Source organism: Gobio gobio (assembly GCF_949357685.1).
Source record: "Gobio gobio genome assembly, chromosome: 15".
NCBI lineage: Eukaryota > Metazoa > Chordata > Actinopteri > Cypriniformes > Gobionidae > Gobio > Gobio gobio.
The window spans coordinates 24447645-24519733 of NC_137108.1; the positions used below are offsets into that span (position 1 = coordinate 24447645).

General features: G+C 39.4%; 3 protein-coding genes across 5 annotated transcripts; 1 reads left to right on the forward strand and 2 right to left on the reverse strand.

Annotated features, from left to right (window-relative positions):
- Window positions 1–5975: 5975 nt before the first annotated feature.
- LOC307139208 (cell adhesion molecule CEACAM6-like) lies at window positions 5976–14382 on the reverse strand (the record flags this gene model as incomplete). Its single annotated transcript, XM_079838100.1, has 5 exons — window positions 5976–6097; window positions 6333–6587; window positions 6703–6978; window positions 13752–14087; window positions 14331–14382. 5 exons carry the CDS (start codon window positions 14380–14382, stop codon window positions 5976–5978), a joined length of 1041 nt encoding a protein of 346 aa, XP_079694226.1.
- Window positions 14383–15496: 1114 nt separating this feature from the next.
- Window positions 15497–22151, forward strand: LOC307138527 (uncharacterized protein). Of its 3 annotated transcripts, XR_013818034.1 has the most exons (8): window positions 15544–15739; window positions 16519–16631; window positions 16730–16881; window positions 17763–17871; window positions 20222–20250; window positions 20698–20723; window positions 20871–21472; window positions 21815–22151. XR_013818034.1 is itself a non-coding variant. In XM_079836861.1 (6 exons), exons 1-6 carry the CDS (start codon window positions 15688–15690, stop codon window positions 21078–21080), a joined length of 789 nt encoding a protein of 262 aa, XP_079692987.1. In that variant the 5' UTR covers window positions 15544–15687; the 3' UTR covers window positions 21081–22151. The 3 variants fall into 3 exon arrangements, 1 of the variants encoding a protein (XP_079692987.1); XR_013818033.1 differs by having other exon boundaries at window positions 15497–15739; window positions 16519–16881; XM_079836861.1 differs by having other exon boundaries at window positions 16519–16881; window positions 20871–22151.
- Window positions 22152–23107: 956 nt separating this feature from the next.
- Window positions 23108–54243, reverse strand: grik5 (glutamate receptor, ionotropic, kainate 5; the record flags this gene model as incomplete). The annotated part of the gene is made up of 19 exons (XM_079838051.1): window positions 54111–54243; window positions 50506–50670; window positions 50292–50389; window positions 50031–50196; window positions 46131–46309; window positions 45817–45870; window positions 43066–43227; window positions 42827–42979; window positions 42185–42289; window positions 41460–41567; window positions 40017–40220; window positions 39734–39847; window positions 38767–38876; window positions 38251–38424; window positions 37948–38113; window positions 33967–34192; window positions 29560–29688; window positions 28664–28830; window positions 23108–23713 (listed from the first exon to the last, which is right to left on the reverse strand). Exons 1-19 carry the CDS (start codon window positions 54226–54228, stop codon window positions 23108–23110), a joined length of 3204 nt encoding a protein of 1067 aa, XP_079694177.1. The 5' UTR covers window positions 54229–54243.
- Window positions 54244–72089: the final 17846 nt, after the last annotated feature.

A 72089-nucleotide genomic window follows, 5' to 3' on the forward strand; every position in this document is an offset into this window, starting at 1 on the left:
TCACGTGACTATCAAGCGTTTTGAACTTCCGTTGTCGCAACTCTCTCTCTATATGGCTCTGGACTGAATACTTAAAATGTTCGTGTGGGAACTCGGATTGAAGTGTGTTCCGCGCTTTAAACAAGCCGACTGTTAACTGTTATAGATTGCATTCATAACCGTTCGGTACACGCGCGCACCATACCGAAAGCCCGAAACGTTAGTTCGTCTGTCCATGTAATTTTCAACCGATTTATGAATAAGAACAGAAAATTACCGCTCCACTTCACATGCCCAATGGAATTTGAACTTGCTTTGCCAGATCACGATTGGTTGGTGCCGATGACATGACAAACGGGCATTGGTGAATTGTGTAATACTTTAAAATATATAATATATAGATTTGTAATTCAACACATTAGCTCTGATTATGGATGAAAAAAAATATTGGTTTACTTTTTTTTCCCGTAAGGCCACACACTCTCTGAAAGGACCATATTTGGCTCGAGAGCCGCTTCCGAACAGAGGAAAATCAGCAATCAGTCAAAACGCACGCAACCCATAGCAACGCGTTATGGCAACGCCTCAACAGAAATTGTCCGACTTTTGAGCCGTTCGTTACTATTGTATACATTGTCATCAATGTCATGTTATAATAATCACATTTATTTAGTTTTATTGACCACGATATTATCATTGATGTGTCTGAGAGGGGCACTTTTGATTCCCCCCCCCCCCCCCCCCCCTCTGCACGTGCCTGATCTGCAGCTGCTGAACCCATCCATTTGTGAACTGCATATTTCATATGAATCCAAACCGTTAAAGGGGTGGTAAAACACATTCTTTTGAAGGCTTGACTGTGTTTGTGGGGTGCACTGTAACATGTGTTCATGCTTCGTTTAAAAAAAAATTGCCTTATTTTTCATATATTTGACCTTTATTCTACACTGCTCTGTCCCTCCTTGTAAAACGGTCTGATGCTTTCCGGGTTGTATGAAGCCAGTCCCTCAAAAATACGCGATGGGCTCAGATTGGTTAGCTGGCCCAGTGTGTTGTGATTCGCTAAACGCCTAGTGCACGTATGTCGGAAACGTCACGCCCCTTACGTTTATCGGAGGCTGTGCTTTGGTCAGTGTTAGAAACAACGGCGTCAATAAAACCATACCAATCTGAGCCCGAATCAGACCCAGAACATTTGAGTGAAGATGATCGAGCAGAACCTGTTCAGTCCTCAAGAGTAAAGACTGCGGATCTATAATGATCGCTACTGAATGGCACTTTAACTTTTGTATTTTTAGAACGATTATAGCCAAATATCTGTCACAAGAACTAACCCAAAACAAACACTAAGCACTGGCTTAAACCATAGACCGTAAAAAAATATGGACGACGCGACTTCATTGACTTCCGCTGACCAAAGTTGAAGCTTTCATAGGCCCGCTCACGGCGCTGACATCTTGGGACCGAGTCTGCGCAGTAGCGATCTCGGGACCGGAGTTGCGCAGTAGAGAACAGGAAGTAGAGGCGCGATTATCAAAAGCCCGCCCACACTCTCGCAGATGCAGAACAATTCATTATGTTGGTGTGAAATAAACAGTTATGGAAGTGTAGAAATTAAAGCTAAAGCTCCAATCTCCTCCCAAAAATCCGGAAAAAAGTCCGTTAGTGCCTCAGTGACAAGTTCACTCAGAGAAGCCGTCAATCTCAGCTGTCAATCATGACGTCACACCCCTCGTTTTTATAGCATCAAATAACTCACTAAAACTAAACTTATTTAAAAAACGAACACTTGAAATGAAATTATTGTAATAAAAACTGCCTAAAATGACAGAAACCATCTTTAGGAAACAATTATTTGAAGTGTAATTAAATTGTTTAGTGTGTCTCGCGCCCATTCTAATACATGGAGAGGCGGGGTTTAGGAGCTATACTGGGACCGGCCACCGGGGGGCGATCGAGGCGCGAAAGCTTCAATTTCTGACTGAAGCACTACAGGCTTGGCTTAAACTAGTAAGTTAGCCAAATCACACACAGAACCATGTTTAGCATGCCTGTAGATAAACAATACATAAAAGCTCTAATCAAAGAATAATTTACACTAATGTCAGGTTCGCTGTTGAGATTTTAACGTTAGTGTTTGTAACGTTAGGCTTTCGTTGGATAACGTTAAGTATGAATGAGCATTTAACAGACTGGTTTGCAGAACAGCGTTGTCATCTGTTTACTTCCTTGCTACAACCTATTACAGGAAAACACATCGATGAAAAATAAATCAGACTTACAGGTTGTGGCCCGTGAACAGCTTCTGTTTGTAAATCCAGCTTTCAGGACAAGCCGTTGTGCATATCCTGCATTGAACTCGCGAAGTTTGTGTTGTCCTCCGTGAAATGTGCAGCGCGCGCGTCATGCATCCACGCACCGGCAGTGTTTTTTTCACGCAGCTGACGTTGTGCAAATCTGGCATTGAAATCGCGAAGACGGTGGATGTTCTCCTCCGTGGATGTGCTGCAGGGAGCCCCGCGCGTGCCTGATTCCCCGCTGACTTAAACACACGTGCATATAACATGTTTTATTTTAAACGCTCTGCAACGCACCCCCGTCCCTATGAAGGCTGAACAGAGCAAGTACCCCAGACCTGCAATCCGGATGAAAATAACAGCGTTTCCTTGGCATCGCGGCAACAACACTCCAGCCTAACTATACCACAACAGCGCCGCGATACAAAATGGCCTCACCCCCCCTTATTTCATATTCCCCGGAGGAGGGGTTTATGTAAATATTGGGCCTGGTGATGTCAGCAAAACCTGGGTGAATGTGTAGTAGTCCCTAGCGGCCGTTTGCTGTAGTCCTTAGAAACTGATTTCTTTAAAAGCAAATATCTCCCTTTGCTTTAAACTTTGAACGTTGTAACTTTGCAGATGTTGTTTATGCTCAAGCAGCAACATTACACGCTAGCTAAAGTTAGAATAGTGAAATCGTGGTTTACCACCCCTTTAATAGTTCCAATTTTGTCCATATACCGGTCCCTGGCTTCCATATTTAACGTATCCCGGTAAATTCCACATCCTTTTCGGGATTTTAACATAGTTTTTCTTTCTCCCAACTCTGCTTCTCCTCGTTCGATTTGCTGTATGTTTACATTCGCGAGGCCATCAACATGGCCGCCACGTCCCAGAATGCAACGCAGCGCCCAAGCCGGTGATCGGTTCTGCGCAGATTTTGCTCATCTCAAACAAGCCTAATGTTTCCGAGGGCGGTCCGCCTTGCTCTGATGTATGTCAAAAAACTCTTGCGAGCTAAAGGCGGATGTGTCGGATTCTGCAGTCAAGCGCAGTTGCTCTCCACTGACTGCGCTGAGCAAAAGCATGATGGGAAATGACTTGCTGACGACACAGCTTAATGCTTATTGGTTTAAACAACCGTGATGTATGGTTCTTTTTTAAAATGTTTAATTTTAAAACTCTATCATGTTTTTATGTTTGAATATTCCCAAACTTAGTAGCTTTATTAAGAACAAATTTCTTACTTGAATGCTGCTGTTAAATGCTCTGGAGAGGAGATAAACATGGGGTACTTTGTACAGCTCTCTGAGGGCGGGGTCTATGCTAATACGGCAGTGTCCATCAACACTCGTGGACGGGGCCTGTGAAATGTGGTCACTTTGCCAGGAATCTGCAAACGGCTTGTTCTGAGACACTGCTTATGATTTATGGGGATTAAAAAAAAGGAGTGGACGGATTTCTACCATTATAGGGTGGTTGTGTACACACACCGCCAGGCCAGCACACATTTATGTTCAAACACCATGTAAAAGTGAATTTTGCATAATAGGTGCCATTTAAGTAATTATTGATTACTTAACAAGGAACCATCTCCTAAATATGATATTATTTACTGATGAGTTAAGCTTGTTTCTATATTAGGTAATAATACTAGTAGCTGAAGTGTTAATGTACTCATTAGTCCTGCATTACATCCTGCTGTCATGACTCCAGCCTGTGTTTCCCAGTCTTGTGAGGACTCTTTTGTTATTGCCTGTCTTGTAGTCCTTTGTAGTTTTTCATGCTGATTCGTTCTCCCAGGTGATTCCCATTTAGCCACTCCCTCTTGTTATTTTGTTTCCCTGTGTGTATACCCCAGTGCTTCAGTTGTTGTTTGTCGGTCATTGCTCCTGTATGCGTGTTCCTGTCGTTGCATTTCCGCCTGTTTTTGAATACCCTTGTTCTTGGATTTACTTTTGATGTTGTTCTGTTATTAAATCGTTCTTGCTGCACTTGGATTCTCACTCTGCTTCATCCCTGTTCATGCGTTACACCTGCATAGTTACTTATTAATGATGACCATTATTCTAAAGTGTTACCCATTTCTTTACCAAACCTCCCTATTTACAACCATGTTGCTTCCTTCTTTGTGACATTGTATTCAGGTCTAAAGGTGAATCTACTCAACAATGTAACCTGTTTTTATTACCCACTATCACAGTCCAAGAAATAAAGAATGAGGATGTGTCTGATGGTTTGTTTCTGAGAAATTGTTTGGTGTATGTGATCAATTCTAGCTAAATAATTTATAAATTATAAATAAATATAATTGATATTTAAATATTTAATAAATGAACACGGATGAGATCTGTTCTACTGAGTTCTGTGTGCAAAGATTCAATAGGCCTGCATTTTAAAAGAAAGAAAGAAAGAATCCAACCAATTGATTTTCTTATTTTTAACTGCAAGACTACAGGACAGAATACATTGCATTATTTTGTGATGCATCCAAAGCACACACAGTAATGCTGTACAATGGGACAGACTGGACTGCTCACCTGAGGTGAAGGAGCCCATGGCCCTTGGTTTGAAACTCAAGGCTTTACATTTTCATACTCATTTTCTTCATAACTGAAATTTTCATATATAGTAGAGTCACTCCTCTTCACCTGAGCCGCTCCATCTCCTCTAGTCTTCTGGATATCAAGGACTTCTTCATAGTTTGAGTCCTGCGAATATATATATATATTTTTTTTTAATTAAATTATAATCACAACATCAGGCACACCAATGATGATGTCTCTTGAGAAATTTTTTTGATAAAATGTAAATGTTGCTGTTATTTAAATAATTAGACAGAAAGACCACTATTAATCAGAGGTAATGCCTATCATGATTGAATTAATGTTAATAATATCCATAGTTTAATTGCGATCCTCAACATGTCTTTGTGCAATAATATGTGAAAGTCCATTTGAGCTGACTGTAAACATACACTCATCCCTCCTGCTATAAACGCCATAAACTCTTTAATAACCTCTTTGAGATAAAAGACTCTACTGAGATAAGAGATACAACCACTAAAAAAACACCTTTCCTGTTAGTGTTTGTGATGTCATTTAAAATTAGATTTACAGTTTTAAATTGGGTCCTTTAAAGAGAAAAATGGTTGTGATGAGAAACTGAAAGTCACTCACAGGCTCTTGTCTGCTTTGTGCTGCTGCTTAAAGAAAGAAACACTCAATGAGTTTGATACTGAGAAATATGTACGGAACCATCTGTAATATGAATAGATCATCTGAAATCTATTATGGGATGGTCAGTATCGGTGTTGTTTCAATCATTTATACTCATGTTGGTATTTTGAAGAAATAAACATACCTCCACTTGATTGTCCTTTTTGTTCTTTGTTTAACATTGGGCTGTAGAGTAAAGACAAATAAATTCTTTAAAAGCTTTACCACATTTCTGTCTCACAAAAAACAGTTTAGCTTGCATGGTCATTATATTTTGTATTAAATATAGAGGAAAAATGTATCTTAGCGAAAACTGTAACTGAACAATTCATAAACGGTAAACGAAAATTATATATTTTTAATCACCGAGATCATATGCAGATCTAGACCTGTTGGATGCTGATATGAGTTGTGATTTGTACACACATTATTATTAGTATTAACGTATGTGTCAAATTAAAACTGTGATTACAAGTTACACCAGGAGGTGCCAGATTACTTACATTTTGTTGGTTTTTATTAGATAGACAATCAGACCACAAATGCCTGAAACTGCCACTAAAACTCCAATGACAATCCCAACTATCGCTCCTGTTGTCAGTCCTCCTCCTCCTCCACCGACTATAGAAAAGTTATTGTTATTGTACAATAAACAACAGACCATATACTGCACACAATAATAACTCATACACTTTAAATACACTGCATCAAAACCTTCATTAAAAAAACTTTATTTAAGACAACACAAGGCAATAAAATGATGAAAACAGAAAGCTCCAATGAACAAATGTTAAAAAGGTCAAAACACTGGATAGCAAAAGTTGAAAACACATTTAGAGTTAGTTGTATCACTTACCTTTAACTAGTAAAGCATGTGTTTGTGAGGCGCTTCTCTTTGTGATGTTATTCCAGGCAGTGCATTTGTAATCTCCACTGTGAGTGAAGTTAGTCTCCTCTATGGTGAAAGTGTCTGTGGTCACATCGGTGTCTGTTCCATTAAACGTCCAGCTGAATGAGGCAGAAGGTTCAGAATTTGCAGAGCAAGACAGAGACACTGGAACCCCTAAATCCACCTCAACCGGACCCTTAATAGAAACATTATCTGGTCCATCTAGAACAAACACAAGAGACTCACTGTTAGAGGGACAAACTGAGCACTGAAGTGTGTCTATATTTCATCAGGTTTGAGCTCAAATCATCTTGATGTTTAAATGTTCAACACTCACAGTTGATGGTCAATCTGAGTTTTGCTCTGTCAGAGCTGACAGGGTTACTGTAAATACACTGATATTCCCCACTGTCTGATCTGTGCACTGGACTGATGGACACTGATCTGTTATCAGGTGAGAAGATGATGCTGTTGCTAGGAGACAGAGAACTGTTATCTTTCATCCACTGCACAGAGGTGATGTTGCCAGTTCCCTTAGAGGTGATGTTAGCAGATGAGTTGCCCTCTATTAATGATTCTTCTGGACCAATAAGACTGACATTAGATACTTTTACTGTATAAAAGAGAGAAAAAGAACAAAGACACTGGATCTAAATTAGTATTTCACATTTAGGACACAATGAACAGTTGTAACAACAGCAAAATAGGTTTTAGGACTACAACTATCACAGTACAAGTCTGATGAATCAAACAACCATTACAGCCCTTATTTAACAACTGGTTAGCAAATTGTAGTATTTAAGAGGTGCAGAAAATTGACACCATAGACATACTATGGTGAAGGGACTGCCCATTGCATGTGTCTTTCCTACTGTGGTAACTTGCATAGGAATTTTGTATTGAGCATAACTCTGGATCACAGTAGTGGCATAGAGACTCATTGGGCTCATTTTACTCAAACAACCAATCAGTCTCTCAGGATCATCGTGAAGCTATCAAGCCACAAGCAACAAGTTTCTTAGACTTCCATTCAAAGAGATCAAAGGCGATATCTTTGGATAGAAGTGTCATAGAAACATTAGGGTGGGATCGTTTGACTCTGAGCAGCAAACAGCCAATCACAAACCATTGCCGAGCACACTAGCACAAACCCAAAGAGTGATTTCTGAATGACATAGAGGAATTGGGGTTGGTTTATATCATACTGGCAAGCAGCCTTTGGAGTATCATCATCTGACAGCTGCCAAGCCACTCCCTAGCAACCACACAGAGTACCTTACACTCTAAAAAATGCTGGGTTAAAATAACCCAAGTTGGGTTGAAAATGGACTAACCCAGCAATTGGGTTGTTTAAACCCAGCGATTGGGTTGTTTTAAGAAAACATTTAACCCAATCGCTGGGTTTAAACAACCCAATTGCTGTATATAATTGTTATTTTTAACCCAGCATTTTTTTGAGTGTAGCAACCGTTTAACCAGACCTATATCTTTGCATTATTACATCATATGGAGATGGGGGTTGGCTCTTTTAACTCATGCTAGCAAGCAGGACATGCTAACATGCTAAAATTCAGTCTCCTCTATGGTGAAAGTGTCTGTGGTTACATTGGTGTCTGTTCCATTAAACGTCCAGCTGAATGAAGCAGAAGGTTCATAATTTGCAGAGTTAGTGTTGATGTAGTGCTGGTCCAGGCTGGTTAGTGCTGGTATAGTGCTGGTCCAGGCTAGTTTGTGCTGGTATAGTGCTGGTCCAGGCTGGTTTGTGCTGGTATAGTGCTGTTCCAGGCTGGTTTGTGCTGGTCCAGGCTGGTTTGTGCTGGTATAGTGCTGGTTCAGGGTGGTTAGTGCTGGTATAGTGCTGGTCCAGGCTGGTTTGTGCTGGTATAGTGCTGGTATAGAGCTGGTACAAACTGGTTTGTGCTGGTCCAGACTGGTTTGTGCTGGTATAGTGTTGGTCCAGGCTGGTTAGTGCTGGTATAGTGCTGGTTCAGGCTGGTTTGTGCTGGTATAGTGCTGGTCCAGTCTGGTTAGTGCTGGTATAGTAATGGTCCAGGCTGGTTAGTGCTGGTATAGTGCTGGTCCAAACTGGTTTGTGCTGGTATAGTGCTGGTTCAGGCTGGTTCGTGCTGGTCCAGGCTGATTAGTGCTGGTATAGTGCTGGTCCAGACTGGTTTGTGCTAGTCCAGGCTGGTTTGTGCTGGTATAGTGTTGGTCCAGGCTGGTTAGTGCTGGTATAGTGCTGGTTCAGGCTGGTTTGTGCTGGTCCAGTCTGGTTAGTGCTGGTCCAGGCTGGTTAGTGCTGGTCCAGGCTGGTTTGTGCTGGTATAGTGCTGGTCCAGGCTGGTTTGTGCTGGTATAGTGTTGGTCCAGGCTGGTTAGTGCTGGTATAGTGCTGGTTCAGGCTGGTTAGTGCAGGTATAGTGCTGGTCCAGACTGGTTTGTGCTGGTATAGTGTTGGTCCAGGCTGGTTAGTGCTGGTATAGTGCTGGTCCAGACTGGTTTGTGCTGGTATAGTGCTGGTCCAGGCTGGTTTGTGCTGGTATAGTGCTGGTCCAGGCTGGTTTGTGCTGGTATAGTGCTGATCTAGCTGGTGGACCAGCATATTATGCAGTTCTCAAGCAAACCGGAGCTGGTGAAGCTGCTTCACTAACATGGTCTTACCAGTTTGAGTGTGAGTATGCCAGCTCTCTGTATGCAAGCAGTGTTTGGGGGCATATTTCTGACATTGCATTATTACATTATTAATTACATTATTAATCAAAGTCCCTGGTAAACTGGAAAAAAGTTTCAAAGCATCAAAGGAAGGGTCTTCTGTTTCAAAAGATCTGTACACAAATCAGTTCAAATCAGTTAAAAAGAGCTTGTGTACATTGCAATACAAAAACATTTAGAGATATGAAAACCAAGAAAAATGCCTATGTATAATTATAAACAGTTTGTACAATAACAGTGATTATGAGAAGAGCTCTTTCAATGGGGCATTATCATAACAAATTGATAATGAAAGATCACAACTTAAAGGTGCTGTTTTCATTTATGTAATTGCTGTTTCTGCTCATATCTTATCTTTTTTCTGTTCCTGTTGTTCCTCTTATTTTCGGTGATTCTGCTTGTTAACCACAGGTGTCATAACTAATCATCACGTGTATAGTAAATCCTCTATTTCACTAACTGCAATATTGCTTCATTTACTCTCTTTGTTACTCTCATTGTTAAATTTACTCTCTATATTGGGACCATATGAAAATTGAGCAGTGTTTGTTTAACACTGAGGATTTTACTGTGTATCAATAAACATGTAACCAGCAACATGCCTATATCTTTATTAAATAATTTATTAAAATACATTTGGAAAATTGTCTTGGTCTTTATTTAACTACGAACACACACTAAAGAAACATTTTGCAAGTTTTGTTTTGGTCTTTCTGGGATCATACCAGCACCTAAAACACAACACATCAGCATCCCAAGCTGATCCCAGCATATGAATATTTGTAATTACAAAGAATAAGTAACAAGTAACTGGTTTATGAGTGATGATCTTCAGCTTTGTGCTCCTATTCTAAGGTGCAAGACCTATCAATCTGAGCAATCAATCAATCCAAGCTTGCTCCAGCTGTAAGAGAGTGTCTGATTGCTCTCTCGTCCCTACTGACTTTACCCACCCACCTCACCTAAGATCCAGTTTCCATGGGTTGTTGCATCATGCTGTCGGATTGTGGAAGTTCTTTAGCTTTAGCCAAAAAAGCCTGTCTTGTCATGTCAGTGATGCAAGTGTTTTCTGGTGTGGCTATCAGGGGTCCGTTCTTCGTACCTCGCTAACTCCGATAGCTGGATTTGATTGTTGACGATTTGGCATGATCTTGGATTGTTTGGTTCTTCGAAGCTCATCCTAGACTTGCTGTCATAGCAACAGGTCCGTAAACTTCGTAAAAGCTCGGGAGCAGGCTTATTTCATGTAAACAGGATTAGATTGCATCTTGAGGTGATACTTAAAATCTGCCCCAGCCACTGCAACTTTATTACAAGAGTTCATTACTGAACAAGGGGCAATAATCATTTTAAATAATAATATAAAAATGTATTTTAAAATAATATTATAATGTTATAATAATAATATTATAATGTAAAAGGTGTATATACTACAGACAGCCAATTGATTGAGAGATTTATTTGTGATGGAATAACTACTTTATAATGTCATTGCAGTCTTACACACATGCTACAGTTACATGTACAGTTACTCTAAGCCGTGTATTAATTTTAGTGATGACGGATATAATGGGAGTGGCTTGATGCAAGGAGAAGCAAAGAACTTGATCTTGAACTGTAACAAATCTGCTTCAAATTAACTTAAAAGTTAAATGAATGCTAATTACAACATTGAAATAAAATGTAAAGGGTGTACAAATACTATAAAATCGTGAATATAAATAATTGGTAATCATCTTTTTTTTTTAAATATCATTTATCTATTATAACTTTTATGTTGGTTTCCTTATAAAGATCCAGAAATCCGTGGGATTACACTTTTTTGTGTAATTTGTCAAGTTTTTTGCCAGGTGGCTCTTTTAATTAGGCATGATGTCATTATGTTGCTGTCTTGCCGCCAGCCAATCGCTGCATTGCTGATAGTGGTTTCGAGTATCGATGCATCTGCCCTCTTCAGGGAACACAAGAATACGCAGTAATCTTAGATCATTTAATCCAGATATTTTAATCCAATCCGCAAATTCGTTTGAAGAACCAAATTAGCCAGAGATCAGTTATCACGATTAAAAGATCTGGGATCTGTCAAATCATCTCAGATGTATTAAGCGAGATATGAAGAACGGACCCCAGGCTAGCAGCCAGTTGCTAGGGTATCCTTTATGATTGTTATGGTGTTGCGGTACTGGGCCAGCGGGAGGCGCTGCAGAGTTATTACTATTTCTTTCCTCAGTTACTTCATAACCACTTGCTTAACTTACACAAAATAGGTGCCATTTTAAAGCGAAGAAACTTGCCATTACCGTGAACACAAAGAGTATTACTAACTCTTAAAGGGGTGATGAATTGAGAAATCAACTTTCCTTTGAGCCTTTGATATATAAAAGTTCATCTTTTATTTGAGGTGTTATTGTGTGTTTTTCAGACGGGCTACCAAAACGTAAGCCCGGCCTACCGACGGGCCATCTTAAATAGTGAAATAACATTCCTTTCTTGCACGCGAGCATGTGTGTGTACGGGTCCCGGTTATATTCACTGATCGGGCCGGCCAAGTAATAAAAAAATAACATTCCAATCAATCGTGGGTGGATGAGAGATTAATCATTGTGTTTGTTTGATAAAGACATTTCGCGAGTCCTGTGAGCATTTCCCCAGACATCATCAGAGTGCGCGCAGTCTGGTGCAGCCGCTCTAGAGAAAAGGCTCGTTTGAGATGAGCAAAAGCTGCTCTAGAGAAACTGCACCGGCTGTATTAGCCGACTGCCATCGCTCTCGCGGTACTTTGATGCCATAAGTCACTGTCACATGACGTCGGCGCTGTCTCAAGTCGGACAACATTTCTAAGTTGAACAAGCCTGGGGTCTCGCCAAGGGGGTAATCCAGCCCCCGGTAAGCGTACATTCCATAGGGGCAGCCATTGCTAACCAAGCCATCACCTGCTGTTAGCATCCCATTGACTGCCATTCATTTTTGTGTCACTTTGACATTGAATTACTTTGCATCTGAGGCGTTTAAAGACTCCATTTGTCCATTGTTTATTTCTAAAGAAACACGACAATGTATAAAAGGCTCCATTACCTTGTAGCTTACACTATCGACCCGTAGAAGCCGTTTTTGTAAAAAATAGCCACGCGACTCTCTGCGCGCAGTAGAGAAATTACCAGATATAGACCCAAGGAGAAGCTCGCAGGCCATCTTTTACTGTCTATGAGGATATCGGGGGGGACGTGGAGGCATAAAGTCCGATAAAGTTAAGGGAGAAGCCCATAGAGAGCCAAAAGCAATGGGACAAAATATTTCAACAACGTGATTCAGATTTCACTTTGCACAACTACTAGAAGACTTGCCACTGTCAGACAGGCTGATCACGTCACATCTACGTCGTCAAGCTCAGTCTGAGGCTGCGCAGTACACTCAGCCATCAGGAAGTGAGTGCTTCTACTTGACTTCACTTTTTCTCTGTGAAGTCTATGGGGTCGCTGTGTCCATTTCTTTTACTGTCTATAGGCCTGTACACACCGGGACGAATATCGCACGCTTTTCGCCAGCGTTTTTCGTGACGTTTTTCGGCGCGTCTTGAGTGTTCACACCCAAGCGATTTTCACTGAGGATGCACCGAGTGAACGTGCACATTCAGTAGATAGCGCTCCCGGTACACAAGGTGGTGCTGCAGCACTTTACGCTTCTGACACTCGCTTGTCACACAGAAGAAGAAGAGAGACAGTATTTACCTGCTTGCCATAACCATAGATATATTATGTCTATGGCCAAACCCATTCACAAACTTTTTGCTAACTGGCAAGCAGCATTAGCAGCTCATTCTTCTTCTTTGTCTACTTACTACTTCTTCGTCGTATCCATGTGTGCTCGCTGCTCGGCAAGACCGTTTTGTGCTTGAGCGCCACCAAGTCATGTTTTACTGTCACTTCAGCAGCTCCAAGCACATGAACAAAAGCGCTGATCTCATTGGTCGGCCAGTTTTTAACGCACCGCGTCAAAATAAAAAAACGAACCCGATGTCTAGTTACTAATTAGCCTACTTTCTAAATCCCATTTCAACTCCGACCAGTTGAACAATACAAGGATGTAAAACTGCTCTTTTAATTCTTTCAACAACAACAAAAATATAAATTGCATAAATTATTCTTCAACTGACCAAAGTATTTAAAGGGGGAAGTTTACATTAAAAACATTTTAGCATCAGACATCAAATTTTGATGTTAAATCCACTGTTTGTTATATACAGTAGGCTATTAAATCAGTTCATCAGAAGTAACTGTAATCAAATTACAGACAAATTAAGTTTAATCCCTTTTCAAGGAAAACTTAATTAAATGACAGTAATTAATTAATTAGTGATGCATTACACCTAACACTGTTTAAAAATGTTTTGTTTAGTGGACTCAAATGAAATAATTTCACAGTAGGCTACTAATGCTGTATATATTAAAATTTGTAATGGTTCAAATCGGTTTTTCCAAATGAAATGAGTTTACTTGAATCAAGTTACGTATTATTCCAGTAACATACTATAAAGTAGATTATGGTAGAACTGTAAATTAAGAGTAAAATACTGACAGCAGGGGTTGCCTGTATTTTTATGTAAATTTTATGTAAAAGATTTATAGGATAATATTTTACAGTAAATACTGAACCAAGTTTTAGCAACACACTCACCGAACACTTGTAGTGGAGTTTCTCCTCTAAGTGTTTCTACAGCACTGGGTGTTACAGTCAGTCTGTATATTCCAGAATCATCCAGTGTCAGATTCCGCAGCTCCAGAGCGAGAGTGGTGATGTTTAAACTGACTCTGCCTGCATATGCGGGGCTTACTGTAGGTTCACCACCAGACGGTACTCCAATTATAAGATTTGAAGCAACGTTAAAAGACCACTGAATTAAAAGACTCGATGTGGAGGAGGAGGGTGGGTTAGCAGGAGCGAGTACAACACTTTCTCCTACTGCTCCATTAGCCGGCTGAGGAAACTGCAGTCCTTGACCTAAATATTGTCCTAAGAAAAAAAAAGATTAAGAAAAAGGATACATTTATCTTTACATTCGCAATTAAATTAAATTTAGCCTACTACTTTAAATTCTTTCTGCTAGTTACTTTTACTGGTAACAACAAAGAATAGCTTCAGTTAATGACAGACAACCTATTTTTCTGAATTTATGCATAAATTAAATAGGAATAACTAGTCATTTTATATAGAAATTCAACACAGAGAATTATTTAACTGCTAAAAAAGTCTCACCAAAACACGACAATATCCACAGTGTCCAGTACAAACGATAATAAACCATCATGATCGAGCTCTCTCTTCTGTCAGGAACTGCAGCTCAAATCATCTGAACTATTTACATCAGTTTTCGGTTAATGATCAACGGCTGTTATTCTATAGTGCAGAACTCACTGCGCCACCTAGCGCTGAATATTAACACGAGTCACGTCTAAATTTGATCGTGGAAGAGCAATAATCACGTCAATCATGTAACATGTAAATTAAAGAAAGTTCAATCTCGCTGTTTTTCTTTACTACTGCATGCAGGAGTGCCACTTTTCTGGACCCCCTCCAGTTTATGGTTCCTCGGTTTGCACAAAAAAACATAGATACAAAATTTTAAAACATAGTCAAACATGTTTTTATATAGGGGACGAGACGGCTTTCATATCAGTTCAGTTTGATATCCAATTTTAATACCAGATGTATAAAAATGTAATATTTGAATATACTGAATATTAATATACAGTAGGCTATACCTACTAGCCTATATTGTGTACATTAGGCTACAACTCAGTATATATATAACAGCATTCTTGGTAGTTTATATACAAAATTTAGGGATAAGTTGTAGATGTCAAATCAACTTTTGTAGCAGAAAAAGATTATATCAAAGTTTGAGATAACATTATGGGCAAAAATCTCCACTGCTTGCCATTTATTTATTTATCGCACTTCACCAACAGTTAAATTGGATGTAATTTTTGGTTTATGAAATGATAATAAAACCCAGATTACTGTAGCTGTTTATTCTCTTTATTTTCTTATAAATTTGGTCATTGCAAATACACTTCAGTTAAATATCATTTGTCTGCCAAAAACATGCACTAAATTTGATAGGTCAGGTTTGAATATGATTGGTCACGGTGTTATAAAATAATGTGTAGCGATTAAAGCCCCTACATAAGCAGCTCAAAATGACAAAAGCAATACAAATGATATGCAATGTAAAAATACTTTAGATGTAGTTATCTTAAAATAATGAAACAAAACATTTTTATGAAATCAATGATTTGCCATTTTCTTCTTTCTTGACTGGCTTATTAAATGTGAATAATTAGAAATGGAAAGTGCACACCATGTGAGTCACAAGCAAAAACCACAGAATGTTTTTTTTTCCATGAGTGTACAAATGCAGCGACCAGGAAATATGCCTATGCTCAACATTTCTGCTTTTTTCAGCAGCTGATTTAAAAAGTCTTTATCTACGAATGGTCAGGGCTTTAGACGGCTGTCTTTAACTTCCCGTTATGTCTTTGAACAGTTTGAAGTTCTTCTATAAGATGGACCGGTGTTAACACGAGGTGCATCACTTTAGAAATGAAAGCTTATGATGGACTTACATAATATATTTATTCCTTTACTGCTGTCTTCTACCACAGGTAAGTCAATACTATATTTACTGTTTTTTTTGTTTGTTTGTTAAAAATTCAATGATTCAATGAGCCTAATGCACCATTTTTGTTTTCTTGGACACAAATGCAGTGTTAATAATAGTAATAACTTAAATGAACAACTATATGGTGAAAATCCTTTGTGGAATGATTTTTGTGCTAAATCTTGTTCGCACTAACATGGTTGCCATACAGTATTTATATAACCTATTGTAATATTTACAGATTCTGTCTTTAAAATCAGATCGATAATCATTAATTTTTATCTTTTCCCCTCTTTATTTAATCTGAATATCTCTCCTCCCATTGATCTGAAACTCATCATTTTAAATGAATTGGTCAAGAGTTAGGGTTAGGGTCATCTTTTTATATTTAAGAATCAAACATGTATGATTTGGTTTTGGGAGTTTATGACTTTTTTACATTTCACAAAAACTCTAAGAATGTTATATAAACACTTAATAAAATAAATGTATTGTTATTGGAAAATGATTGTTGATGATAAATGCATATTAGACGTGTACAGTATATAAGGAAAGATTCTGCAAAACTCTGTCTGTGCCTTTTTCAGTTTTTTTTTTTTTTTTTTTGCTTTTATGGTAAGCAATTCCTGTCGTGATGTCTTGAGACATTTCCTGTGACAGATTAAGCTGATAAATCAAACTTGCTTAAAATGAGCAAATATACATTCTAAAAAATAGATTCTTTTAAAATCGTATAATATTTCATATGATTAAAAAGCCTTGCTCTCTCTCTCTCTTCACCAGTACTTCATGGACAGGAAGTTTTCACCCGTCATGAGGTCACTGGGTACCAGGGTCATGATGTCACACTGTTGTGCCAATACATCCATGGAAGCACACAGGACAAAATATCACAAGTACAGTGGACATGGCAAAATCAATCCAATGCATATGAAATCATGATCTTTAATATGAACCATGGCATTTTTCTGCATGACACATTTCTGAAAGACAGAGTCAGCTTCAGTAAGAGCTCTCCTCTGATCTACGACGCCTCCATCATCATCAGAGACGTGAGGATGAGAGATCAGGGAGTTTACAGCTGTGACTACACAACCTTCCCTAGCGGCAGTTATAGAGGACAAACCACTCTAACAGTGACAGAAGGTATGTGACAGTTCATTTAAATAGAATCAATAAAGAAGTTATTTTTAGTTGAAGGTCTTGAACATTAGCCTGTTAGTATAAGTATTGTCATTTTTGATTTCTGTCAAAACTCTGTTTTCTCTACACCTAACTTACCATTCTGGAGACTGAGGACTGAGATACTGTAATCTGATGGGGATCAAATTTCGGTACCCAACTGATCCTTGAATTTGAGTGGCTCTGGGACATTTCACTGTTCCGCTCTTCTGTGTTTGTGTGGTCCAGATTGAGTGGTGGTGATCTTTAGTGACTGTTTCTGCAGGTTACAAAGTTATAGGTGTAAGCTGTATTCAACACCAATTCATTCAGTAAAACCACTATGTGTTGCTCAGAAGTGCCCTTTTCAACTTTTTTTTGGTGGCAAAAATAGACAAAGTTATTGGCAATAACTTTGCCTATTAAAGGTTTCACAGACAGGGTTTTGAAGGTGTACACACTAGGCGATCTGAACCGTGCCGGGTGCCACAGCATAAATGATAAATCTATCAGGCAGTCTTTTAGCAAAAGCTCTTTTAGCTCTTTTCTTCTTTTTTTCTTCAAAACAAAAAGTGTGTGCTCCGGCAAGTGGCACAATTATAGGTATAATTCTTGTCAGTATTACACTCGGCATAAGTTTAATACTTAAAGTGAGTGGTTTAGAACAAACCCCTAACCATAATTATAAGCAGTGATTAGTCTTGTCTTTATAGGTACCACTCAAAATATGAAAATGAATGAAATCACAAATTACGTATGAAAAATGGAAAGTGTGCATTACAATTAACGCTCTTTCACCAGCAGAATTCCCACTGATTTGCTCAATTGCTGGTTTGTTACGAGCTCCCTCCTGATTGTGTCCACAGGCAGTCCTCCTGTTCTGTCCACCGCTGAGGCTGTAGGGATTGTGACTGCTGTAGTGCTCATCACTATGATTACAGCTGCTGTGGGGTATTTGTTCCTGATCAACAGACGGTATGAGACTAGAAAACATTTAGCAATTAGCAATTTCATAATTATAATGTCATGGATCTGCATTGAACTGACAGATTCATGCCAACAGCCAACTATAGCAGAGCAAAACACACTGGCCCTCATTTATCAATCTTGCGTAGAAACGGGCGTATATGTTGGCGTAAGATTATGCTTACACTCCTCTCACCGCCTGATTTATGAAGCTGTGCGCACCTCTGAAATCCAGGCGTACGCAAAACCTGCCCTTGATAAATGCCGTGCTGAAAACGATCGTCATTAGAATAACACGCCCCTATATATTCAAGTCTCATGCCTCCCCCACGCCCTCATTTTACGCCATGGACACTCGGAAGACGGCAATGAAGCGAAACTTCTCTGACGTGGAGATCGAGACCATCACCAGGGAAGTGGAAAAAAAAATTGTTTTATTTGGGAGTTTAAAGAGTGGGATTAAAGGCGCCCACAAAAAGGTGTACGGTGGAAATCCAGTTTAAATAGCTTTTTGGATGAGAAATTACCTATCACAATTAATTATTTTACAGCACATGTTTTGAAATAATATGCATTTAATTTCGTATCACATCACATGTATTCGGGTGTACAATAGTGATGATGATGTGATGTGGAGTACCATTCATTCACATTAATATAATTGCATGACAATTTGTTAGATTCTTATTATTATTATGATTTGTATTATTAATGACGCTTATTGTTATTTAGAAGAAGAATTTCGTTATTATTATTATTTATTTTATTATTATTTAAAAGAAGAAGAATGTCATTTTTATTATTTTGTCAGTCTGAATTATGTTCAGTTCCAGTCCGTGCGCAGCTAACCGGGCCTAACCAACGTCAGGTAAAGCGCACAGGCTCGCAACTGGAGGAATATCAAATGCTTTGGTAAAGTCACACAAATTAAACATTGAAGTCCATGTTGCACAAAAATAAACACTTAAATTTATAATTACTTCCCTATTCGCACGGGATGTGGGGAGCTCTGGTGATTTGTAATAATTGCAGAGAATGTCTGTGATCTTAATCCCGTGCAAATCGGCCATGTCTGTAATATGTAAAGTAAAAATTCCCCCGCAAATGACCTACCATATTTCGCCGGACACCGAGGTCCTGTGATAATATTAGTCCTGTGCGAATCGGCATCTATTTGGCCGGGATTAGGCGGATCGTATATAATTTTTGCAAGGTTTTTGTGTCCTGTGCGCATTTCTATCTTTATCTTTCACGAAGAATGGAGCTAGGCTGCATATAATGCGCACCGTTATGACTTCCCGTGCGGCCGCGCGGATTATAGACTACTACTTTCACTTTAGAATGAGCACAATTTGGGAGTAGCCTAATTGCTTGAATGGTGTGTTTAATATTATTCTTAATGAAAAACACAAAAACAGAACAGTACAATGACAACTCGCTTAAATGGGCACTTTTACATTAGCTTTGAAACTGAATCTTCCGTCGTATATTGTTATTATACGAAATTATTTGTAGGCCTATTACTAAAACAATCAAAATGATATAGATACGACTGTTTATAATTTCATACAGCTATATAACGAAAAAACATTTTCAAGTAGGCCTAACATCATATCCGGGAGATAAATCAGTAAATTCGAGTAAAATCACAGTTTATCTCGTGCGAATGCGCCACGCAAAATTCAGATGTGGGGGAGTAATTTCTAAATCACACGAGGTCCCCAGATAATACTTATCCCGTGCGAATAGGGCTTTATTTGTTGTTGTTGTTGTTGTTGTTGTTGTTGTTGTTGTTGTTGTTGTTGTTGTTGTTGTTGTTACAGTGGGTCATAATATAGCATATCTTTGTCAGTGCGTTTTGTGGTGTTAGGAATTGTTTTTCTGCGCATTTTCGCACTAACTCAAAACGTGCGTACACCACCTCCTGAGCTGGTGTAGGATTTGAGCGTGCGGTACGCCAACGTCCATATTGATAAATCTCAAAGTCACCGTGGTTTTGGGTGTACGCCAGGTGTACGCTGGAAAATTGGTGTACGCAAGATTGATAAATGAGGGCCACTGAGCTTTTGCTACACAAAGTGTTGAAATAAACAAATCTGTTTTCCAATTTTTCATAAAATTAATGTATATATTTAATATTTTTTTATATTCATGCATTTGTATGCGTACTACAGGTAAAACTAAGAAATTGTGCCAGCATTAGACATTATATTTTTACAAAACGCAACATAGGCCTACTCCATCATTGTGTTTATCTTTACCAAACCTGGAACTAAAAAAAAGGACATATACTGATTAAATAGGGAAGTGAATGAGCTGATTAAATTTAACATTTCTCTTTTTATATTTTGCTACACAGTAGAAGAGTCGGCAACACTTCCGCTTATTGTAAGTATTCAAACATGGGCTGATTAAAATCTCCCCCATTTTGAAGGAAATACTCAGTGTGAAACTGCACATATTGCTGATTCTTTCATGATTAATTGCTTGTGATGTTCTTTATTTGAAAGATGCTGGAGATGAAAGTGTCTTTTAAATGATTAAATGTAAATAGGAACCGATTTTAAAATGTATTAATTAACCATCTACAAAACTTGCAAAATTGAGAGCATAGTTTAAAAAACTGATGAGTATAGATTATAAACTGAAAGTACAGATTACAAAATAATGGGGACAGATTTTCAGATTTAAAAAAAAATGTCCTGGGGCCCATATAGCGGGTTCTGTACTTTCCCAGTTGCTTTTGCACTTTAAGTTCCACCTGTAGACTTCTCACTCCATTCCTCTACTTTGAAATCATGCTGTTATTTGACCAGAGTTTTACTTCTTTACTAGATACAACTCAGAGCCCTGATGAACAGGTGAGAATACCTGCTGTTAATAACTGTTGGGGGAAAACATTTGTGAGAGATGTAATCAATCCTGAATCAGTCATATGGTATTTCACAAGTGTCAAATAGGCCATGAGCTACTGTAAAAGACTAAACTTCTCTTCACTCATGTATTAGGATGTCACATATGCTGATGCCACGATACTGAAAACAGGCAAAGTCAACAGAAGCACCTCACCATCAGCGGACGTTGAATACGCTGCGGTTTGCTTCAGTGGTCGCTCCGGATCAACGTCACCGCGAGCCTCAGCCAATCAGCTGGCTTTAGGTGTCCACACAGCACAGCAGGAAATGGTGTACGCACAGGTGAAAAAAGAACGGTTTTGAGTACAAACGTCACATCCACTGCAGGTTTTTCTTTGGTGACTGAACAATAAAAGGTTGATCACACCATGGACGATAACTATAAAGTTTTAATAATCATTCTAATTCTAACAATAAGCAAGTCAACACAACCACACCATAGCTACTGTACGATAACTACAAAGGAACAATATCACTTTAAGAACTATTTTTTTCAGCTGATAAATTATAAAAACATTGACAGCCGATCAGAATCCAGCCACTTTGAACATTAAAAGCGACAGATGGCATAACTGCAGCATCTAATTATAATAAACAGAACTTTATCGTCTGTTGGTGTGGCACTAATATTGTTATTGATCTTGGTGTGAACAGGCCTTAAAGGGGCTATATGCAACTTTTTCCCCAAAATAAACGTAACAATAGCCTTTTTATTTTACCATTTATGACTCAAAGATCTCCTGATGAGCATACTGACACCTTGTCCGCTCACAGTGGGTGCACCTATAAGTCTGTATCCTATTTTTCATATTTTCTGGCGGGTCGTCTTTTCCCGCGCTGTCTGCGGATGTGACGTCACCACCACTGCGAGAGCCAGCAGAAAATGAGAGCAGTTCTGTTTTTTGGCCACAGGTGTCAGTCGCGAGTTTAAATTTCAGAAAAACGCATATAGCCCCTTTAATTGTTAGTTGACCAAAATGGGCCAAAAACTGACACGGACAGCGGTTTCATTAAAAGTGTGCTTGTTCTCTTTTTAGAAATAGACTTGATTCTGTGTTATTTATGCAAAATTCACAAATATTGATTACAAGACATACTAATTGTGAATATTTATTCCTAAGTGTCCCTTTATTTGTATCTCTTTTTCTGTTTGTTTGTTTTTTTTATAGAAAAATGCATGTTGTTAAAGACAAATGTATATATTTTTTATTCCAAATGAGTTTCTTTGTCTTTAATATGTTTTAATATAACATGATTGGAGAAGCCTCCTCAACCCCTGAACTGACCCTTAACCTTGATGCATTCATTTAAAATATCCTCTGCACCCCAAAATGTAACCTAACATTAATTTAAATAAACATAATTTTATAATGCAATACAAATTTGTTTAGAAATATTTATTTAAAAAAAAAAAATCAAAAAGAGGTTAGGTGACCTTTTAGAACATCTGTGTTCTTTTTTTTCTTTCATCAGTCGTTTTTCAGTGCATGTGATGTGTGGGAAAATATACATGTAGGTTGGACCACGACATCAGATGTCTGACTTTCTGTTTCTAAAAACACTGATCTGTGGTAAATGCAGCGTGTGCAGATTCGGGTTGAGGTATGTGGTGTGATTTCCAGCACTGTTTACGGACTCACAAGTTCTTGCAGACAGATCAAAGTCCACGATTTAATGAACACACAGCTCCTCATTTCCAATAACATACATATTCAGAGTTGATCTCCTCGGTGTCAATAAAGTATCTCTATTTTTAATTTCCAATTCAGACAACACAACCCCAGAATTAAATTACACAGACAGTGAATTTAAAAATAAGTATAGTACAGAAAAGTAAGAATATCTGTTTAGAATATCTTTAGCTTCATTGTCCTTCATTAACGTGTGTGCTCTCATTCTGTCGTGGTCTGGCTCTGATCTGTTCGGTGTCATTAAGAGAATGACGTCCAAACGAGAGCGTCTCTGTGCTACTTCCTGTGTGTGAACTCTATCGTAACATAGAAAGAGTTCAGTCAGGGAAAGGAAGGAGAGTCTGTGCCACAGTCTGTGTGCTGCCTGAAGATCAGAATCACAGGGGAAGTTTAATATCTCTGTTCTGCCGTGTAGCAACAGCTAAATCCTCAGACTGAGGCGGACAATCGTAAATCTTAACCAGCTCATTTTCAAGGTTACTTCAGACACGGCCAATGTTATAGTACATAGTTCAATAGTACAAAAGAATACTTGATATGACACATGGCTATCCAAAAGAAAAGGATAATTCTGTCGTACCAAGGAAAAGATGGAAAGCGCATTTGTCTATGATTTTGAACAAGGGGTCTCTTTTTTTCTCATTTCTGCTCTCCCATTAGGTCTGTGTTGTTGCTAGACTGAGGTGGCGGTAAAGTGCAGCCTTTGGCCGGTGGGGAGTGTCCTATCCGGCACGGGCTCGGCCCACCGCCCCCTTCACTGTCTGTATTGGAGGATGAGTGTGGAGGGGGCGGAGCCAGGCGAGGCAGAGGGGCCGAGGAGGGAGGGATACGTGTACAAGAGGTTGTGCGGAGACTCTGGATACGCCGGCACTCCTGGCAAATGCGCACATGAGTGCAGCCCCGCGGCAGAGGCACTGTCACTGCAGGTGGTCCCAGGGCCACTGTTGGGGTGCTGTTGGCACCTAATGGGTCCTCCAGGAGTCGCTGGGGGCCAGGGCCCATGTCTGAGGGGCCTCCTCCTGGCCCTGAGCTTCCTGTCAGGGGTCCGGTACCGCTATAGAGCTTTCCGTTGCTAAGGCGCATCTCTCTGACAAGGCGCAGGGGCCGCGGGGCCCCTAAAGTGATGCGGGTGGGGTGCCGAAGGGCCAGAGAGCTGGACAGGGGGCGACGACGGCGCAGACGAGAACTTTTCTTGCAAGAAACAGCATTGCGGAATTCCGTCAACATCTCCTGACATACAGATACCTGAATATTTAAAAAAAGATATATATTAAAGGCTTGAACAAAGAAAGATGAAGATATATCACAGATTTACACACACACACACACACACACACACACACACACACACACACACACACACACACACACACACACACACACACACACACACACACACACACACACACACACACACACACACACACACACACACACACACACACACACACACACACACACACATATACAGTATATACATTACATATACACTACCTGTAAAAAGTTTAGAATAATAAAGATTTTTTATGTTTTTGAAAGTATACTCACCATGGCTGCATTTATTTGATCAAAAATACAGTAAAAACTGTAAAATTGTGAAATATTATTACAATTTAAAATAACATTTCTATTTTAATATTATTTTAAAATGTAATTTATTCCTGTGATGACAAAGTTGAATTTTCAGCATCATTATTCCAGTCTTCAGTTTCACAAGAAACAAGAATCCTCAAGAAACATTTCTTATTAGTTATTACTATCAATGTTAAATGTTGTGCTGCTTAATGTTTTTGTGGAAACCATGATACAAGTTTGGGGTAAGTGTTTTTTTATTTTTTAAATATGATTTTTATTCCGCAAGGATGCATTAAATTGATTAAAAGTTACAGTGAAGACATTTATAATGTTTCTATTTCAAATAAATGCTATTCTTTCGAATGTTCTATTAATCAAAGGATCCTGAGATGATGCACAGATCAGGCATAACATTATGACCACTTACATGTGAAGTAAATAACACTGATTATCTCTTCATCATGGCACCTGTTAGTGGGTGGGATATATTAAGCAGCAAGTGAGCATTTTTTCCTCAAAGTTGATGTGTTGGAAGCAGGAAAAATGGGCAAGCATAAGGATTTGAGCGAGGTCTAAATTGTAATGGCTAGACAACTGGGTCAGAGCATCTCCAAAACTGCAGCTCTTGTGGGGTGTTCCCGGTCTGCAGTGGTCAGTATCTATCAAAAGTGGTCCAAAGAAGGAACAGTTGGTTCACAGTCATGACTCATTGATGCATGTGGGGAGCGAAGGTTGGCCCGTGTGGTCGGATCAAACAGACGAGTTACTGTAGCTCAAATTGCTCAAGAAGTTAATGCTGGTTCTGATAGAAAGGTGACAGAATAGGTCATGCATCACAGTTTGTTGTGTATGGGGCTGCATAGTGTGTGCAGACCAGTCAGGGTGCCCATGCTGAGTCCTGTCCACCACCGAAAGCACCAACAGTGGGCACGTGAGCATCCGAACTGGACCACAGAGCAATGGAAGAAGGTGGCCTGGTCTGATGAATCATGTTTTCTTTTACATCACGTGGATGGCCCGGTATATGTGCGTTGCTTACCTGGGGAACACATGGCACCAGGATGCACTATGGGAAAAAGGCAAGCCGGCGGAGGCAGTGTGATGCTTTAAGCAATGTTCTGCTGGGAAACCTTATATCCTGCCATCCATGTGGATGTTACTTTGACACGTACCACCTACCTAAGCATTGTTGCAGACCATGGGTGCTTCTCAATCCTTATTTGTGCATCCTTGTTTCCTTTCCTCCTTTCCTCACGTCTTAGCTCCACCCCTTTAGGATGCGAGGGAAGATGCAAGGAAAAGACGTGAGGATGGAGGAAATTGAATCAAGTGAAATGATATATCCTCACTCCCTTTAGCATCACTTCAAAGTGTCGTCAATTAATGATGACTCTACACCGCTGGATTTAGTGTGCACGATAACAATTTATATTGTAATAGTTTCAACCCCAACAAAATAACACATTTGTCCATATTTTATTTAATATTACCAGTGAAGGGTCAAGGGTCAAGCCAAACATCACTTGTCTCTTCATCAGACACATATCCTTCAAGAATGATTTTATGTTCAATATTAAAATAAGAATGAATGATAATCAAGTTATAACCATTTCCTACATTTGATAAATCAGTTCTCTATATTCAAGGAGTGATTTTGGATATTGTAGTGTTTTAGTTGCTCTGTGCTTTTGAATCCAGATTATTCAGGAGCTGCTCTGATGTCTGTGTCAAGACGTGCTGACAGGCAACTGTCCTTGGTGTTGTAATACACTCCAGGGAGTAAAACGAGATCAGCATGTGTTAACTATATGTCTTACTGAGGTGACCTCTGGGGTCATCCATGTAACAGCTATGGGACTCTTTTGGGGAGAAATGTACCTCTCTGATACTTTTCTTTCTTTATAGAATAAAGTCACGAGCTGGCTTCTGCTGATGAAACTGCAAACTATTCTTCAGTAAAATTTTCTTTAATTAAAGGGGTGGTAAACCACGATTTCACTATTCTAACTTTAGCTAGCGTGTAATGTTGCTGCTTGAGCATAAACAACATTTGCAAAGTTACAACGTTCAAAGTTTAAAGCAAAGGGAGATATTTGCTTTTAAAGAAATCAGTTTCTAAGAACTACAGCAAACGGCCAGTAGGCGACTACAGACAATCCTCCAGGGTTGGTGACATCAACAGGCTCAATATTTACATAAACCCCTCCTCCGAGAAGATTAAATAAGGGAGGGTGAGGCCATTTTGTATCGCGGCGCTGTTGTGGTATAAGTTAGTTAGGCTGGAGTGTTGTTGCCGCGATGCCGAGGAAACGCTGTTATTTCCATCCGGATTGCAGGTCTGGGGTACTTGCTCTGTTCAGCCTTCCTTGGGACGGGGGTGCGTTGCAGAGCGATTAACATACAGCATGTTATATGCACGTGTGTTTGAGTCAGCGGGGAATCAGGCGCGCGCAGGGCTCCCTGCAGCACATCTAACAGAGGAAAACATCCACCGTCTTCGCGATTTCAATGCCAGATTTGCACGTCAGCTGCGTGAAAAAAACACTGCCGGTGCGTGGATGCACGACACGCGCGCTGCACATTTCACGGAGGACAACACAAACTTCCACAAACTTCGCGAGTTCAATGCAGGATATGCACAACGGCTTGTCCTGAAAGCTGGATTTACAAACAGAAGCTGTTTACGGGCCACAACCTGTAAGTCTGATTTATATTTCATCGATGTGTTTTCCTGTAATAGGTTGTAGCAAGGAAGTAAACAGATGACAACACTGTTCTGCAAACCAGTCTGTTAAATGCTCATTCATACTTAACGTTATCCGACGAACACCTAACGTTACAAACACTAACGTTAAAATCTCAACAGCGAACCTGACATTAGTGTAAATCTTTGATTAGAGCTTTTATGTATTGTTTATCTTCAGGCATGCTAAACATGGTTCTGTGTGTGATTTGGATAACTTACTAGTTAAAGCCAGTGCTTGGTGTTCGTTTTGGGTTAGTTCTTGCGACAGATATTTGGCTATAATCGTTCTAAAAATACAAAAGTTAAAGTGCCATTCAGTAGCGATCACTATAGACCCGCAGTCTTTACTCTTGAGGACTGAACAGGTTCTGCTCGATCATCTTCACTCAAATGTTCTGGGTCTGATTCGGGCTCATGGTTTTATTGACGCCGACCAAAGCACAGCCTCCGTTAAAGGTAAGGGGCGTGACGTTTCCGACAACCGTGCACTGCGGTTAGCGAATCAGAACACACTGGGCCAGCTAACCAATCAGAGCCCACTGCGTATTTTTGAGGGACTGGCTTCATACAACCCGGAAAGCATCAGACCGTTTTACAAGGAGGGACAGAGCAGTGTAGAATAAAGGTCAAATATATGAAAAATAAGGCAATTTTTTTTAAAACGAAGCATGAACACGTTACAGTGCACCCCACAAACACAGTCAAGCCTTCAAAAGAATGTGTTTTACCACCCCTTTAATCTGACTCCTGACTCCTGGGTCCTAAGCTGTTACCCCAACACCAATTATTAATAACTATTTATTCCCAGTTATTAACTGCTTTTTATTTGTTTTTTTATAGTATTACAGTTTGTTTCTTTCATTTTCTTGTGCTTTGATATAATTCTGCAACTGTCAGTTGTTGTTATTTGACATACATTTGTGTCAATAAACTGTGGCAAGATGTGAAGGGTGAGGAGAATTAATACGTGTGTCACGTTTAGTCGATAAAACACTTCCGCAAAGGATACACCCATGTATCCTCGCTTATGACTCCTCAGGTAGCTTCCTCACTCCTCGATCCTCGTCTCCTCGCGATGCAATTAGAGAATTGAGATGTCCTACAAGATGGCTGAGCTCGGTCGGTTTCCGGGTCATAGGATGGAGGACGGAGGAGCGAGGAAACGAGGAGGGATATTGAGAAGCACCCCATGTACACCCTTTCATGGAAACGGTATTCCCTGGTGGCTGTGGCCTCTTTCAGCAGGATAATGCGCCCTGTCACAAAGCAAAATGGTTCAGGAATGGTTTGAGGAGCACAACGAGTTTGAGATGTTTACTTGGCCTCTAAATTCCCCAGATCTCAATTCAATCGAGCATCTGTGGGATGTGCTGAACAAACAAGTCCGATCCATGGAGGTCCCACGTCGCAACTTACAGGACTTAAAGGATCAACTGCTAACATCTTGGTGCCAAATACCACAGCACACCTTCAGGGGTCTAGTGGAGTCCATGCCTCAATGGGTCAGGGCTGTTTTGGCAGCAAAAGGGGGATCAACACAATATTAGGTCATAATGTTATGCCTGACTGTAGTATATTAATATATTAAAATAGAAATATTATTTTAAATTGTAATAATATTTAACAGTATTACTGTTAATACTGCATTTTGATAAAAAAACAAGCCTTGTTAAGTATAAGAGACTACTTTCAAAAACAAAAAAAATCTTAATTATTTCAAACTTTCGGCTGGTAGTCTATATACATGAATATCACAGAAGTATATATTACACATATATACACAGGTAGACATGCACACCGTAACAACCACTGACTTTGACTTCACTACGACACACACTAACGTGAGGAGTCGGCGGGTTGCTTTGGTAACCTACTGTAGTGTGACTGTGATATTGGCGGTCGCAGGAGAGAGGCCGTACCTCGTCTGTTTCAGCTGATCGGCGTGTGGACCACACAAACTCCATCACAGCCACAAACACAGCAATAATCAGGCCACAGATTAACACCACAAATATACCGCCAATGTTCTCCATCCCAAGACCTGCAACAGTGAGTTAAACACTTTTAAACAATCTGCATCTATGCTAATCTTTCATCACAGACAGAGAAATATCAAATATATACAATCTTAAAATCTGCACAAAGTGGAAATTCACTAGTGAATGATACATCTGTGCATTTAATTTTTTTACATTTTGGTTTTACCACATCATTTTTTATTCAAATATAATATTTTGAAAATGACAGACCTCTCTCTAGTGACGTATGCCAGACTTCTCCAATCATTTAGTCTGCTTAAACCCGCCCCTTTCTTACAGTCGACTTTAAGCTCACATTCAGATCTGCCTCAATCTAATCACCAATCAAGTCCCTATCCTAAATTTTTTTATTTTTCAATAACTTGGATTCACTAGAATAACTTGGTTTCACTTGGATTTACGTCACAATATGGAAGAGAATGACTGTCTATACTTCCGTTCCAACATGACTTTAAACAAACACAAAACTGCTACAGTGGGTGTGTGAAACCCTGCCCTCTGTGTTTTGGAAGATGATAGCTGGTTTCTAGCTGATTATGTTTCTTGTCATCTTGGCCCAGAAACAAACTAGCTCCCAGCTGGTTTTTGGAACTACCAGATGTTTTTTGCAACTATGTAGCTTTTTGACCAACAATCATGTTCTGAACACAGCTACCGGTTCCAACTGGATATTTCAGCAGGGATGAGACAGGGAGGAAATTATTGTGTTGAGGTGCAGGAGAGGTTCATGCCTTTGGCACGGTGGTCTTCCTCTTTGGGACACTGCCCTCCCTCCCACCATCTTCTCTTCAGGATCTCCAACCTGTTATTCTCCTGCAGCTGCAGCACTGCCAGACTGAGCTCATCTCTGAAAGGAGAACCTGGGAGACGGAATAATGCAGATGTGTGCGTTTTGTGATCTAGCATGAGGAAGTGCCAATGAGTTGTGACGCATCTAAAAACAAGCCTGTCTGATGATAGTCAAATGAATTTACATGATTAAAGCTACACTATGTAACTTTTCCGTCCACTAGAGGTCGCCTGTTCAAAACAAATGTGTAGTTTGATGACGCCACGTTTAAGCGGAGACTCTTGGGACATGTGGTCTTCACCTCACAGCCGGTGGAAAAGAGTCAGGATAGGACTCGGACAGAAATCATGTTCATGGATGCGATAATTGACATTACTGTAGTATGAAGCAGAGCAGGACCGAGTGTTGTGGAAATGAGCAAGGCCGCTGGAGCGAATGAAGAGCGGGACTGTTATTATGGCATAGTCGTCGGCGGGACTTTTATTATGACATGGTCGCCGGCGCCACTTCCTCTTTTCCAGTCATGAGTATGAGGTAACGCAATTCTGTTTATCGTATTACAGGGAGTGCAGAATTATTAGGCACGTTGATTTTCTGATCATATTTTTTTTCCAGGCACATTTGACCAATTCCAAACCACAGTAATCCTAATAACTACTATTAATTTAGTATTTAATAATGTATAAGTGATATATAATTGTTCATGAAGGCTGGAAATGAAAATCACCTTATATTCAGGTGTGCAGAATTATTAGGCATGTTTTCTTTTACAGATAAATTGAGCCAAAAAAGAGATTTAACTCAGACTGAAAAGTCAAAAAGTATTAAATGCCCATGAGAAGGATGCAATACTAATGCAATACTAGACATTGCAGTTAAGGCGTGACCATTGGACAGTGAAATGCTCGTTGGGTCAGCAGGATCTGACAAAAACAGGTGGTGAAGAAAAGACACCTGTTAACTGCAAAAGAATTAAGAATTAAGGTGAAGAATTAAGGGTGAAACCATCAGGAACCCTTTAGTCTCCAGCGCCACCATTTTCCAAAGCTGCAACCTACCTGGAGTCTCCAGAAGTGCAAGGTGTCAGGATCTCAGAGACTTCAGTTAGGTAAAGAATCCTAAAAAATGACCCCCACTAAATAAGAATCATAAGCTGAAGTGTTGTAAAATACATGAAGCCTGCTTTTTTATAGGCTTTATAGGTTTTATAGGTTGAGAATGACTCTTGAAGGACCAGCACCACATCCTCTAGTACCACTGTTTGAAGAATTCATCTTCCAGAATCTGGCAGTACGTTTTGGGAGTTCATTTTTAGTCCATCCTGAAGTCCGTTTTGCATAGATGGACTAAAAATGAACTCCCAAAACGTACTGCCAGATTCTGGAAGATGAATTCTTCAAACAGTGGTACTAGAGGATGTGGTGCTGGTCCTTCAAGAATTACTCTCAACCTATCTGTCCATAAAGCCTATAAAAAAACCTTCTTCATGTATTTTACAACACTTCAGCTTATGATTCTTATCTAGTGGGGGTCTTTTTTTAGGATTCTTTACCTAACTGAAGTCTCTGAGATCCTGACACCTTGCACTTCTGGAGACTCCAGGTAGGTTGCAGCTCTGGAAAATGGTGGCGCTGGAGACTAAAGGGTTCCTGATGGTTTCACCCTTAATTCTTCACCTTAATTCTTAATTCTTTTGCGGTTAATAGGTGTTTTTTCTCCGCCACATGTATTTGTCAGATCCTGCTGACCCAACGAGCATTTCACTGTCCAATGGTCACGCCTTAACTGCAATGTCTAGTATTGCATTAGTATTGCATCCTTCTCATGGGCATTTAATACTTTTTGACTTTTCAGTCTTAAATCAGAGTTAAATCTCTTTTTTGGCTCAATTTATCTGTAAAAGAAAACATGCCTAATAATTCTGCACACCTGAATATAAGGTGATTTTCATTTCCAGCCTTCATGAACAATTATATATCACTTATACATTATTAAATACTAAATCAATAGTAGTTATTAGGATTACTGTGGTTTGGAATTGGTCAAATGTGCCTGGAAAAAAAATATGATCAGAAAATCAACGTGCCTAATAATTCTGCACTCCCTGTAGATATATCTGAGTGTGTTGAAAAGGAAGTTATGATGTTCGCTCGGCGGCTCCTATGACACTTGTTCACACTGCAGTGAGAGTACAGCGTTTCTGCTAAATAAAACCGGAAACCGAGGGGAATGCAGATATGACGCAATCGACAGGCGACTCCCTCAAACGCATAGCTCACACGTCTCGGTTCCTTGGTTAAAATTGCAATTTCTCACGATTTGCAAATAGTTGGAAACATTTGGGATATTCTAAGTACTCAACTGAACAAAATATATAACACTGGCCTAGTGGTTTTTGGATATTTTACTGCAAAAATCTTACATAGTTCACCTTTAATGTCACACATTCGCTTAATTCATTAGTGAGACTTATAAAATATTTCTTCATCATTGTATACATAATTTTTTTATGTGGTCTCACATGTGGACTTTCTGACCCCAATGTACGTGTTAAAGAGGAAAAGAAGCCTTGTTAATATGTAGACGGATATTTAGACATACAGTGCACCCGGAAAGTATTCACAGCACTAAAAATTTTTCCACATTTTGTTATGTTACAGCCTTATTCCAAAATGGATTAAATTATTTTTTCCCCCTCTATTCTACAAACAATATCTGACAACATGAAAGAAGTTTGTTTGAAATCTTTGCAAATTTATTACAAATAAAAAACTAAAAGAACATTTACATAAGTATTCACAGCCTTTGTCATGACAATCAAAATTGAGCTCAGGTGCATCCTGTTTCCTGAGTCCACCTGTGGTAAATTCAGTTGATTGGACATGATTTGGAAAGGCACACACCTGTCTATATAAGGTCCCACAGTTAACAGTGCATGTCAGAGCACAAACCAAGCCATGAAGTCCAAGGAATTACCTTTAGACATCTGAGACAGGATTGTATCAAGGCACAGATCTTGGGAAGGGTACAGAAAAATGTCTGCAGCATTGAAGGTCCCAATAAGCACAGTGGCCTCCATCATCCGTAAATGGAAGAGGTTTGGAACCACCAGGACTCTTCCTAGAGCTGGGCGCCCGGCCAAACTGAGCGAACAGGAGAGAAGGGCCTTAGTCAGGGAGGTGACCAAGAACCAGATGGTCCCTCTGACAGAGCTCCAGCGTTTCTCTGTGGACAGAGGAGAACCTTCCAGAAAAACAACTATCTCTGCAGCACTCCACCAATCAGGCCTGTATGGTAGAGTGGCCAAAAGGCACCTGGAGGACTCTCAGACCACGAGAAACAAAATTCTCTGGTCTGATTAAACAAAGATGGAACTCTTTGGCCTGAATGGCAAGTGTCATGTCTGGAGGAAACCAGGCACCGCTCATCACCTGACCAATCCCTACGGTAACGCATGGTGGTGGCAGCATCATGCTGTGGGGATGTTTTTCAGTGGCTGGAACTGGGAGACTAGTCAGAATCGAGGGAAAGATAAATGCAGCAAATGTACAGAGACATCCTTGATCTGCTCTGGACCTCAGACTGGGGCGAAGGTTCATCTTCCAACAGGACAACGACCCTAAGCACACAGCCAAGAAACAAAGGAGTGGCTACGGGTCAACTTGTGAATGTCCTTGAGTGGCCCAGCCACAGCCCAAACTTGAACCTGATTGAACATCTCTGGAGAGAGATATGAAAATGGCTGTGCACCGACGCTCCCCATCCAACCTGATGGATCTTGAGAGGTCCTGCAAAGAAGAACGGGAGAAACTGCCCAAAAATAGGTGTGCCAGGCTTGTACCATCATACTCAAAAAGACTTGAGGCTGTAATTGGTGCCAAAGGTGCTTCAACAAAGTACTGAGCAAAGGCTGTGAATACTGTACATGTGAATTTTTTTTCTTCTTCTTTGTTTTAATACATTTGCAAAGATTTCAAACAAACTTCTTTCACGTTGTCATTATGATGCGGTAGTGTTTGTAGAATTGAGGAAAAAAATATGAATTGAATCCATTTTTGAATAAGGCTGTAACATAAAATGCGGAAAAAGTGAAGCGCTGTGAATACTTTCCGGATGCACTTTGCATGTATGCAAAGTGAGCAGTTTTATTTTTTGTCAAATATATCTTTGCGCAATGTTGGTAACATAATTTTTAAGTGTTGTTATGGTTTTAAAACTACATGATTTACAGTGCTGCTACATTGCCTGTGAGGCTTCCAATGTAACTGTGTACTTTTATATTTCATTTTCACTAATTGAGGGATGAGTTGACATATTTTTATGTGGTAATTATTTCCCTCTCTCTTACCCAGAGGCATGCCGATGCCATAACCCTTGGTGTCCAGCAGGCCTCCGATTTGGGTGAGGTTGCAGTTGAGGCTGCGGTGGTACTCGTTCATGGTGCTCTCAAGGAGGAAGGCATATTTAGAGTTCACGACTCGTGCGATGCCCTCCTCTGTGCTCTTCACAAAGACACTGGGTTGCTTAGAATACATGTAGTTCCACATCCGCTGATACGTTTGATAACGGGAGTTCTGAGAGAGGGGAGGAGAGGATGCATCATCAGTGTATACATCATAAATAAAGATTTAAACTCAGTTTGACATGCACAATAACAAACAGAAAGAAAACAGTGACACACACAAAAACACACACAGAGATAAATGGTAGAAACACTAGAGCAAACAAAAACCTGATAAGAAAATACACAGTCAGTAAGCCAAGGGTAATCTACGCGAAAAACCAACAAGAAAATAAACAAGAGACACAAAACCCATCCATTCGCATATGCAAATATATGCCTGCTGGCACTTTCCATGAATATTGTACAAAATTGAGCCTGAAAATACTTAAACATATTTTTTTTTCCTTTTCAACAGATGTTCAGTGAAAGGAGATGCATAAACCATTAGAGGCACAAATCTCAAGCTTTTTTTTTGCTGTGAAACCTAAAAGATAATTTAGATAAACTTAAACACATATGTATGTATCCCAAACAAAATATTTTGCATTTATAATTCAACTTATTGTAGTTCAGTCATTACTACTCTGGGAGTGATTTCTAACCAAGATTTATTTGCATGGGGCATGGAATGTACATATGCGTGATTTTGGTGATCTGCTACGCTGCTGCTGCTGAGCAAATATGCGGATTTGTTCAACTTAGTTCAAATAACATGCATAATAAGGAAATATGCTGCTGCAAGAAAATTAGAGAAGACCTCCAACAGATCCTACAGGTTGAGCTATGGTAAAACTTGAGTTTCATGACTATGGACTTTGGATTCAAACCTTTTTAATTATTAACAATGCAATTAGCAAAAACATAATGTTCAGCTTTGTGCCACATTTTTAATGCAATCCTGCTACTGCATGATTTTCCTTCAATAAAAAAAGTATAATTTATTACAATTGTGATGCTCAGGAAGTGACATCATTTGGATTCTTTCTACAGCATGACAAATTAAATATAATATAATACAAATACTGAAGAAAGAAAGACATGAACATCTTGGGTGAGATGGGGGTGAGTAAAATTTCAGGAAATTTTCTAAACTAATCCTTTAAGTCTTGACTGCCTATGTCAAGTTTGTCTGTTATGCAAGTTTAAAAAATTCTTTAATTTATGTCAAATACAATTTATCAATAGCTATAAAGTATTTGGTCCCAGACTGGAGATGGCTAATTTAGGCTAATTTTGCAACCTTATGGTCTAGTAAAGTTGTACTTTTTTTTTTTTTTTTCTTCATAAATATCATTTTATTTTTAATGTACATCAATAAAGATTATTTAAAGTCAACATGAAATTAAAATCCACCCAATCTATTTTCTAAATGCTTGTTATTGATTGTTGTGAACGATTCATCCAAGCATACATTTCAGGGGAGTTTCCTCCGAGGAGGCAAGGGAGGCAGTGCCTCAAAAAATTGGATGAGAAAATAATCCATATAAAAAAACAAAAAAACTACGCAAATATTACAAAATGTGACAAAAAAAATCACTGACATACCACTGTATATACACCGATCAGGCATAACAAGGGTATGAATAACAGACAGGTGAAGCAAATAATGCTGATTATCTCTTAGTCACGGCACCTGTTAGTGGGTGGGATATATTAGGCAGCAAGTGAACATTTTGTCCCGGTCTGCAGTGGTCAGTTCCCGGTCTGCAGTGGTCAGTATCTATCAAAAGTGGTCCAAGGAAGGAACAGGGTTGAACCGGCGATGGTGTCATGGGCGACCAAGGCTCATTGATGCACGTGGGGAGCAAAGGCTGGCCAATGTGGTCCGATCAAATGTGTATTTGTCATGTCGGAACTCAAATTGCTTAAGAATGCTGGTTCTGATAGAAAGGTGTTAGAATAGGTAATGCATCGCAGTTTGTTGCGTATGGGGCTGCATAGCCGCAGACCAGTCAGGGTGCCCATGCTGACCCCTGTCCACAGCCGAAAGCGCCAACAGTGGGTATGTGATCAGAACTGGACCACGGAGCAATGGAAGAAGGTGGCCTTTTTTTTTTACATCACGTGGATGGCCGGATGCATGTGCGTCCCTTGCCTGGGGAACACATGGAACCAGGATGCACTATGGGAAGAAGGCAAGCCAGCGGAGGCAGTGTGATGCTTTGGGCAATGTTCTGCTGGGAAACCTTATATCCTGCCATCCATGTGGATGTTACTTTGAAACGTACCACCTACTTAAGCATTGTTGCAGACCATGTACACCCTTTCATTGAAATGGTATTCCCTGGTGGCTGTGGACTCTTTCAGCAGGATAATGCGCCCTGTCACAAAGCAAAATGGCCTCAATTCCCCAGATCTCAATCCAATCGAGCATCTGTGGAATGTGCTGAACAAACAAGTCCGATCCATGTAGGCCACACCTTGCAACTTATAGGACTTAAAGGATCTGCTGCTAACATCTTGGTGCCAGATACCACAGCACACCTTCAGGGGTCTAGTGGAGTCCATGCCACGACGGGTCAGGGCTGTTTTGGCAGCAAAAGGGGGACCAACAGAATATTAGGAAGGTAATCATAATGTTATGCCTGATCGGTATATATATATATATATATATATATATATATATATATATATATATATATATATATATACACACACACTGATTTTTCTAGAGTAACACTGTCCAACAGTGACACCAGCAGGTAAAGTTACAGCAGGAGTCTGTGTCTCTCTTGTGTCTGAGCCCATAGAGTTTTAGCAGACCCCCTAAAGCGTGCGGTGGGTTTGGTGGGGACTGGGGAGTAATTAAAATTGAAAGTCACATGAGAGGAGACAATTCCTCCATTGCGCTATGATTGGTTTGTGTGATAAAACCCGCTTGATTCGTCGTGCACATTTACAAATCAGTCTGAATGAACAAAATGATGGCTTTAATAAAATGACTAATTAAAAGCCAAGTAAACAACTCAGACACTTAGATATAACCACTTTATGTCATGTCAAAATCAAACTTGAAATGTCCTGAACACATGATGACTGTGGGTTTTCAGCTTGGGGAAATTAAAGGTACACTTTTTTGTCTTTGACCAGTGTTTACCGAACTTGATGAATGATGAAAATAAGTTGACTATTAAAAAGAACAGCTGAACATCAGTTCACAAATAATATACAGTATATTGTTTAAATTGTTACTGCCTTTAGTTATTTTTTGGAATACATGTAAAAATGTGTAAAACACTAACTTCAAGAGATGAGATGAGATTTATACTTGGTTTTAATAAATAGAACATTAATTACACAGTTAATGTAAAAATACAAAATAATTGTATTTGGTGATTTTATGTCATTTTTATTTAACCAGGAAAATGTGACATCATTAAGTATAATTGTCCATGAATTTACATTTGTGAGGACTGTGAGGACTCATTTCAGAACACCCACAGCACACCAATGATATATTTAATTTTTTATTAGACCTTATTTTGACCTTATAATTTTGAATCAACATGATCTTCCAGTGAAACGACAGACTTTTCTTAAACCACGGCCATTTCTTTCAAAGTTCGCAATCATATTTGCCTCCATCCAATCAACAACCGTTGGATAGAACCAAATCCCCATCCTGCATTTTTTTCACTTTCAACTGTAAATATGTTCTAAATGTTGGTAACAGGAGTGCAAAATAGAAAATGAATAGACACATCTGGTAATATATATAGCTTGACCTCCTGGGGAACATTCACATGTGTAAGCCAGCATGTGTTCACTTTTCTGTGCATATGCATGTGTGTATAAACTTATATATTAGTATAATATGATTTGTACCATAAAAAAGGTCATGGTGCTTCCTCCATGAATGGTGCCGTACTGGATATTGGTTTGATCGGCCAGGTCATCGGGCGATTCAATTGGCACTTCCATTCTCTGAACTGTCAGAAAAGCAGCCAGATTCGCTGTGTATGAGGAGATTATTATAAGCGTGAATGCCCACCTAAAAGAGAGAGAGAGAGGACATAAATGATGGAAGCAGAGTGCAAAAAGCCCATAGCTGTGCTGTGTAATGTGTCCATTGACTCTGTTAAAATGACCATCAACACATATGGAGCCCCAGCACACGCTCAAACTCACCAGACCCCACTAACGCAGCGTGTGGATAGGGCTCGGGGCATGATTTCTGACCCCTGCTGCATGAAGCCCCCGACAGGAAACCACAGGCTGTTTCCGAGTGTGTACTGATTTTCTAGCAGGTCTCTGCGGTCACGGAGACACGGGTGAGGGTTATACCATTCATACGGACTCAACCTGACACAAGTACACAGAGAGAGAGGAATTTTGCAGGGAGCATTAAATACTTATTTCTTCACTATACTATAAAATTAACAAAATAAACAAATCCCCACATTTGCCTAAATTACTGCTTAAAGCAAAGAAAACGTATTCGCTATGGGATGAGAAAACTAAACTTGATTAAAGATTTAATTTAACTCTCTGAAGTATTATTATCTTATGCAGTTTGACTTCTCAAATAGATTTATATCGCTTTAAAGACGTATAGATATTTTTACTGGAAAACAAGACAAACACTTATTAAGACCATCATTTTTAGCAGTTTTTGAGTGTGTTGGTGTTGATTTGTTTGTGTACCTAGCAGAAAGAAAAAGCACACAGCTGACAGCGAGGTAAGCCAGCAGCATGAAGAGCCAAACTGCCGGTGAGAAGGGATCCAGGAAGGAGAAATAACCTGGCTTCCTGCCCTGAAAGACGGTGGAAGAGAAAGAGAGGTAAATTAATGCAACGGAAGGAAGGAAAGTGGCAGAAATAGAAGCCAAAAGGGATTAGGTACATAATGAATATTCAATCTATTAATTACATAAATGTAGTAAATGCAGTATTAGACTACATGTTTAGGCATTTAGACATATCTATCTATCTATCTATCTATCTATCTATCTATCTATCTATCTATCTATCTATCTATCTATCTATCTATCTATCTATCTATCTATCTATCTATCTATCTATCATCTATCACCATTAGTTATCCAGATTATACACTATAACTGTACTGGCTGTTATCATTCAGGACAGGACGAGCAGAGAATTTCACGCCACATTTCAAATACCATGATAACTGCACCAATGTGTATCATATCATCCTATGTTCATTCAAATGTGTTTTAATTTCCCATGTTTTACTCTAGCCACAAGATGGCGCTATTGATCAAATCAGCACACCAGAGCACATCCAAAAATGGATTTTTATTCTTCCATCGAAAGCAGATGCTGTTTAGTGTTTACCAAGTAAAGGTATAGTCAATATTACGCTAACCATTTTTCCGTTTGAGTGAATGTGGGTCAGGTTTTGCTTATAAAACAATTGGTCTCTCTAAGTATATTAAAACCTGAAATCAGTCAACATTTCCCAGGAGTTACATTTTTTTAATGAAAATTAATTACAGTTTAATGACTTTATATGACAATTCATTATTCAAATTAATCACAATTTAAAATGTAAACTTAGAGGTAATTGACAAAGAATATGTTTTGTATTTTTTAGTTGTTTGGCAATGTAAACTGATGTTGTGTGTGCGTGTGTGAGTGTGTGACTTACTATATGGACCCTGTAGAGAATACTGATGCCGAGGGTCATAAAGGGTTTTGAGAAGTCAATGACCTTCTCTCTCTCAGATGTGATGGTAAAAGCAGCTACAGCCAAATCAGCTTTCTGCTCCAAAGAGAGAAGGAGAGAGCAATACAACATTGTAGAAGCAGAACTGGAATTCTTAGAAAAGTTATCCAGACACAACAAGGGAAATTACATAAAATTGAATTGAATGCGACCTTGTGATTGCCATAATCCAGGAGAGAACGAGTTGAAGAGTCGGACTACATACCCTGTTGATCAGCTCTCCCACCATGCCCGTCCACGAGCCGTTGGGTTCAGGTGCCCCATACAGGCCGTCGTCCACCAGTTTGATGCGGAAGGTGAACTTGAGGGTATCAGCCAGCTCTCTCAACATGTCCACACAAAAACCCTCATACTGCTCGTTCCCCTCAAACTCTTGGTAATTCACCTTTCTCATCATGTATGGGTTCTCCTGCACACACAAACACACACATTCCTGTATACAGTACAGTCAGGGGCGGATTTAGTGATTTGGGGGCCCCAAGCAAAATACAGGAACGGGGCCCTATACAATTGCACATTTACAACCTTGAGGTTCCTTTCACTGTTGTGATGATTGCTGGTAATTAAAATGAAGGCATACAACATTTATCTTTTATTCCATTGAAAATTAAACAAACCCTTTAATATTTGTACATTCAAAGTGCTACACAACAGGGGTTTAGGCCTAGTGTAAAATTTTTACATTAATACATGCATTATACCGTCCAAACTTTTATTTTGACGGGTTGCCTTGAACACCTTTTTCTGTGTGTAGCCCATATGTTATGATGATAGTTTCTCTCAAATGAAACGTGGATGGACGGAATAGCGCAATCCAGTCATAAAAACGGCGTGCTTCAGAAGTAAACGAAACCGTGCGTCTGCGCCATTCATTCAGTTTTTATGAATGGATTCCGTGATCCTATGCGTTTTCTGAATCGCGGAAATCATTGGGCCGCTTGTGCGTCCACGCTTTCTCGTATATAAAAAGCATTTTAGGGGGCCCTTGGCTTTCGGGGGCCCCAGACGGTCGCCTGCCTTTGCCTAATGGTTAAGTCTGCATCTGCGTACAATATCATGACTCCATCACTTTCTTCTTATTGTATTAGATCAAATATTACACTGAAAATTGTAAATTTATTTCAAATTACTTTATTACAATTAAGAAAACAGCAGTGCATTTTAAATAATTGAATTACTTTGGATTGAGGAGATGTTGCTTTACCTTGTCTTCAGGTGACACAAACTAACATCTAACATAAAAAACATTATTAATAAATATTCCAGGTGTCTTCATTGTTCCCTTATTTAATCAATATGTTTCAGTCAAAACCATTTTATATTGGTTTTTAACCAATATAAAGGATTTTCCTCTGTATATATTTATATTTCACTTTATATTCTCTTATTTCATTTGTAATATCCCTTAACTAAAGCCAGTTCTTTAATGAATGGAAGAATGCATTTTGAAATATCTTATGACTCATTTTGTTAAAATAAAATGATCATGTAAGCTAACTGTGAATTCCTGACTTGTTCTTTCTATCATGATTGACATACTGTAAATCATTTATTAAGAGTTTAAGTGGACAGGGCATTATAGAGTGTGGTAAACTTTGTGTGAACATAAGTGGGCTATTTGGGCTGCTGTAGTGCAGTTGGTCCTCACCAGTATGGTGGTGATGATGAGGCTCTTGTTAGCCAGAGTCTCAGAGACGTTGATGTCCAGACTGGTGGAGTTCATCAGCAGAGTGTTATTAGAGTACCAGACTCCAATCTAACACAGAGATGGTGGAGAAATGAAGCAATCAAAACAAAGATGTTAGCACTATTTAAAATGTGTGTGTGTGTGTGTGTGTTGTGTGTGTGTGTGTGTGTGTGTGTGTGTGTGTGTGTGTGTGTGTGTGTGTGTACATGTTTTTCTAGCCTGGTGGGGACTTCAACCTGACTGTAGACAGACTCATGGGGACTCGTGTCACCGTGGGGACCTAAATTGAGGTCCCCACGGGCACAAAAGCTTATAAATCATTCAGAATGAGTTTTTATGAAAATGTAAAAATGCAGAATGTCTCCTGTGAGGGTTAGGTTTAGGGGCAGGGGCAGTGTAAGGGGATAGAAAATACGGTTTGTACAGTATAAAAACCATTACGCCTATGGTGAGTCCCCAGAAGGATAGCGCACCAGACGTGTGTGTGTGTGTGTGTGTGTGTGTCTGTGTACTTAACCATAATATTTTTTTTCTTTCTTTCTTTCTTTTTTTTTTTTTTTTTTACAAATTGCAAAAGTGCAGAAATGTTTCTGTTAGGATTAGGGTTACTGTATATAAAACAATAGAAGTCTATAGAATGCCCCCAATTAGATATCTAACTAAATGTGTATGTATGTGCTTTTAACCTCTTTGTGGCCTCCCCTGTGCTTCTCCAGGATATGGAGGGAGTAATTGGTCCTCTGGCCTTTACTGTTGAACTCAACTCGACCTGTCAAGCCATCATACTCCACCTGATCAAAGCATGGGAAGAGAGAGAAAGAGAATAGAAACAGCTATGTTACTTTAAATAACACAATGGCTGCTCTCTAAGCAGAAAACAATCCTGGAGGACTTTCAAGTGGTTGAATTCACCCATACACACACACACACACACACACACACGTTGGTGCAACAGCATTATGAGGACTCTCCATAGGCGTAATGGTTTTTATACTGTACAAACCGTATTTTCTATCCCCCTACACTGCCCCTGCCCCTAAACCTACCCGTCACTGGAGACATGCTGCATTTTTAAATTTTTAATAAAACATTGTTTAGTATGTTTTTAAAGCTATTTGATTCACGGGGACAAATGAAATGTCCTCATAAACCACTTTTATGTTGTAATACCAGTGTAATACCCATGTCATTATACAAATTTGTGTCCTCATAAATCACAAAAAAATAAGCACACAAACACACACACACACACACACACACACACACACACACACACACACGCGCACACACGCGCACACACACACACACACACACACACACAGACTGACCATACGCAGGTAGTTCATGAGGCTGGTTCCGTGTTGCCAGATCTGAGGGGAGGTGCAGCTGAGAGGCTTGATGCCAATCTCCTGACTCCGGTTGAGTTCCTGCACTGCACTCACCACCACATGGACCGCATCAAACAGCAGGGCTGACGATAGCTGAACACACACACACACACACACACAGTTTAGGGTGAGCAGTCTGTGTGATACATTTATCGTTTTTTGTCTTGTGCGTGTCTTACCGCTGGTCCGGGATATGGGTTAATGTCACAGCCCTCTCTCCAGGACAGATTTAGGCTCCTGATAAACTCCAGGTAAAACGGGTGTGTGGTGTTAAACATTGAGAAGCCCACAATGTTTGACTGATCATCCACTATATCATCCAACCACAGCAACGGGAAGTCCTGCACACGCACAGGAATAACATCACACAAGAGGGAACATCAGTGCATTAGAAATTTTCCTTTTCCTTTTATAATATAGACAGAGCTCAGATCAGAATAGTGAATAGTATTAAGCAATGGTACTGGATCATTTGTATTTGAGTAAGTAGTATTGTGAAGGGGTGGATTTACAATCCCCTACTATTTTAATATATAATGAATAGGGAATCATGCTTTCTTAAAAGAATCACAGTTTCTTAAGTAAAGCTTTCAGAGAATAAATATACACTTGTTTTGTAATGAATTCATTTGATTATCATTCAGCTGTATAAGGCATGTAAAGACAACCTATAGTTGTTAAAATGTAACAATGAATCATTAGTACTTAAGTTTATATCAGCTCAAGTTTGCTCGGTGTGGATGTATTGTTCTGTCCCAGTTATATGATTCAACCTTGAAGGGAAAGGATACTGTTTTTTCTAACGATGTGTTTGCAAGGGTTGTTTAGGAATATAACAGTCTCCAGGAGAAATCAGAAAGATGGTTTAATAGTAGATAAGGTCTGAGTAAAGTGATTAGAGTAGAGTAGAGTAGTGTATGGCCATCCGTGTACTAGAGGTAGTGTGTGTCTAATGCCTGCTGTGATTTTGGCAAACCAATAAGGCCACTACAAATCACATATGGATCTAATAAACTCGGGTGCGACATGTATGTAGACTGTACAATGACACCTATTCAATTGTAGGCTACGACGCACAAAAGCGGAGAAGAATAAAACGTCCTCAGCATGCGCTAGTGGCAAACAAATCGAGCAAGATGAATCATACTTTGGCAATTGTGGTTTTTATGTGTGCTGAAAAAAGAGGAAGAAGCGAAAGAGGAGAATAATGCGGTCATGGCTAGGGAATTGGCATGCCAATTTTGCAAATGGAGCTGGAGGTAAGTAGTTTTCAGCTTTAGCGTCATGTTGTGCTGACCAATATGCCATTTCATGTTGCATTTTTATTGGCTAGACAGTAGACGTAGGTTGTAGCAGCAAACATACTGTGAGATGGACATGCTACATTTTTGGCACTGTAAGAAAATCGCAGGCTATCTTTGGTTGCAAGACCACCGTTTAGGAGCCACGATTGGTCATTTTTTTGTCTGGGACAGTCTAAAATAATTTACCGACGATAATGCAGTGGTCTCAAACGCAGCTCCTGGAGGGCCACTGTCCTACAGAATTTAGCTTCAACCAGCACCAACTCCGCTTCCTGGAACTTTCTAGTAATCCTAAAGACCTTGATTAGCTGGATCAGGTTGGAGCTAAACTCTGCATGGCAATGGCCCTCGCAGGAACTCAGTTTGAGACCACTGGTGTTCTCTAAGAGTTCTTTAAGATAGACCAGTAACCAAAGGTTTCAGGAATGCATGCAAGGTTAGAGTAACATGTAAATTGTTAGGGTATAAGATCACTCGTTCAATCGTGGAACGTTTTTTGCTGTGTTCTGTACTGGTGGCACAAGTTGGACCCATGTTGGCAGCTTTTTGGATGATTGAGCATGTTGAATAGGCGGCAGAGCCCGTAGATGAGAGAAATCACTCTGATTGGCTGTTCAGCTTTTTGAACCAGTGCACGAGAAGAAAAAACAGAAATGATGAAAGCAAGCAAACAGCAAAGTTGTTTACGGTTTGTATATCTGCAGTCTTAGCTATTTCCCTTTTTTGAATGATGAATACAGAATACTCCCACCTGCTGGTATGAAGAGTTATTTCCTCTCATGAAGACGTAGAATGTTTGTGCTAATTGGCACAAAACTTTTTGGCCCAGACGCAGATGACATGAGGCGACACCACAGTTGGCTTTCATCTCTGCTAGTACTTTGATGTCAGTTTAGTGTGACTTTTAGATTTGAGTGATAAGTCAGACTAGAGGTTTTAGTATGGTTCAGTGAAGTGTTTGGATAGACTAGTAACTACAGGTTTCTGTGTGTGTTCAGAACGAATTTTAAAATCTTGTAGTTTGTGATCCTCAGTCGTTTGGTGTATGTCCAGTTTTTTTTTAAACAAACATTAAAACAAGTGTATGATGCATACCCCTGGTTTCACAGACAAGGCTCAAGTCTAGTCCCAGACTAAAATGCATGTTTGAGCTGTTTTAACTGAAGCAACTTGCACTGACATGTATTAAAATATGTCACTGCCATTGTTTTGTCTCAATATTCTCACCAGTAATGTTTTTTTCTAAGGCTCGTTTATAAAAGCGACTTAAATGCCCTAATTGAACTAAGGTCGAATCCTTGCTTAGTCCAAGCCCTGTCTGTGAAACCGAGCCCTAGTGTTTTAAAATGTGTTCAGATCTGTGTAGTGTATTCCAGCCTTAAGCTGAATGCAACGCGGTTAGGTCAGACTATAGCTAGACGTTTTAGTGGTGTATGTTAGATGTGTGTTTGGTTTGTAGGTTATTCAGTAGAAATGTATGTAATGCAGTTCAAGCTGTGAGGGGGGCTGGCTTGAGAAGTGTGAGCGGGTTTGCGTAATAAAGATGAATTGTTAATACAGAAGATGGGGCTCCAGGCATGAATATATCTGCAGGAAAATAGGCCAAGAACTCCTCCTCTATCTTACCATAGTTGTGAGGATGTACTTGTAAAATGCTGATGTCATTCCCAACTCTGACGCCTAAAAGGACAGGCAAGAAGAAAGAGACATTGAAAAGATTTCATTGTGTGCAAATGAGAGAGATTTTTTTTGTGTGCTAATTGACGAATACAGCACTTAAGCAGAATCATGATATTTATAGTATCTATACAATAAAATGCAGGTATTTTGAACAAAGCTGAATTGCAAGGTGAGAGATTGAGGTGGGCGAGGACAAGAGAATGAATGAATGCGAAATGAGCCAAAGCAACAGCATTTAGATAATGTGACTGTATGCTTACCTTTTTCAGTATAAGGTAAGAAATAGATGCATTAGCATCAATAATTATTGTAGCTATTTTGTCATCACGAATCTCCTTCAGTAAAGGCGTGGGGTCAAGGTTGTCATCCAGCATCCTGATTGACAGCGTCTCTCGAGAGATCAGAAAACGCCTTATCAGCTCCTCCAGTCTCAACAGACCTGCGGGGAAGAAAGCGAGTTGTTGGCCCGAAAGCATATGCATCATACACCCAACTGGAATTAAGGGGCCAAATTTGGCTCCATGTAGTGTACCTGATATGGTTTGTGTCTGAGGTTGTTTGTAAACAGCATGCATCTGTCCGTTTGCAACACTGCTGTGAAGAAAGTGAGTCGGTGGCAACACAAAGCCCAGTGAAAATGTAAATAACTAGCTGCGCTCTCAAGGGAGCCTGCATGCACAGAAAGAGCCAGTAAAGCCAGTGCCAAACTTTAATTAGCTTGAGGGAGGAGAGAAATCAATGCTCTCCACACACTTCATTCTCTTTCTCTTTCTCTCAATACCTCCCCTTCTTCTGTCTTTCCTTCACTGGTTTCTCTCGTTCATTCTGATTTTCGGTCTTTCTGTTCACTTCATTCCACTAAATGTGTCTCTTTCTCGATATTTCACTGTCTTATTCCCACAGCTGCATTATAAAGTGAACTCAGATCTTCTGTTTTCCACCAGAGACCAGTGCTGTGACAGTCTGAAACAAACATTATCAGACCCAGACCAGCCTTGTGTTTAATGACTCATGTGTAACAGTGACTAGAGCTCTGTTCCAAAACCTAGCGAGCTGCCAGCATTGTAGGACATCAAAGGCCTTTTCCCAATGCAAAACCTGTTCTAAACGGTACCCATTTAATTATTAGATGCCTAAATTCTATGGCAACAAGAAGGAAACCCAGAATTGCACTGAGCTCATTGAAAATCCACCCAAATTTAGGTTTAGATTAAGGTTTCATTAATGTGTTTTAGGGAATAAATACATCCAAGATGGTGGACAATGCAAGAAAGTTGATTATATATAAACTTTTCTAAAAGTGGTGATGAAAATAGTTCTGTTTTATATAACAAAAAAATATCTAAGTTTTAATGTACTATTTGTTTTTATGCTTACTAAGATATGGTAATTTTCTGTGAAAATTTTACAGGCAAAAAGATCCATTGTCAAGTGAAGTGATGCATGAAGCATTGCTCGGGTCACAGAAGTCACTTTCAAACCAAGCATGATTTCCCCACGCAAATTTTGCATTAAGGCCCCGATATACTCACTGCAAATTTCTTTTTCGACCTTCATTTAGGGGTAAAACAAAGTTCAAAATACGTGACCAGCAATATACTGCACTCTCAAAAAAAAGAGTACAAAATTGTGGCCGTCACTGGGGTGGTACCCTTAAGGGTAAATTTTTTTACCTCTTAAGTCAGGGGTTGGCAAGTTCGGTCCTAGAGAGCTGATGTCCTGCAGAGTTTAGTTCCAACTCTACTAAACCATCACAGTATAAAACACATGGCTCCCAGCATGCATTGCAGCATTAAGTATGTCACCATTGTTGAGATTCATATGTTGATTCTTGATATGTGTGTGCATCTTAACTTTTTCCCCCCTAGAATGTATTTAAAAATTAGAATTCAGAATGCCTGATATGTGGCAAGAAAGTATTGTTGGTGAATATTATTTATTAATAGTTTTAGTCAGTGATGAATTCAGTTAAACATTTTTCTTCATGATAATTTTTGTTTAAGGCTTCTTTTGATTTGAACAGATTATGTGTTTTGTTAACACTGTTACAAAAACCACAAACTCACATAAAAAGCCAAGAGTCAAACTGCCCAACTAAAGGAAACACATTTTCAATAAAACCAAAATCTAAACCTCTGTTAATTCTCAATAAGAGCTTCTATAGAAGTCTTTCAGGGTAGGAGCCAAACTCTGCAGGACAGCGACTCACTAGGACCCAACTTTCCTCCTAATGGTTAATTGTAGGGATAATGGTACCCTAAGGACCAATTGTGTCCCTTTAAAGGTACAGTTATACGTTTTGTTCCCCAAGGAACAAAATTGTACCTCCACTGTACCTTTTTTTCTGGGAGTGTGTTAGCAAATATCTGATGCTGCCCACACTGCTGAGAGCGAAGTTTAGCTGAATATGTAAATATGTGCTGCATGCAACAGAATTGAGAAAACATCAAGCATTTTTTTATAAAGCATAAGAAAAGCATCTGATAATAGCAAAGCGGATATGTTTTTCACAATCTTTGCAATTCAACACGTCACGTTTATTTATATAGCACTTTATACAATAGATTGCTTAAAATAAAGCAGCTTTACCATATTTAACATGAAAAACAGTGTCATAAAAAACGTAATTTTCTACTATAAAGCAGCTCTATAGGGTGTTCATGTTTTTACTTGCGGACATTTGACCTTGAACTCCAAACAAAGTTTGTTTTGGCCTGATTTTGTTCGAAATGACATCACATCAGTAATCCATTTAGCTTGAAGTATACTGGGGTCTTTAGGTTCAAGTTGGTCAACATGGCAAATGACCTACTTGAACCAATTGATAAATCTGCATTGGGAAATATTACGCCCTATGCAAAATACCTGATTGCACAGATGCAACATGCTTATGTCAAACTCTGATGAAATCAATTGTTGGGCAAGGTTTTCTATGTGAACATGTGCTAGACTGACATATTTGACCGTTGTTCTTGTGTCTTGCGTCCTTTGGTGCATCTCTCACATGACACCGTGTTCTAAAAACGTTGTGCTCAAGTTAAAAGTAGTTCAACTTTTAAAAAACACCTCTCTATACCTTGCATTTTTCATTCCACTGCCCTCTGTCTCAGCTTTTTAATGCAAAAGCGTGTTCTGTGTGAATAACCACTTACAATGCTACTTATGTAGAACGTAGACAGTAAGGTAGCTGGCTAAGTTTTGGAGAGCTTATGAGTGCAGGAGCAAAAATCACATGGTCAAATTCTGCTTTGATAAAGACTAAGAATGTGTTTACGCAGTTCCTTTCATGCTTTTTCAGTCTGACAAGAGGTCACCAGAGAAAAATAGTGTGTGCCATCAGACGACAGTTTCATAAATGAAAGGCAATGAGGTTCCCTACAAAATCCCTGCACACAACACACATGAAAACATTTGTGTCAAAACAGGCTTGCGAAATTGCTTTCTATCTGTTTAACGAGAAGCTGTAGCGCAGCAGCGAGCCTCTCTCCATCTCTTGCCACCATTTTAAATGAGCTTGATGAGTGGCAAGTTGCACCTACTCTGCTGCCATAGCAACCATAGTGCAGCCAACTGGGTCAGAGCTGAGCGTTATGTAGCGATGCCCTCTCTGAACACATGAACATCTAAATGCACAAACACACACATGCACATACTCTGCATACATAGCGGTGTCTCGCACATTAACACGCGCAGCAGGGTGGAGATTTATTCTCAGATAACGTTAACGTTATGTTGTCCAGTGACATGCTGCGTAATTGCCCAGCAGTATGTTTTATTGGCACAGCTACCTATTACAGCGAAGTAATTGTTAGTGCTTGCAGTAAGGAAGCACTGCAGTGTCATTATCAGAGTCTGTTCTCGAGAACTTTTTTGTAATTTCATCTCGCTCATCAGCCCGGAATGCATATTATAACTTGAGTGTTTGCTGAGAGAAGATGATTGATTGGCCCGATGAAGTTGAGGAAATCAATTTAAATGTTCAGATTTCTTTAAGGCCCGTGGAAATTTTTGTTTTTGCTTGAATGGAAAAATGTATATTTTAAATATAAGTGTCATTATGCATTAAAGTGTGTGTTGCTCTCCACGTGGGATAGTTTACATATTCAAGCTCGAAGGAAACTGGACCAGCTGATGAGCAGAGCAGAGGTTTTTGGACTCACATTCGGCCTTAGCGCAGACCAGACTAGCCGATGGGTAGCTGAAGGAGCGTAGGATGGCTCCGATGGCAAGGCTCAGATCCTCGTTGCTAGGATACAGAGTCACAGACGCAAAGCGCAGGTAAGGAAGCCGCGGAGTCTCTTCCGGACCTATTTTGATATGCGGAATCTGAGAGAGAGCAGTTTAAAGAACAAAAGGAAAGAGATTATGGTTAGTGAATTAACATGAAATTAATGAATGTGGAATATTTAAATGAAGCTCACCTCCTTTTCCCCACAGATGTGACTGACTATGGAGCCCGAGGCAGGACTGGAGGCGGGGCCAATCACAGAGACCACGCCCTTTGGCAGAATCTGGCACACTACGACAAAAAAAGTAGAGTATTTAATTCTTCAAATCCACCCTGTTTGCCTTTCTGAGTCACTGTAAAGTTCTTTTTGTGTTGTGTGCGTGGATTTTTTTTTATGTATGACTCACTCGTATCTGTAGTCTCATACTGAGAGTCTTTCTGGAGTTCAAATATGTCGACCTCCACGCGAGCGCGGGCCGGGCCCTCCATCACACTGTTGATGTTCTCGCGTGCTAACGCTAAAGCTAACCGCTCCCCTCGCCCACAAACAGAGCTGTCATCCAAAATTGCAGCTAACGGAGAGAAGGAGAACGAGAGACAGAGCGAAAAGTTATATAAATGTAATATATAACAACCCTCCTAATTTAAAATCACCCATTTAAAAGAATCAACTACCATGTCCAACAATAATAATAATAAAGTCAATAATAACTTTTTTTACATTTATCTAATATTATCTAATGTAAGAACTTTGGTTATTATTTGTTACAATTACGTGCTGGCAATGAGCTCACGGAGACGAGGAGATCAGGAAACAGGAACTTTTAATAATAAAACTCAGGAACACACTTAGACACGTCAAACATGAACGAGAACCGACAAACACAGAAGGAGAACTGAGAACTAAATATACAGGGGCAAACGAGATAATGGGCAAGACACAGGTGATAGACATTCTTAATTAACAGGACACAGGTGATGGAATTAACTCATAAGGACAATGGCGGGAAAACTGAACAAATGTGACATGTGACAACTCAGAACACAAGCAAAACAGACTAGACATGTGACATTACGCCCCCTCCGAGTAGGCGCGTCCTCGCGCTGTAACGGGAACATCTGAGGAGGGAGGGTGGGGGCTCAGGAGGAGGGCGTGGAAACAGACAGGAGAACCCGAAACAAAGAAAAACAGTCCAACAGAAAGAACAAGTCCATGGGGGCGTGGAAGGAGGGAGGAGCCAGTGGGGAGCCTGGAGCAGGAGAAGCCAGGTGGTGTGCCAGAAACCAGCCAGGATGAGGCCCCAGGGCGGAGTCGATGGTGGGAGGAGCCATGGAGGAGACGACTGGGAGGTAGACGACACCCTGGGGACGACCAACGGAGAAGGAGCCAGAGATGGAGCCGATGAGCCCCCGCGAAGCTGATGGTCCAGGAGACCGGGGTGGCACCGCAGCGACGAGCACCCGAGGTGGAACCGGGAAACTAGAGGACAGCGGCTGAACTGGAGGGACTGAGGACAAAGGCGGAGCTGAAGGGAAGGCGGAGCCAGACAAAGCCGCAGGTGAAGGCCGGTCGACGACTGATCAAGGCGGAGCCAGAGAGACGAGGGAGCCCGGAGAAGCCGTATGGCCGAAGGTGTCCGGTGGAGCCAAGGGAGGGAGGAGCCAGGGAGGCGATGAAGTGTCGACGGGCCGAGGCAGAGCAGGGGGCACGGAGGCTGGAGGCGGAGACAGAGGAACCTCAGTGCCGGACAGAGCTGGTGGCCTGAAGACACTAGGCGTGTCCACATAGTGTGTGGGCAGAGCAGAGGGGCGGAAGGACAGCAGTGAAGGGAGGACTGAGGAATAGACCGACTGAGGAGGTGGGAGAGGGAGGCTGGGTGGGACTTCAGAGGCAGGAGACACCGGAGAAACAGGGGTCTTAGGGAAAACAAGAGTCACAGGGAAAACGTCACCAAAAAAGTCTATCAGGTCTACCTCAAACACATTCCTCAGTTCTTCTATATAGCTGCCAGTAGCTTCCTGCAACTATCCACTGCGGCGGTGTTGTGGGCGGGGCTTTCCTCCCAGCCCTCGAACTCCACAATAACTCCCTCCGCGATGTACGTTGCCGGCTCACGCACCTGGTCAGACCTTGTTGGTGGTCCGGGCTCCGCGGCGATGACACACTCCGTCCTTGTCCTCGGTACGGGCTCGTCACTCGCGGGTGGCCGGTCCCCACGGTCTGCGGGGGGCTCGGGCAACTTCTCCGTTGCATCACTCGCTGGTGGTGGTGGTTGGCTGGTCTCTGGCAGTGGTGGAGTGGGACTGGTACCGCTGTCCTCCTCAGCGGGGGCCGATGGTGAGTAGCGAGTTGTTGGATACCAGTACCCACTCCACGAATGCACCGAAATCCTCCTTGGGACCACCCGCTGAAACGCAAGCCTTCGACCGTTCGCTCAGGCCGGCATAGTAAAAAACACAGAGCGAGCGGTCTGGGAAGTGCGTCTGCCACGCAAGGTCCAAGAAGTCCCGTGTATGCGCTTCCAGCGGACGGTCTCCCTGCTCCAGGCAGAGCAGACGAACAGCGGGAAGGGCCATGGGAAACAGGAAAAAAACTCAAAGAAAAGAGAAAAACACCACAAACAAAAAACGGTTTCGGTCGGTTCTTCTGTTACAATTACGTGCTGGCAATGAGCTCACGGAGACGAGGAGAACAGGAAACAGGAACTTTTAAAAATAAAACTCAGGAACACACTTAGACACGTCAAACATGAACGAGAACCGACAAACACAGAAGGAGAACTGAGAACTAAATACACAGGGGCAAACGAGATAATGGGCAAGACACAGGTGATAGACATTCTTAATTAACAGGAAACAGGTGATGGAATTAACTCATAAGGACAATGGCGGGAAAACTGAACAAAGGAACATGTGACAACTCAGAACACAAGCAAAACAGACTAGACATGTGACATTATTAGTGGTTCTCAGCTGGTGGGCCACAACTCCAAAGGTCTGTTCTAATTAGGTCACAGGTCAGTTAGAAAAATATTCTAAATGTAAATAATAAAATTTGGTAACACTTTATTTTAAGTTGATGTAGTTACATGTTAATACATGTACTTACTCCAGTAATAACAGTAGATTATTCATAATATCAAGTAACTATAATTATATGAGTAAGTAAAATGTAAATACGTAACCTTAAAATAAAGTGCAATCTAAAATTAATCTAAACGTGTACACTACTGTTCAAAGGTTTGGGGTCATTTAAAAATAAGTAAATAAAAATTCCTTTATTCATCAAAGAATCCTAATAAATGTATTTCCACAAAAATATTAAGCAGCACAGCTGTTTTCAACATTAATAATAAAAATATTTTTTTCTTGAGAATCAAATCATCATATTAGAATGATTTCTCATGTGACACTGAAGACTGCAGTAATGATGCTAAAAAAAATCAGTTTTGACATTGCAAGAATAAATTACATTTTAAAATATATTAAAACAGAAATCAATTATTTTGAAGTGTAAATATATTTTACAATTTTACTGTTTTTACTGTATTTTGATCAAATAAATGTGGCCTTGGTGAGAATAAGAGACTTAATTAAAAAACATGAAAAAATCTTACTGACACTAAACTTTTGAATAATTGTGCATAGTTAGAAGAACAGCAAACTTTTAAAAGGTAGGAGAAAAAGTTTTATTTTGGCAATATTTTGGTTCTTATTCTTGAAAACCATGAACAAAACTTAAAATTCAAGGAACATTTAGAGCAAAATATTACATTTTCCTATTCAACTGATGAATCATTTTGTTGGGCTTATGCAGTACAAAGTAATACATTTCAAAGATTGTAGTTAGGTTTAGTGCAATAAAATGTTGTTACTTTGTTGCCTATTGATTTCCAATATTAAATCTGGTTCCTAAAGCAAAACCATTTGAGAACCACTGGTTTAGAGATTTTCACAGACATACAGTGGGCTTGTCGACCACAGATTACAAGTCTAAATGTGTGCGACTTACCCATCCGTACAGATGACAGAACAGGGGTCTGGCTCAGGGAAGAAGGCGGCATGGTAACCACGGTGACTAACAGGAAGCGGAAGTAAATCGACAGCAGGAGCGCTGGCAGTTCCGGCATCTTCTACCGCTCCTCATGGAGATGCCTTCTGCTGCCTATAGCACCCCCTAGATGAACACATAAATGAGATTAACTTTATTAAAAATACACCCTACTGAACAATTCCACTAAAGATACATTTCACAGCACACTCATTGTCCTTTTGTGACAACTTGCCCCGGTAGTTGATAGCCACAAAGCAATTTATTAGGTAACAAAAATGTAACTTCATTGTTGTAGCTACTGTAACGACCTGACTTGTTTCGACCTGACATTTATGAAACATTTCCTTGTCCTGAGAACACAGTTCACCCTTTGCCTGAATAACGCTAGTGTGGTTTATGTTCACTTGTTTATTCAGCAGACATTATAAAACTGCAAAGATAATAAAACTTACATTTTAGTTTGAAGAATAAAATTCTTCAAGGGTTTTGAACTAGATTTTGGAAACCAACATACAAAACTACTGCTTGGTAAACAAAGATTTCTTTAATTTTGGACCTCCAGTGACAACTTGCCCTGGTCTGCCCTTTACCATCAATTCTTTAGGACATACAGTATACACTACCAGTATACACTACTACTCTTATTCTGACCACATTTATTCGATCTACATTTATTTGATCAAAAATACAGTAAAAAAAGTAGTAATCATTTATTACGATTTGAAATAACTGTTTTCTATTTTAAAATATTTTAAATTGTAATGTATTCCTGTGATGGTAAATCTGAATGTTCAGCATCATTACTGCAGTTTTCTGTGTCACATGATCACAGAAATCGTTCTAATATGCTGGGACCGAGATGGGTCTTGCGCATGTTGCCCACTTGAGTCCCACCTAGTGACAAGTGCAATCCTATATGAAATCCATCTGGGCAATTAACATGGGTCCCCTATGGAACCCACGGACAAACCTATATGGGGCCCATTTTTCAGCCCATTTCATACCAATATGGACCCAAAATACAGATGTTGGCTGGGGCTGATTGGGTTTTCTTATTAACATCGATATTGAAAACAGTTATCATTTTTTCAGGATACCCTAAATAGAAAGTTTAAAAGAACAGCAACTATTAGAAATCTTTGTGTGCATTCTATTCTTGCTGAATAAAATGAATTAAATAAGTTGACAGAGGTGTGTGAAGCATCATCATGAATTAGGGAATCTTTTGCTTTTTTTGCTGACGCAGGTCACGCACGTCCCTAAGAGCAGCACGGGGAAATCACAGGCTCATACAAACACCTGATGTATCTGATTCACACACACTGTCTCGCACACACACACACAACTCAAAGCAATCTCTGTGAACTCTGACCTTTACAGACCTAACAAGATTTATTTGACCACAGGGAAGAAATGATGGATGTACTTCTCCTCCCTCTTTCTTTGTTCATCTCTCCTCCCCCTCTTTCTTTCTTTCTCTCAGTCACTTTGGATGTGTCAGCAGGGCACGAAAAGTGAGAAAGAGAGGAAATGAAATGAAACAGCGTGTGTGTATACCCAATTGAAGAACCCATTATTGTCACACTATAATTATTGCATGCAAATACTAATGACCAGTGTCGCAAATACAAATCTAAAGTTCACACCCGCTGTTTTGCATATGTGCATGGCTGAATAAAACCATACTTGGCAGTCGGCAAGTAAACTGTAAAATCTAAATTATTTAGGGGAGAGGGTGGGAGCGCAAAAGAAAGAGGCGACCAGAAATGAGGAGAGGGGGACTGAAACAAAAAGCAGGGTAACGAAAGGAGAACAAAGAATGAGAGAAAGAAAAAAGAGAATGAAAGACAGAGAGAAAAGGAGACATTGAGAGAGAATATGCTTGAAGAGGGAGCCCTCGGGGAAAGGGAGGAGTAGATAGCAGGCTCTTCATTTGTTTCTTCTTCATCTTTGTAAGTAAGAAGTGAATCTGACAGTTATAATAATAGCACAGTGATTCATTCTCCTTAATTGATTTGGATTGTGAAATGAGAGTGCTGGATGCAAGCGTTGCCAGTACCAGTTGATACGGACACATTAAGATGTCACCAGGCTTCTGTGAGACGAAGAGGAAGCATTTCCCTTCTTATCTTTGCCTTTTCCACTTGTGGAAAGATTCCAGAGTGGAGGCAGGAAAAGACACCCGCAATGTGTCCCTCCTGGCACTCCATGGGCCGAAAGCACAAGAGCTTGATAAAACCGTCAAAAGCCATCTTCATCAGGGGTCTGAAATCATCAGTGAACACAAACACGCTGGCGTGTTGAGGGGCTATTTCACTAAGAATAAATTGCACTCAATGACGATGCCTTTTATTTGCACACGCAATCTGAGCTGTTTTAGTACCCCATTTACTGAAGTAAAAATACAAACCAGGTAACGCCGCAAACATACCCACAATCCCTCTTGCAGGTGGGTTCTGAGTGCTTGGTTTGGAGGATTCAGAAAACTACTACAATCTGTTACACTTTACTGAAACTGTAAAACATTCCTCTCCAACATTACACAGTTACACACTGTTGCTAACAAAAACTAAAATTAAACTATTTGTGAAAAACAGTTGTCACTGAATTTTTGTGTGTAACATAACTGAGAAAAGTTGAAACAAAAATAAAATGCATTGATCATCCCAGAACTAAAACTAAAAAATGGCCACAATTTCATTTCAGTAAAACCTAGTATAAAATTTGAAACCTTTACAACCTCCCTTCATTAAACATGAAAATTCCACAGAAAAAATAGTAGAATGTGCTGAGGAATTTAACACTCCTTAATTAGTTAATTAATTTTCATGACATGGATTTTTTTATTACTGCAGTGACACAATGACTTTGTCAATCAGTGATTGGCTCTTTCATTTAGAAGGGGGTACTTATAAAGCCATATTGCTCGTTGCACTTTCTCCCATTCATGAGTGAACCGTCTTTCTAAATTTAACGTTATTGACTGTATCTAGTGTAGACAGCGTCAGTGATGGTAATGGGTTCTACTTTGCTTTTGACGCTACATGGCACTCACAATCGGTGTGGGCAAGTGTCAGCCGTTTAAGGTAGGGTAGGTAATGTTTTTCACAAACACTTTTTGTTATACTGGTTGAAACTCTTTTCTCATCTTGATAGCAATCAATAATAGAAGTGGTCTAAATATTTAAAAAATATTCATATATCTTTTGTAGAAGAAAATATTCATCCAATCAGTGCATTCTGTCCGAATGCATTGATAGGATGTCCTACATGCCTGTTAACCTATGTTTTCCACATAGACATCACACGTCATCAGGGCGTTTCATGAGACTATGCAGAGTTGTATACAGACAGTCACAAACAACAGTCACGTTTTACAGTTTCTCTTAAAGCAAAACAACAAGCTTATGCTACATTCACGCCATGTCGTAACTACCGTAATTAACTGTGGCAACCTGTAACGTTCTACTTGGAGCTGTTCACGTCCTTAAACCTGGATTTGTGTTTTTTATGGCAACACTATCAAACACCATAAAATAATAAACTGAAACTAAAATAACTCTGAAAAATCTAAAACTAAATTAAAACTAACAATGATAGTGTAAAAAAAGAACAAAAAACAAACCAAACTAAAAATAAAATAGAAATATATCTATTTTTTTTGTTTACAAAACTTGTAAAAACGATCCCCATCCTTTTTTCACTCTGTCAAAAACACTCAGTTTCAAGGGGCATTACCTCAAGAAAACATCCATTGCTGTGATATGAACTTCATTGCACTGTATACACAGCATGTATGATGTGTTTTGATGTTTGAGACGGCCAGCGCTCTAAAATGTTTAAACCCAAGTCAGAAGAAAATAAACCAACTGAACCCTCAATTTGCAACAGTCTGCTTCAGCATGATAATTCCTCACACTTGCTCAAATCTATTATCTATGTATCATTATAAAAACTATTATAACTTTTCAGACTGCTTTAATTAATTGATATTTAGAAAAACTGGCAGCATGTTAAGAATAATTAAGAAAAAAATCTGTTGTGAAATGAGATGAACAAATGCAAACATTCTTGTTAAATTGCAAGCATGTTTTTAAAAATAAAAATGCATTTCTGTTAGTTTGAACTTTTTGAAAGGGACAGTTTTTGGAGGTGCAGTTTGTCTACATCCAAGGACAGAACAACACCGGGTCTTACTTGACATCTTAGGATTTGTTTTACGACTCCTTTATGACCTTTTTGGATCTTCAAAGTTTTAGTTACTTGGATTTTCAATGGAGGTACAGAAACCTCTGAGGTTTCATTAAAAATGTCTTAATAATGACTTAGTCTTATGGGTTTGGAATGACATGATGTTGAGTAAATGATGACAGAATTAAAAATTTTGGGTAAACTATCCCTTTAAAGGGTTAGTTCACTCAAAAATAAAAAAAAATTCATTAATTACTCACCCTCATGCCGTTCCACACCCGTAAGACCTCCGTTCATCTTCGGAACACAAATGAAGATATTTGTGTTAAAATCCGAAGGCTCAGTGAGGCCTGCATAGGCATCAATGTAATTTACACTCTCAAGATCCATTAATGTACTAAAAACATATTTAAATCAGTCCATGTGAGTACAGTGGTTCAATATTAATATAATAAAGCGACGAGAATATTTTTGGTGCACCAAAAAAAACTAAATAACGACTTATATAGTGATAACCGATTTCAAAACACTGATTCATGAAGATTCGAACCGTTATGAATCAGCGAGTCGAATCGTGATTCGGATCGCGCGTGAAGCCGCCAAACTGCTGAAATCACGTGACTTTGGCGCTCCGAACCACTGAGTTGACTCGCTGATTCGATATGCTCTGAAGTTTCATGAAGCAGTGTTTTGAAATCGGTTATCACTATATAAGGGGTGTGCAGAGGACAATCGCGATATCATTTCAGAAGGGTGGAAAGCAAAAATAAACTGGGGAGTTAGATTGAAATATATAACTTACATTATGTTAATGCAAAGGACCTAAACTTCTTCAGGAAAGTGGATCTCGAGGGCCAGAGTTAGCCAGCCCTGCTCTTATACAGTATCTCACAAAAGTGAGTACACACCTCACATTTTTGTAAATATTTTATTATATCTTTTCATGGGACAACACTGAAAAAATTACATGTGTGTGTGTGTGTGTAATAATATAATAATGACTTGATAATGGCTGTGTGTTGAGTTATTTTGAGGGGACAGCACATTTACACTGTTATACAAGCTGTACACTCACTACATTGTAGCAAAAGCGTCATTTCTTCAGTGTTGTCCCATGAAAAGATATAATAAAATATTTACAAAAATGTGAGGGGTGTACTCATGTTTGTGAGATACTGTATGTGTAATATCAAAGACATTAAGATTTTCCATTTCATGACACTTTTAATGTAAATGCAGTGCAATTTAAGCACATTTAGAGCTTGGTTAAACTAAACTGGCAGATGGTTAAGAAATAAGACTTTTTGGGCTGTAATACCACTTTCAAAAGTGGCATACTGAGTCTTCCCTCAATGGGCAAATCAATCAGAAACAGCTTGTCTCACCCTAATTCTCTCCATCTCTTCTTCTGTCAGTTGATTCAGAGTACTTTCGCTCTCCTCTGACAGTCTTTCAGCGGCGCTGCGCTTTGAGCCTCTTACTTTGTCCTTAACCCACCCTAGAACATACACACACATGCTCCTTCTCACTTCAACAAAGAGAAAATCCACCAGCTTGACAGTTGATCCTTCCTTTTTCTTGCCTCCTTCTGATCCTAGTACATGTCTCTTTGCATTTCCACCAAACTCTCTCACACGTTCACACACACACACTTTTCCGTGCTTTTGGAAAGGGGGGGGGGCTGTTTCCACTAGCCGTCCTTTTTGACAACATGGGTCACTGATGCTGTTCACACATAACACACAAACACCCGTCCATGTATGTTTTGACAGATCTGCTCTCCGACATTGACAAGGCCTACCCTAAGGTGCAACACAAACATCTGTGTCAAATCCAGATTCGTCACAGACACACACGAGTACACGGATGAGCGTATGGACGAGTGATCGGCGCAGGCCTTGGACTTTGTTCACAGGATGCTGACTTACCTCACAGCAGAGAGCAATTCACTCTCTGCCCACTCACAGATAAACACCATGCAATTAAGTATCCCACAGTCGTGATCGCACCAGTAACAGACCAGTGTCTTGGCAGGATTTGAAAGATAAGCTTTCGGGTGCAGGTGTGGTTGGTTGCTGCTGAATATTTGATGCCGTTTTAACACTTTTGGGCTGGTACATTGTAAATATGTGATAAGATATGAAGATGAAAGGCTTATACCAATGTGAAATCTTGTTCTTTGTGTCAGATGAATGATTTAACCGACCCTGCTGTGCCAACAGATTTAAATGAGAGCATTTCAGCTGTCTGGCTCTTTCAGCATTCCCTTTGGCAAAGTAAACAAACATGATTCCTCATGCATGACGTCTGCGGACGCTCTCGGGAGCCACGACACTTTCAGACTCCTGAGTTTATATGGGCATGCAAGGTGCAGACCGCTGTAAATACGGGTAAAGCATAGCAGAATGATAAAGGATGCAGACACAAACACAAAAACACTTACAAGACACTGTTAGCAAATCTGGTGATGAATATGCACACCTCATTACAATACAAACACATACTGGGGGATCTAAAGAGCACATATCTGTTTAAACCAAGTGGACACTTTCCGCAAAGTGGATTTCAAATGCAACTTCCAAAAACAAGTATTTGAAAAAATAAAGTATTGTTATTGTTGGCAAAAAAAAAAAAAAAAAACAAGTTACTGTGACATTTATCATCTATTCACATCATGTCAAAAGTTGGCCGGTCAAATCAGTCACACTTCATTAGCTTCAAACTGAAAGTGCTGTCATCATCATCTACCCACCACAACGTCGCTTGGAACTTTTCACTTTATAACTTTTTCTCATGCAACATAATGTTAATGGTTGCGCACCCTTTGGAATTAAATTTGATTTTGAATTGCATTTGAATTGGGGTACCGCACTCTAAAAACACTGGGATAAAAACAACCCAAGGGCTGGGTACATATTGGACAGAACATGTTGGGTTAATTTTACCCAGAAAATTGGGTTATTTAACCCAGCATAATGGGTTGATTAATTTTTACTATAATACTAGCTTATTTTTTTACTTCATACATGAATTAATGTTTATGGATTAACTTTTTTAATATATTTAAAATAATTCATATTTTACCGCATATCGTTTATATCGTTTTTAATACATATTGCCTACATTTAAGCGTGTTTAACAAATATTAGAAGTAAAAGTTAAACATTTAGTAGTAATTCAAGTGTAATCGATCAGTCTCTGTTATCCCGTTTCCACCATAACGACGCTGGATCTCGTGCAGGAGCTTGTATAATGTTCAGCGGGGGAACTTCTAACTTCAGACCGCCGCCCTGCGTTTCACTCGTAGCCGAAATATGCTGTGACTGGCTCCATAACCTGCCCATAAACAATCAGTGTACAGTTCTGAGAACATATTTTAACATCTTAAGTATTATATTCTGTATCTTTTTGAATAAAATCATAAAGTTTTATGCAAGGCACCAGGTGTTTCCAAAAGACAGATGGAGCACTTGTTTAGGTGACTCATATTGCATTACCCCTGTATACAGCACAATAACACATTTATAGATAAAATAACAACAAACCTGTATTTTACAGAAGACGTGCCAATTTGATGGAGCTGTACTGCTCTCTCCTGAAGAGGTTGCAAAAAAATAACTCTCAACCCCTGGGTTGTTATGTCTGACCCGGGATCTGGGTAACACAAAAACTACCCAAAGACTGGGTTGTTATGTCTGACCCAGGATCTGGGTAACACAAAATCTACCCAAACATTGGGTTGTTATGTCTGACTGAGGAGCTGGGTAACACAAAAACTACCCAAAAACTGGATTGCTATGTCTGACCCAGGAGCTGGGTAACACAAAAACGATCCAAACACTGAAAAAATGACCCCAAAAATGACCCAAAAGGCTCAACCCAGGATTTGGGTAGAGAAAAAAAAGTGAGTGCAAACAGACAGAATTCAAGTTGGAATTTAAGGAAGTATAGTTAAAATGAATTGAAAATCAAAGAAATTTATATAGTTGTTGTTGTTGTTGACGACGACTTTTAATTATATAACAATATGGTATAAAATGGGACAGTTTTGAACATTTAACTTTTCCTTGCACTCAAGACAAACTTTAAATGATGGCTTTGTCTTAAAGTTTAAAGACGTAAAAAAAAAAAAGGTTTCATAGGCCTTACAAACAGATAAATCTTAAAATCAGATAAATCAGATAAAACCAGTGGGTTGACATGCAGTTGAATTTTTGCTTGGTTAAAAAAAAAAACTATATTAGGTCTGGATTTTAACCAGGGATTTGACCTTGACTACTTTCAGTGGTTATATCTTATTTTGCCTGAGGCAACAAGTGAGCCAGAACTGCCACTGGTGCCACTTGAAATATGTATCAAAAATAGGTGGATGACGTCCCTGTCATTATTTTTGAGCAGTAACTGCCGGTGTGTTTCAACGGATTACACTCAACCTTTACAAACAGCAGTAATATTAATTTTTATGAACTTTTTATTAGACTTAAGGCTTTACAGAAAAGGCCACTCCTTGCTTGTTGAAGATGAAATTAAGTCGCAGCTCAACCGATGGTTCCTATGATACGTTGTGACATTCATTCTGTCTCTCTTGCTCTCTCTATCACACACACATATTGACACCAACATTAAATGAGTCAGATGACATTTGCTCTATCCGTCCCTTTCTCTCATAGCCAGATTATGCTGCCGTGGCAACAGGGTGAGATGGGAAGAAAGAGAGAGAGAATGCATCTGATATTTTAGGAAGTTAATGTAGGTTTTTCATGTCTCTTACCTTTGAAGTTCATCAGTATGGAAATGGAACACAGTGAATTTTGATCTTTTTACTTGGCATAAAACTGAATATGATTCCAGGGTTATTTACCATTGAGATTATTGTTTGTGCTCCTGCCTCGCATTGATATGTTGATTGATTGATTGCGGTCGATTCTGCATCTTATTCCACATTACTCTACCGAAAGTTCCTTAACAGACTGCAAATTCACTAAGGCAGTGACTATTTACAAGTTTATAAGAAGGCTGAAGCAATTTAAAAGAGTGTAAAAAAAAGATGCTAAACAGTTGCCTCACTTTTGTATTTGGTATTTCACTAATATGTTTTACTATTATTTACTAATCACCAGTAATCCAGTTAAGCAGACACAAAATATGATGAAATAGCGCTGCGGCTTGTCTATATAAATTAAGTCATCCTTTTCAATCCAAACACGGCTTCTTTCTGAGTAAATTAGGCTTATTATAGATTGCGCCCACAAAATTGCCTGCTGCAATTAGCGTCACGCTATTACCGCCTGAGTGATGTTTGTGTACATTTTCTATTGATCATAGCAGGAGTTATTCATGAAATGATGGAGAAGAACGTTATAACCTGGCATACATCCAAATATAGCCTGCAGATCTGCACCTTGCAAATTGTGTTCAACACCATTTTTAATAATACATTTATTTTAGTTGTTATTTGTGCCGGCAATGGCAAAATGTTAGATCGGATGGATCTCCACCTCAGAAACATCAGATATATTAGATCCGATCTTGGATGTCGTATCACTCCCAGAAGATACAAGTCTTCTATCAGCCTGAAAGTTTGACTAAGAAAGCCAGGGAAAGAGTAGAAGCAGGAGACAGTGATGATAGTAAAAAGAGTTTATTAAATAATCTTAGTTGCATATATTTTAATGCTTAGACCTCGTCTGAATGTCTCAGTGCTTAGACATCGTCTGACCAGTACAAAGCCAACAAGTTTTATCATACCACAGCAAAAACAATGGAAAAGCTTTACAACACCGCCCTGTGACGTTAAAAACCTTGAAATCGAGACATTCTCTTATCTCTTACTCATGAAGACAAATCTCAGACCACACAATTTTAGCATTAATCAACCATAAAAAAATAAAATAATAAGTAAAATAAAATATAAAAACATAAAATGACAAGAATACATTTTAAATGACCAATGATATAAAGAAAATAATAAGTAAAATAAAATACGTGACCCGTGCTGGCAAAATTAATCGCAATGAGCACATTTTCAAAAATGAGTTATTGTTATTTCAACATTCTCATTAAAAAAAAACTTGAAATGATGTATGATGATTGTTTGAATCAGACAAAAAGCTACACCTGTTTGAAGTTAATTTTGAGAAAAATCGAGTTAAAGTTTTCTGAGGGTTCCAAAACAAAATCACCATTAGCAACCATACCTTAAAATCCCTGGTAATAACACCAAATTTGACACACACCAAGTCAACACCAAATATCAATAGAAAACATTAATGAAACAGAGAGCCTAGATATAATGACCTACTGTACTCACGGATGTTTTATAATGTTACACATCAGATGTTTTTTCACAACAGTTAACCAAACATTCATTTAAGACATTAATTTAAGACATGTTTGCGTGAATACTCGCCAAGACATTTTGAAATACTGTAATTCTGTGTATGTGTGTATATCGGGATCGCGTCTTTGTGCACACGTGTCGGATCTGTCAGTCAGCGCGAGTGAGATCGTTTTCACGGACAAATGAAATGTAGGGGAGAGCAGGGCATAACCTAACGCTTTTTGATTTTCTCAGTTTGTGTAAATCCACTTGTGGTTCAGAGTATTTATTTTGTTCACACATTTTTTGTACACGTCTAGTACAATTATGTGGTCTTGTTTCATTAATACAGTGTATACTTTTTTATTGATTTACCCTGAAAGAATGGAAGTGAAATGTGACAACATGCCCCGTAGGTGGGGTACATTGTAACATGACCAACATGTGAGGGGCACATTGTAACATGACCAAATGACAGCTTTAAATGTTATCTGATATAATCAAAAAATATCCAAGACAAACTAAAATATTTTGTCAATAAAATACAATTATTAACTTTTTCAAATAAAATAATGGCATTTTTTAATAATTAAAAATAAACAAATGTTTTAGTTTGACAACAAATACACCTCAAAACAGTTATACAGCATAGTTTAAAAAAAATAATAATTTTTAAGCATTTCTGAACATTGACTCTCTGTCTTTATTTATCTTTTTATTTTAATTTTTTATTTTAAATAAACACAAAAGATGAAAATTTAACTTAAAAAATAAACTTTTACTATGGTTAAATAAATGCTCAGTGACATCTTCCAAATATTTTTTATATAATTTGTTCTCTAAAGAATGTTGATATGGCAACTAGTAAATACACTTAGTTTCGTAATACTGGCATGTGTGGAAAGTGTTAAACCATGTGTTACAACTAACCCTGCATTAGGTTGTGCCCCGCTGTACTACTCTCTGAAAACCTAGAAATAAAGATACTTTTAGATGTTTAATTGCTATTTGGAGCATTGGGATCACTAGACGAGGGCTTAATTTAAAAAAAAATTGTGAAAACCTAAAAAAAAATATTTTGTGAAAAACAAAAATCAACATTTTTCACTTGTTTTGCCTGTAGCTTGAAATTATCCTGTGCGCATTCTGACTCCTTTTGCCAGCACGGGTCACATATAAAAACACAAAATGACAAATAACATGATGAATAAGGGCCCTATTTTAACGATCTGAAACGCAAGTGTCAAAGCGCGAAGCGCAAGTAACTTTGTGGGCGGGTCTCGGCGCTGTTGCTATTTTCCCGGCGGGATAAATGGCTCTTGCGCCCGGCGCAAATCTAAAATGGGTTGGTCTGAAGTAGCTTCATTATTCATAGGTGTGGTTTGGGCGTAACGTGAATAAACCAATCAGAGCGTCATCCAACATTCCCTGTAAAAGCAGGTGCGCAAGTTCCATTATGGATTGCTATTATTATGGCGTATTTACCAGGCGCACGCCAGGAGCGGTTCACAGCCGAGGAGACTGATGTGCTTGTAAGAGCAGTGAAAGACAGAGAAGTTGTGTTGTATGGGGATGGGAGAAACCCACCCAAAATAGCGTCGGTTAAACAGGCGTGGGAGGAAATAGCCACAATTGTTTCATCAGCTGGCATCCCCAGGACGTCGCACCAGTGCCGCAAGCGATACAATGACATCAGAAGACGGGGAAAGTCCAAGCTTGCCAGCATCAATCGGGCACGCCGTGTAACGGGAGGTGGATCTGCCTCTACTCAGGACCTGACTCCAGCAGAGGACATCGCTGCGTCCACCCTCAGCGATTTTTTTTCCTGGTTCTTGACGGACAAACCAATTTGTTAGATGTCCTTATATACATATATGTCTTGCCAGAAGTTGCCACTATTGGGCAAACAGGTCTCCTTAATTATTAGACTACAATTAACCTGAATAATTTGTAAGCTAGATTTATGCCTATTTTTTCACATCTTCGTGACACACCACAATGATTTCCGTCATCTCATGTGTTAATATTTTTTAGTGTAACAATTTATGATTTGCAAAAAATAACTGTTGCATCTGTGTAGATTACATGAGCAAAGTGTATGCGCGTTGTGCACGCTATACATTATGGTCAAGCATGCGCCCTTAAAATAGCATAATGAACAACGGCCAACGCACCACTGACTTTAGACTAGGTTTTTTCTGGTCAGTGGCGCAATTGTTTAATGGAACAGCAAAATAGCACCAGGGATTGTTTGCGCCGGAACACGCCTCCTTTTTTGCGCTGAACCGCCCAGGTAGCGCAAGTTCATTCACTAGTTTAGCGACGTGCTTCTGTGGAGGGAAAAGCGCGCTTTGCGTGGGTGCAAAATAGGAATGACACATGCGTCGGTGTACAAAGTCAATTGCGTTGGGTGCAAGATAGGGCCCTAAATGTTAAATGATAAATGATATAAATCAAATATTAATAATATGATTAAATGATAAATCAAATGACAAGTATATAATGAAATATGATTATAAAATTAAATCATATAAAAATTTAAAATAAATAAAACAGCACTATGTCTGCTCTTTCAAAGTGTAACACACACACACACACACACACACACACACACAGGTTGCTATTGAGAATCCTTAGACCCTTCATTGTGAATCGGGCACTAAAACAATGCAGATGGCCACAATTCATTCTTAGTGAATACCCCCCTCCGAAAGAATGTTAAAATAATCTCTTTTTATTTATACCCTCATAAGTTCAGCTTTATCGAATAAAGCAAACAATGTGAGTACAAACAGAGCATGTACTAATTCCTCTAAATAACTTTTGACCTCTGAGAACATGAATCTCTCTCTACTAGTATGCTCACAGACAGAGATGCGTGAGCCCCCGGGGGTCTCGTCTGAATTAGTCAACACTAAGCTCATCACCTTGTGCGCGCACACTTTTAAAGTAATTTCACTGCTGAAACAGCTGTTTCAGACGGGATCGGGCCTGCAGGGTTCTTGCTAATTTCTGAATATACACTGAGTATTCCTGGAGGTTCAGGGAGCAAACGCGTGGGACACCTGTTAGCAAGCACAACGGAATCTCATTAAATAAGCGAAAGCCTGTTGAAATCCAGTTATCAAGCTCACTGAGGTCTAATTAAGCTTAACTAAACCAGCAGAATCCCAGGTAGAATTTGAGATGACTTATTAAAGCCTGAATAAAGTTCCGCATATCTAGCTCTCAAGATTTTTACAGCTAAAATGTTCATCAGGCCACCAGCGATGTGTCATTATGGTAATGGGCCATATGCTAAGAGGAAAAGCCAAATAAGCGAAAAGACTTGGTATTTATGGAAGCACAAACATTTAATGCGAGATTAGCATGGCCTCGTTTCATAGCTCAGTGAGTCGGGACTAAGGGTTTGAACACATGCATAATGCATGTGTGTATGTGTGGGTGTGTGTGTTTTCTTCCAAAAAACTTTCCACCATTCATAACAGATCGGAGGATGATCACAGAAACTATTAACATACACATTTCAGCTTTTATAGTGTTCAAGACACAGAGAGTTCATGGATTTTTTCTTAGGTTTCCAAAATCTTCTTACATTCATTCTTTCTCTTTCTTTGAGGTCTACAAATACTGTTAGTAAATTATCTTTGTGTCAAAAGCAGTCATATTTTAGTGTTTTTTTGTAACCATTTGCCACCCTCTCTCTGGCACTTTAAAACCTTAAAGAAACGCCCCTTCACTTGAGAAATGAGCAATGCACTGCTGTACTGCTGTGTTCCAGTCCTCACACACTGGCTTCTGTTGTCAAATATAGTTTTTTGACCGCCCCATCCATCAATAACAGCCTCCGTGTAAAGCCTGTATTACATTGTTAAGTGAACCTTTCACAATCGAAAAACTGGCTGAAATGCGCCGCTCAAAATGTCAAACTGAAATGATAAGGGATCTTGTTAAAAAATAAACTCAAAGCTGTTCATTTCTAATCTTGGGTTCCTTTAGAACAGTGTTTCTCAGCTGGTGGCTCGCGGAGTGTGCAGTCAAATAAACAAACGTAATTTTATGCTTTTCTGACCATTGTTGATACGCTGGAGCTGAATGGCGTCTAAGCGATTGTGTTGTTCTGTTCTTGGGTGTAATAACGAACACAGCAGTCATTTTGATGTTCCTAAATCCGAACCGCTGAAGACGCAGTGGCTGAGTTTTGTTTTCGAAGGGAATATTCCCCCCGATCAACGTCAATGCTTTCATGTTCACGCAAATCATTTCTCACCAGACTGCTTTATAAACGAGGGTCAGATTAAAGCAGGTTTTGCTAAGAAGCTGCTCCTGAAAAAAGGATCGCTACCAACTATTCATGTTCCTGCTGCACCTCCAGAAGAAGTGAGTGTAACGTTTTATTAACCTTTATATTAATCTTTGCAAATCCTTGCACGCTTCACGATGAATACGGCTAAAGTTTACAGGGTAAGTTACATTACGGCATGCTTTCAATGTATGACGTTCTCAATATAATTCATAATCCCACATTTATAATGAACAACGTGTTATGGTTATTACAAACTGTGTACGCTGGTGATAAAGTTAAAGGCCCACTGAAATCAAAGTAAAGTTTTTTAGCTTTTAGTATGATTATCTTAGCCTTAAGGTTATGAATAAGCTAGTGTGTTCCAAAACAATGACAACATTTGCATTTAGGAGATATAAGCATTCAAAACTTACAGTCTCTCACTTCGGTTAAAACGAATCACAGATTTTGATGACATCATCGCAGACTTCACCTTCTCATCAAATCTTCTGTCTAATCAAATGCGTTCTTGAATCTGAAGTCCCGCCCCCTGCATTATAAATAGACCCTGAACTGCGTCTGAAAACGGTCAGTTGTTCACGCATTTACTATTTTCTACATGGTGAACAGCACATAGTGCACTATATATGCGATAGGAAAAGATTCAGACAGTGTAAATATGTTTTCAATTAAGGCAAATTAAGTCTGGGTTCACAATAGTTTTACATGCACCGCCGCAGCGCACACACATAGTCTTGACCAGAGCCGTTGACTAGAGACGCAAGAGCACAGCACGGATCATATGCGCGAGTTGGTGCAGACAACAAAACATATCGGACCCATTTAAATGCTGCACAGAGTGCTGTATTTCAAAGAGATATGGAAGAGATTATGATGATAAACGGTTAGATTCGGCAGAAAATGGCTTTAAAAAAAACTGAAAGGCTAGTCAAACTGTGGTAATAACGAAACGCTATTATCTGTTTCAAAAAAGGGGATGAGCTGCTAACAGCTTGAGCCGTTTCAATGGAAATTACGTCAACACATTGAATAATGCTTCGCGTTCCAAAGCACTTCAGTGGGCCTTTAACGTGGTAACACTACAATCTGTCAATGAACTAACGTATACATCAGTAAACACATAGCATTCATATCTCACTACGCTTCCCTGCCAGTACAAAGATAGATCAAAGTGACATTACGTTAACAAACCATTCAGAAACATTATAAACGTCAGAAACCTTAATTGTCGAACTTCTTTGGGGTCGTCATCTTGTTCCGTGTCCGACTCCGGTTCAAATTGATACGGTTGCACTCAGAGACTCCCGTTGCCATTCTTAATCCAAAATATACCCTCAACTGTTGTCAAGGCAACACTCCACGTGTGTTGTGTCGAATTATCATTTAAAGTCACATGCACTGAAATGGCTTGCTGAAAACAGAGCTGTTTTTGACCAGGTAAAATTTGTGGTTTCTTACAATACTAATGAGAATTTTTAATTAAAGTATATTACAAACTTTTAATTTAGACACTAAAGAATCATATTAACTTATACAAAAATGGCATTATATGACCCCTTTAAATGCAATTTTTGAAAAAACCTTTCCCAAATGGTATAGGGCTGCAACAAATCTTTGACAATGATTCTCATTATTGATTAGTCGGGTCTCATTATCGATTACTCGATTATTAGTCGGGTCTCATTATCGATTACTCGATTATTAGTCGGGTCTCATTATCGATTACTCGATTATTAGTCGGGTCTCATTATCGATTACTCGATTATTAGTCGGGTCTCATTATCATTATCGATTAGTCGGAAAACTTCGAGAAGGCTATAGCTGCAGCCTGGAGATCTCCAAATGGGGGTCGGAGCTCCAAAACGGGGTGGGAGCTGCAAAACGGTGTGGGAGCTCCAAAACAGGGCGTGGCTTCCTCCCATTGAAAGACAGGCACATAAAACGCATACGTGATGTATTTATATAGGCATATTTATTTATATAGCATAATTTATAACTTTTTTGTTCTAATATCAACTAGAAACAATGTTTAATTTATGAACATTTATTTTGAAATGTAAGTCAATGACAATTGAGAATCCAGAGCCAATAGCGAAAGTCTTTTCACTTGGAGACCAAGCCCCCTTTTGGAGTTCATGCCCCATTTTGGAGATCTCCAGTCTGCAGTTATACCTACTTGGAGAGACAATTAATATTCAGCGCAAAAACATCCATTTAGTTGAAACATCTGCTGTTGGATGCTAAATTTAGATTTAAAAGTCAACATGTAATTTAAGTATTTTATGAGAGTAGTAACTGTAAAGGGATAACAGCGTGTAACTGAATATAAATGTAAGCCGTTTCTTAAAGCCTATTAACAGGATAAAGTAATGACAGTAACAGGATACTTTGTTGATAGCAAATGTGTGTGTGTTCCTGCAGAACATTCCTCTTATCTGGTAACACTGAGTTTGTATTTTTGTTTTACTTTAATATCATTTTAATGTAGGGATTTAAACTGTCCCCTACATAATGCAAATAATGTATGGTACAGATATACCCTTCCGAAAATTAACCATGGTTTTACTATAGTTTTTTGGCGTATTGATTACCATTTGTATAACCACACAAATACCATCGTTAAACTATGGATTTGAAGCAAAACCATGGTTAATTTGTGGTTACCATGGAATAACTACAACACCCTGTTTTATTTATTTATTATTATTAATATAATTTTAGTTTTATTCATTGTAAAACCAAGGTTCATTTTTGTAAGGGTAGATATATTCACTATGTATGTTTTCATAGCACTCAGCTGACACGTTTGTTTAAAGGACAGCATTGGGCAGGATGTGTAATAGTGCATTTTGTCTATATACATTTTATCGGTCGGTGCAGCAGGCGAAATGATATTACGCAGCGCCTGAAAATAGGCTAACTTCCGTAAACTTAACCAACGTGACAACCTGCTTGCACAGGGAGACTATTTTCAGGCGCTGCATAATATCATTGCGCCGCTGCACTCATGGTACGGCAGCAAAGTTCCTTGATTATTACGCAAGAATGAGAGTATAGTTCCTAGCCATATCGGCCTAGAAAATCGCAACTTTTCATTTTCCATCGGTATTAGTGCACGATG

Excerpts from the sequence above, each read along its gene's own strand:
- LOC307138527 (XM_079836861.1), top strand. The coding sequence starts at position 15,688 with ATGATGGACTTACATAATATATTTATTCCTTTACTGCTGTCTTCTACC. Across the intron at positions 15,740-16,518 it reads ACTGCTGTCTTCTACCACAG|TACTTCATGGACAGGAAGTT; the intron begins GTAAGTCAATAC and ends TCTCTTCACCAG. Across the intron at positions 20,724-20,870 it reads CTCAGAGCCCTGATGAACAG|GATGTCACATATGCTGATGC; the intron begins GTGAGAATACCT and ends CTCATGTATTAG.